Source organism: Bemisia tabaci, chromosome 5 (genome assembly GCF_918797505.1).
Source record: "Bemisia tabaci chromosome 5, PGI_BMITA_v3".
NCBI classification, from domain to species: domain Eukaryota; kingdom Metazoa; phylum Arthropoda; class Insecta; order Hemiptera; family Aleyrodidae; genus Bemisia; species Bemisia tabaci.
This window is the reverse complement of record NC_092797.1, coordinates 10,555,019-10,627,107: the sequence shown is the minus strand read 5'-3', so window position 1 is coordinate 10,627,107 and position 72,089 is coordinate 10,555,019. Positions and strand designations below refer to the sequence as shown.

Here is a 72,089-nt window from a genome sequence, read left to right as displayed (position 1 = left end):
TGTCTTGCGCGGATAGGTAGAGACAAGGATCATTTTTTACACAAAAATAAAAAAAAAACACGAAAATTATATCCACATAGGTGAATAGGAAATTTGCGTATTCCTATCCTGTTCAGTGGTCAGTCATACTGACCACCCTTTTTTGTCAAAATTTCCGGGTAAAAAAAGTCAAAAAAATTTTTTTTCACTAATTTTGAGTTATCTAGACCCAACAGGCCTTAGAAAACTCGAAATTTCAAAAAAAAATTCGAAACCCATAATGTGTGCAGGTAAGGGTTTAATGCACTGGCATGGTTATGGTGCCAGATCTCGTTACTCTGTGTGTCACGAAACGTTGCATAATTAGTCTCTTTTCTGGCGTAAGGGCGTACCTCGCTTTCTGCATGAATCCCAGGAAGCATGAATTAACATGTAAAATAGGGCTCACGGGGAAATTGAGATACACCCTTACGTCCCCTGGTAAAAATTGGCGGTAGAATCTGTGTTCCAAAATACCATATACCTACAGCCGGCTGTAAGATTTCCAATAGCTTCTATAGCCAGCAACACAATTTTTCATAGCCTTTTATAGCCGATGGCAACTAAGCAACAGCCTGGCGGTAAAGTGTATGCTAAACGTTACTAATTACGGATGCTAGGACTTAATGAGTTTTTGGACTACCGCTCTCTTTTTGGGCCGTAGTATCTTGATTTATTTTGCGAGGAAAGCTCCGTACTTTTGAGGGATGCCTCCCATTCCTAATATGTTGGAGCGCCTTCAATTTCGTATGATACTGTGCAATACCTCTGGCGTGAAATAGTTGCTTCAAGCGCCGTGGCACGCTGCGCACATTGCGCAATGCGTGCAGTATCCCTGTTAGGTTTGTAGGCGCCAGTGCGCCACCGCTCCGCTTTGTGTTAGGCTCTTTATCGATACATGCGATTATCGATACATGTGATAACCCATGTGTATCGCAGTTTGATGTGTAAACCAACATGTTAGGGAGAATGCTCCATTTAAGGAATTAATTTAGTGAATTACATTTTGAATTAAATTCAAACTCTTTTTCTTTAATTTCACTCATCGTTTTTCGGCTATTTCTCTTTGTTGAACATTAACCAGTGTGCAGCAGCGTTTTTCAACTCATGACTTTGAAATGTTTTTACACTCTGTATGAATTATTCTCATTTTAATTAATGAAAAAAAAAATATGTAGTAAAGGAAAATATAATGTGCGTTTTGTAAACATTAAGGTGATTCCGTACAAACTTAAGGATTTACAAAGCACACGAATTTATACACAATTTCTTATAGCCCCTTATAGCCGATGGCGAAAAAGCAGCAGCCAGGCGATAACGTGTAAAGCCCGGCGATAGGAACTATAGCCCGGTTGTATAATTTTTTATCGCTTCCTGTAGCCTGGCATTATGCTTTTTTCCACTTTCTACAGACAGCTATAAGATTTTCTATCGCTTTCTTCAGTCGGCTATAAGAACTCCTATAGTAGTTTGAAACGCAGCTCCTATCATCAATTTTTACCAGGGATCAGAAGGATGACGAATTGATAGGATAACGGTCAGATTATAAAAATGAAAAACCTGGTCCTAAATTACAAGCGAAGATTCGTAGAGTTCGGTTAGATAAAACTGGAAAAAAAATTGGCCAAAAATTACCCATGACTACCCTCAAATGAAAAAATCGAAGAAAGTCCATACAATATTCTGACATCCTGCATTTCCGTTGCACTCATATTGATTTCCAAGCCACTTTCTTCAAGAACCACATTATCTTTTCCTCTCAGCCAAAGTTTGCAACAGGGCCATTTGGACCGAGTGTATCATGAAAGGAACCAACCCACATATTCGAAAAAATTGAGTTAAGAATGTTTTCTAGCTCCACTAACCGTGTATTTTCTCCTTCCAAAAACTGAAAGTCAAAAAACAGAAATTAGTTTGTGAAAAGAGGGGTTAAAGTTTATTTTCTGCCTTGGGCTTCATGCAGGAATAAAACTTCAAACCTCACTTGAAAAAAGAAAAACACATTGAATCTTGAGTCCAGGCTCTTGAAAACATTGACAAAAAAAACGACTCTTGATTCAATCAGATTTAGGCTTAAATAAAAAGGAAATCCGCTCAAATTAAGAGGCTTGGTTCTTGATTTAAGCTTAAATCTGATTGAATCCAAAGTATTATTTCTTGTCGGTGTTTTTAAGAGTCTGGACTCTAGGTCCAATGTGCTTTTTTTCCAGTGCTCTTCTTCTCAGTTTCAACTTAATATGGGTTGGTCCCTTTCTGATGAACTCGGTCCATTTGACAACGTCCGCGTGTCCATACGGCGTTCTTCCTCAACACGGCCGAACACTACGCACGCCCTTAGCGGGAACAACAACAGCGCGCACAACTCCTGAATCGCTTGTGCGTCGCTGCCATTGAGAGTGAGAGTGATGAGTGAAATTATTGTCGATCGCGAGAAATGCCCGACTGGTTCCCGGCCGCGACCGTCAGCTGGCCGCTAAGCCAAACGCCTTGGCCTTACCCCGGGGCCACCCCCTCCCCCTTCTCTCTCTTCGGGGGCCCCCTCTCGGCCCCCCCGTGGACGCGACTCCTCTTCGCGGGAAGGGATCCCGGGCAAAATTATATCATCTCCGTGCCCGCTCACACCCTCGTCAGTGTCTTTGCGTCCTCCAGCGTATCCGTCTTCAGCGTGTCGCGTCCTTCGACGTCCAGCACGTGAGTTTCGACGTCAAGCACGTTATTATCGCCGTGAGCCCATGTTCGTCGACTTGTGTCCGCGCTCCGATCGTGTTTGATGGTTTTTGAGAGCTTGGAGGATAACTGGATTCCGATCGCTGTAAACAGTGTGTTGTTTTAGAAATACGGGAAACGTCGACTTAGATACTCTTTTTTACTCAAAATGAGGCATACACAGGTAAAAGTTATTGCATCGCTACGTTACTGGGTACTTTTATTGTAGTGCTAGTCATTAGTACTGGTTAAAGTTGAAAAAGGCACACTTCTTGATTTTAACACCCGGAAAACAGATTTCGGTACAATTTTGCGGTTCACTCTCGACTCAAACTAAGACATCCACAGGTAACAGCTACTTCAGGAACTGTTTGTGCAGCAAAGTGAAAAATAAAACAACAAAAAAAAACTAATATTTTGATTGCGAAACCAAGTTTCACCACGACTTATACGACTTTTTGGACTACTTTCTAATAGAAATGACACGAAAACAGGTAATACTTTTTGCACTACTAGATTTTCAGGTACTTTTTGTTTAGCACGTTGCCTACAGCATTGCAATGATGAAACTAGATAAAGCTGGAACAAGCATGTATCTTGATTGCAAAAGCAGGCATTGACATCGACTTTAACGACTTTTGGGACTCATATCTACTAAAAATGAGACATACGCAGGTAATACTTTTTGCACTACTAGATTTGTAGGTATTTTTTCTTCAGCACGAAGCCTACGCATTGCGATGATGAAACTAGATACAGTTGAAATGAATCATGTAGTTTGAACGAAAAACCTGGGAAACATAGACTTTGACAGTTTTAAAGTTTGCTTCCTACTCAAAGTTCAGATACACTGAGGTAATACTTCCGACTATATTTGTATAGGTACTATCTCTTGAGCATGATACCTACGTAATTTTGATAGAGAAACTGAAAGAACAAACTTGGCTTGATTGAAAAACTCTGAAATTATCGACTTTGGCCAATTTCGAGATTAGCTCTATTCACATTAAAACATACAGTAGTAAACAGTGGCGAGGCGTGATTGAACGATTATCGATATTTCCCCATTTGAAACTATGGCAACGAATCGATTATGAAAGTGTTCGTTGCGAACACCCTGTTATCGATCATTTCCATACACTTAAATGCCAGATCAATCGATAAATCGCAAAACACACCCCACCACTGGCAGTAAAGTGTAATGCATCATTAGATATTTAGATTATTTTCTTTTCGCATGATGAGCACCGGGTGATTTGAGGGTAATGAACTACTTATTAACGAAGAGATTACTGTAAAACGAGTCTCGATCGTCCCGTTTCAAAATGTTTACATCTTGTTTTATTAATTCTAAAAAGAGTACTATCAAGACTGAAAGTTTTTGGGCAAAAAATGTTTGCACAAAGTTTGGGAATAATATTTTTGGAATGCCAATGAATGATACAATTTTGTGCAATGACGATTATCAGTTTTAAAAAAATTACACCTGATAGAAAATCAGCAACGTCCTGAACTGGAAAGCGCAGTTGGGTACTCACATTCCAATTAAAGTTTGATTACAAAACCCCGAAACCTAAATTTTAATAATTTTTTAGATATCCTTCCGTGTAAAATGAGACACACGCAGCTTTTGTAATTCATTGCACTTCTAAATTTTTTGATACTTTTTCTCTATACCTTGTGCATGTTTTTATTACTAGTTACAGTCCCACTTCTTACTCGAAATTGCCCCCCCCCCAAAAAAAAAAAAAAAATCTGATTGCAGAAGCAGGAAAATGTCCACTTCGAGGACTTCAGAGAACGTTTCTGGTCAAAACGACACGTGTCTAGACAAACTTAGAATAGGCACACAAGACGCCGCACAGTGGATCGATTCAATTGGAGAAGTGGAAGAAGAATTTGGAAACTTTCAACGCTTACAACTTCGTCTCTACAAACTTTAGGGTTCCAAAATTGCTTTCTTTGGGTTTTTCGTAAAATTTTCTTCTAGATGCACTCCTTAAAATTTAAAATGTGACGAAATGAACCTAAAAATTTGCAGTTTTAGTAAAAAATGTCAAGTCCGACCTCTTATATTAACTCGATCCATTGTGCGCCGCTCCTCTAACGTAAGGGCGTATCTCGATTTCCACGTGAGCCTTGGGCTCCGTGTAACTCAATGCTTTCTGGGGCTTATGTGGGAATCGAGATTCGCCCTTACGTCAGACTGGTGACGAAGAGAACACTACATTCTTCCACACTTGTAGGTCTTACTTTCAAAATTTTTTGATTGGATCTTATCGTAATTTCCAATTGTTTGAATTCAGCTGATTGAAATGTTTAATTTGTATACCTATCAGATTGCGAAATGTTAAGGCAAAGAACAATCATTTTTGAAAAAAACTTGATTGTTTTTACCCTTAATTGGAGTTTATAGAATCATGCATTTCCAATGATCGGTTTTTTCTCCACACACGTTTCACTATGAATTAATCAAATTTAGAGGGAATTGGTTTACAGGAACAACAGTGCATCCTTCACGGAAAAAACGGGTTTAGGATCGGGTACTGCGGCGCAGGGCCCGGCCCCAAACCCGGGTAGGTGAAATTGCTTCACCTAAACCTCGGAGGGTCAGGCCCAAGCTGAAGGTAGGGTCCAGCCCTACCTGCATATCGACGCCGAGCGTAAAAAATCCGTGCCCTCGCATGGATTCGAACCCGCACCGCAGAGATGGTAGACCAGCGCGGTACCACCAGGCTACGAGGCCTCGATGAAGAAGACGGCGAATTTACGCCTCTTGAGTGCAATTCCCCCTCTCGGCATATCAATGACACCTGATCATACGGGCGTCAGTCCTCAACTGGCGTTCAGCGAGAAATAACGTTATTCGCTACTCCTGCGCATGCGCAGTAACTGAAACCTCAAAACCCAGTCGGTGGCAGCGTTCGCAACTAGCTCATGGAGGTCTCGTGCCTGTAATCTGTAGGGACGTGAGCTACCTCTCACTGCCCTACCTCTAGTTAGGGCCCCATCCTAAACTCGTTTTTTCCGTGTTATCCAATGAATATAAAACGATTTTTAGCCCTCATTTGCCATGTTTGTCATACATTTTGGGACCTTATTATTTTTACCCATTTAAAGCTTTCGTGAATAACACAAGTTAAATTGGTCATAAGTAGATTTCAAATGGTTAACTGTAGATAATCATCACTAGTTATCTTACACTTTATTTAGATTAAAATTAATTTTCAAATTAATAGCTGCAGTGACTCTAAAATACTGCAATCACACCACGTCATACGGATATCCTCGATAATCAGAATCCTTTCTACTCTCACTTTTCTCTGGTGCCTCAAATTATTCAAACGAATCACTTATGTTTAAATTTGACGCATGTAATGTTTCGTAAGGCCCGGATCCCAAACCCATTAAGCGATGAATACCCCCGTCCATTACGATTTTCAGAGGTCACAAGTTTACGGCTCTCGAGGCCCTCTAAAAATAAACGGTAGAACTACCGTGCGAAAGATGCAATTTTTTTTCCAAACGATGGCCGTATTAATGACTCGGTCGCTGAGGGGAAACAACCGGGCAAAAACTCATCACTTAGAATCCGCTCATTTCCATAATGCTCTTTTTTGTCCGCAGATCCTGCTAGCATCGCTGCTGGCACTTTTCGCCTCCACCTTCGCAACTTTCCCAACCTTCACGCCTCCGAAAGTCACCTACCGGAAGGTAGGCCCAGACCCCTACCGCCCTTACCGTTACGGCCGCTCTCCAACCACCATCGCACCCCCTAGGTTCAACCGCTCCATCAGCGACAACTCAGGGTGGGTCCCCATCTTCAAGCCAGCCGAGTCCTACGTCCACCAGAAGACCGCCACCTACCCCGCCCCGCGCTACCAAACTCACTACGTCATCTACTACCCCTCAGTGGACCCGAAACAACCCTCACTCTACACCCCGGCTGCCCATTCCGTGGATCCAAAAGCCAACTCTCTCTACACCTCAGCCTACTCCGTTGAGCACAAACCTTCCCTCTACACCCCGGCCTACTCCGTTGAACACAAACCCTCTCTCTACACCCCGGCCCTCACAGTGGACCACTCTCCGGCCTTGTCCGTTGTCACGCCCGCTGGGAAGCCGGTCACGACCTACGGTCAAGATTACAAGTACGGTCAGGAATACAAGTATGATTCGGAGTCGTTGAAACCTTACAAGTACGACCCTGAGGCCTTGAAGGGCTACCAGTATGATTCCGAGGCGCTGAAAGGCTACAAGGTTGACGCCGAGGCCCTTAAAGGCTACAAAATTGATGCCGAGGCTCTGAAGGGTTACAAAGTTGACGCTGAGGCTCTTAAGGGCTACAAAGTTGACGCAGAAGCTCTCAAGAGTTACGCCGAGGCTTTGAAGGGATACAAAGTTGACGGAGAGGCTCTCAAGGGGTACGCTGAGGCTTTGAAAGGATATAAGTTTGATGCGGAGGCGCTGAAAAGCTACACAGCACAAGTTGAAGCACTGAAAAGCTACGCCAGCGCTCAAGCGGAGGCAGCTAAAGGCTACACGAGCAACGCGATCAGTTCGGACACTTCCGCAGAGTCGCACGGTATGTAGTCGTTGTTTGATCTGGTTGTCAAAAACTTTCAAAAAGGTCCTTAAAAATGATAAAACAGAACCAAATGGTTGGTCAACCTGCTATACACCGAAAAAAAATTGAAGTTGATTTAACACTGTGGATGTAAAAAAAGTGTGCGAGAACTTAGAAAATGCTGAAATTACCCGCCACAGTAATTAGTTCTACATCTTGGAATTGCTATAGTAGCTGTTGTAGCAGGTAGCTCAGCATTTTTTAAGTTCTCGCACACTATTTTTTTACATCTAGAATGTTAAATCAACTTTTTTTTCGGTGCATATGTTAGATAGGGTGAAATAGCCATAGTGTAAATTTATCTAAATGTTAGATAGAGACGCATACGAAATGGAGACAGCGTGACAAGAGCCTGGGATGGAAAGCAGGGGAGCTCTTGCAAAAATCACCCAAGGGTTCATTAAACTTCCTAGCCTTTTATGTGTTTTCAATATTCCTGTGGATGTAATCAATTTTCTTATAACTCTATTCCCGCTGGAACATAGTTCAGCAATAAAATCTAACCTGCAAAAATGACACAAGGGAAACCACCTATCTCTTGATGACCATCATCGAGGTTATTTTCATTTTCAATATTTTAGTAAGAAAGGATTCTCGGTTTTTCATATTATTATTTTTTAATTTTTATTTTATTTTTTTAAAGTGTATTTTACAAATCCACCCTCAATACGAATAAATTCACCCATAATCATCCTCTAGAGATAAAGGCTCTTCTTAAAAAGACGCGGTGTGGATATGGCTGGTTTTCCTAAAGCTATACACAGGTGGAACTAGGGGAACTTGGCCCACTGCCCCCTCCATGAGACGACTTTGGCCCGCCTGTTCAGAAAATATGAACATTTTTGCAGAATGAATGCGTGACTCATCCGTGATTCTTGTTTTATAATAATCAATTTTTCTACAAGAACAGTTCAAACTGGCTCATGAAACGTCCCAATTCTTTAAAATTCTATAAAGCCCCCCAGTTTCTCTTTGAAGCTGAGGTATAGTCCCCCTGAACTCCAATTTGGACCACATTTTGCATTTCGGAACCATTGTCCCCAACTTATTTTAGAAACAACATATAAACCAATGATATTTCCCTGTGCAGATTGTTACTTTTGCAAATAAGCCAGAGATAATAGTTCCTAGTAAACTGATTGAGTGCCTGCGTCATTCTATAGATCGATATACTTGCTGGTTCAATTATATCGCTCGCTCAACCTCAAAAAATTCAACCCTCTGATCGGCTGTTTGAATTTTAACGCATTTTCAAAGCGTGGAAAAACTGATCAAACTTTAAACGGGCCAATTAAATTTCGATTATTTGATCACAATATATCGAATGACGTAGTCACGAAATCAGTCTGTACCAAAATGTAGTCCAATATGATATTACACCTTTCTGTGCACTTCGAAAAAAAGTTTGGTCATATGAACTGAATGTACTGTGTTCAATATCGGTCGTATTGATTAGTTCATACGACCGCTCTCCTGATTCTGAGAACCATATACCCTCGGTTCATACGACCCAGTTTTTTTTATCAATTATGTTGGGTTTAAATGGTCGGTTGCATGAACCGAAGATGCGGTCCCCAGAACCGAGAGCGCGGTCGCATGAACCGAACAATACGGCCGATGGTGAACACCGTACATTCGGTTCATGTTACCGAAGTTTTTTTCCCAGTGTACAGAGTGGCACAATATCGCACTGGACTACATTTTGGTACGGACTGGTTTCGTGGCTACGCCATTCGATATATTGTGATCAAATAATCGAAATTTAATTGGCCCGTTTAAATTTTGATCAGTTCTTCCACTCTTCGAAAATGCGGTAAAATTAGAACAGTCAATCAGCGGGTTGAATTTTTTGAGGTTGAGAGAGCTATATAATTTAACCAGCGAGTATGTCGATCTATAGAATGAAGTAGACACTCGATCAGTTTACTAGGAACTACTATTTCCGGCTCATTTGCAATTTGCAAAAGTAACCATATGCACAAGAAAACTATTGGTTTAAACGTTGTTTCTAAGATAAGTTGGAAACAATGGTTTCGAATCGCAAAATGTGGTCCAAAAAGAGTTTAGGGGGACTACCTCAGCTCCAAAGAGAAGCCGGGGGCTTTATAGAATTTTAAAGAATTAAGACGTGTCAGGAGCCAGTTTGAACTGTTCTTATGGAAAAATAGATTATTATAAAACAAGAATTACGGATGAGTCACTAAATGTAATTGGCCCGTTTGGATTTTGATCAGTTTTTCCACGCTTCGCCTATGCTGTAAAATTAAAACAGCCAATCAGAGGGTTGAATTTTTTGAAAAGCATGCTGAATGAAACTCATTCTTTTCTAATAAAACTTATGATTCCACCCACGATCATCCAACTAATCCACGTCCTCCATACAGGTACCCCAGACTCGGACCCTAAGCTCTACCCAGAGACAAAGCTCTACTACTACCCGCAATCAGTGCAACCCCAAGTAACAACCGAAGACAAGGGCGCCTCATACGCTCAGTACGCGCCTCAAACGGAGCCGGTCTACTACTACACGGTGGCGAAGCCGCTGAGCCGGCCGTCCACCCCGATCGAGGAGCCGGCCCAGGAACCGGCCAAGCAGGCCACCCCGGTGCCCGTCTTCAAGAAGGCCGTCGTCCAGCACTACCCGGTGATTAGCGCGCCGCAAGAAGAGGTGAGTTAATTGCCTCACACCTGCACTGCAATAGTCTTCCGAGACCACTTGGGACTCCGCACCGGGTCTCTGGGTTATGCAAGCCGGGAAGTGGATAGGGGTGACTGGACCAGTTGCATTCCGGGATGCTCTTTCCGTCGGCACGTCAACTGATATTTCCGCCAGCGAGGCATCTATTAGAGATAGATTAAAGGCTGATTAAAGGATACTTAAGTCGTTACGTCTTGGGGGCAATTGGATATATTTATGCCAATGGAACTGCGTACACATTAATTGAAACAATAAGAACTTCGATGCTTGCAAGTCCTATGCACGTAGTTCTTTTCGATTAAATTCATATGCACTTTGTACCTTTTGGTATCAAGCCGGGAAGTGGATAGGGGTGACTGGACCAGTTGCATTCCGGGATGCTGTGTCCGTCGGCACGTCAACTGGGATTTCCGCCAGCGAGGCATCTATTAGATAGAGATAGATTAAATGCTGATTAAAGGGTAGTTAAGCTGTTACGTCTTGGAGGCAATTGGATATATTTATGCTAAATGGAACTGCGTACACATTAATTGAAACAATAGGGACTTTCAAGCATGTAAATTCTGTGCACGTACAGTTCATCTCGATTAAGTTTATCTGCTTTTCGTTCCTTATGGTATTAAGCTGGGAATGGATATAGGGTGACTGGACCAGTTGCATTCCGGGATGCTGTCTTCGTTGGCACGTCAACTGGGATTTCCACCGGTGAGGCATCTATTAGAGGTAGATTGAATGCTGATTAAAGGCTAGTTTAGTCGTTACGTCTTGGAGAAAATTGGACACATCTATGCTAAAAGGAACTGCGTACACATTAATTGGGGCAAGAAAAACTTTGAATGCAGATCTTATGCACGTAGTTCGTTTCGATTATAGTTATCGGCACATTGTTCCTTTTGGCATTAATCGTCGCCCCTCATTTGACGTAAAAGCGTATCTTAATTTCCACGTGAGACCTGTTTTATATATAAATTCATGCCTCCGGGGGCTCATATGGAAATCGAGATACGCCATTATGTTAGAGGATTGACGTATTGGGTTCCAGTTTGGACCGAGTTTAACAGAAAATCACAACGCCGCATTAAGTTTCAATCGAAAGAAGAGGTTTCAAGTAGTTTTCATATTATAAGACTCAATATTCTGAATAAAGTTAAATAAATATTTTTCTTCTCAAACGAACCATTTACCAACTTAAACTTTTCGACGGAAAAATATCTACGACTGGTTGAATACAAATCTACTGACTAATTTCATTCCAAAATGTGACTTGCTGCGTTTCTGTCAAACTTGATTGAATGGAGCTCCTGTAGAATATCGATGGCTTTAGAGTACTTATATAGAGAGACAATTGCCATGCATGTGCCACTTCTTGATTGGTTCATCAATTTAAAGCTTTTCATGGGCCTATTTAGGACCAACGTAAGGACACTCGACCTATAGAAATGTGTATAATTGAGGAAAAGGAAAGATACCCGCAAAGGAGAGTCATTCTCGGCAAAGATTTCCAACAAAATCTGTTCAGAGTTACCTACTCAGATTAAATGTCGGAGATCAAAAGATCCTTATCACGTCTAGCTTTCTGTGGCCTTTTTGTTTCTTTAACTTGGTCCAGAATTAGGAGCACTAGGGCCTCATGAATGGAAAAAGTGGTGCATCGATGCAAGTGGCATATCGACGGTGCAAGTCGGCAATCACATAACTCGTTTACGGTGTCTGAAAATCTCCGCCTCTATGTTATTTTTTTAAAGAGAACAAATTGACATCATTCCTTGAAGTTTTTGCAGAATTTTCTTCACACAGAGAAGAAAAATCACCGCAGTTTTAAAGAATTGCCGTCGAGTAGTTTTCCGTTTAAAAAATAAATTATAACAAGAAGTCTGCGACGTCGCAAACCGAGTTATGTGATTGCCGACTTTCACCGTCGATATAGTTTTTTTGTGTTGAAAGGATTGAAATGAAAATACTCTACCCACTAAGGTGCTCTTCACGACTAAAGTCAAAAGACGCAGAGCTCCGACTCGTGCAACGTTTTCTTTGGAGCTTAGATCAGTTTCCTCTCATAAAAATAAAACATGCATGAAAATTTTCAAACGTTTGCAATTAAGATACAAATTTTGCTACTTTCAAAAACGCTGACTATTAGTTTTCTTTGAATTTTTGATCAGTTTTCTTTTAAAAAAATAAAAATACAATTTTCAAACTTTGCAATTAAGATACGCTTTTTGCAATTTCAGCCATGAGCACTGTCCATTTGCATCCATTTCCGTCATCCTTAATTGAGATTACATGGATAAACTTTGTGACTTATTTGTAGGTACCTGCTTCGAGTTTTGGTTTCCTTGACCTAAAACTGCGGTTACCTTTACCAAAAAGTGTGGTATCTGGTATGAACAGCGAATGTTTTTCTTCGCGCATCATGTCAACAGATTGCAACTTTCAAAATTTTAAACCATTTTATGAAAAAACAAAGTGGCGAATGCTCATCTCTTCCACGCCGAGAACTTTCTCTGGATGAAGGTTAAGATGAATGTATAATCGCCGTCTATGTGCGCCGGTCAGCGGTAGTTGGCGCACGGTCAGTCTCAAATTTTATGACGCTGAAACGCAGCGCGCGCGCGCGCGCTCTTTCCAAATTCTGCCGAGTCAGGCCGCAAGAAAGAGCGGATGTTGAAGTAAAGTGCATTATTCCCCACGGCAATTCATTCCCATTTTCAGTTAGATATCTCCTACCAAGGTGAAGTTCACTCCTAGCAACGGTGCTTCAGTGATGTTTTCTACATATCCGCTGGGAAAGCACAGCTTCCCTGAAGAGAGAGCCCGTCCAAAAAACGGACTTTTTTGTACTTTTTTTCGGGGATCCAGGGATTTGGTTCAAATATGGCCTAAATAAAACCTTATGATAAGAGAATTCTCCACCAAAAGTTCTAGCTTGAGTTCAAAGCTCGTCTTGGCAATATACAGTGTTGTAAAGTTTATTTCCTTTACCATTGACAAATGTTGATATTTTGAAGTTCCTCGGTTGAATAAACAAATTGAGTGGATTCTTTTTCCTTTTCTGAGACATAAATTAGACACTAACTGATGGTATTGATCCTCAAAAAGTAAACGGAATCAACTGAAGTTCTAATTTTCAATAGAGAAACTGTAAAATATTAATATTCAATCTTAAATAATGTAACAATTGAAACGATATATTTTCAAAACGCGCCTTGAGCTCAAGCTAAAACTTTCAGAGAAGGGATTTCTCATCATACGGTATCAGTTAGGCCCCATTTGAAAGAAATTCTCAAATTCCCCCCGGAAGGTGCGTAATTATTTGACAAGCTCTTTGAAAGTATTTAACCATATTTCATTTTTTCTCTATTATCTATCATGGAGATTTGAATAGAGAAACGGAACTAGCTTCAGACTCTTCAGATTGGAGTTTGGCATAATTAAGTGTGAGTGAAAATTTAGGGCAAACAGTACTCAAATATTTAAACAGACAACTATTGCTACATAGAGGATGTTTTTTTGCCTATCTCGAAAATTGAGGGCAAAAAAGTAATTTGCATAGGTAATCTTATTTATTGTTTTCCGTATCCGTTCTGGTGCAATCCTACTGTTGGTAAAGTAGGTGAGCTACAGACTCATATACAAAAGACCGTTTAGTTAGACCATCATCCTCCTCTCCACCCTACAACACCAACCAATAGTCTTACTCAATTTTCGCTTTGTCTTCTATGTCTATTTCTTTGTCTACTATATCTATTTTTTTGCCTATAAAATTTAATAATCAGCCCACTGACTGCAACTGTGGCGCTTAAACGTAGCCCGTTCCTGGTCTTGGCCGTTGACCTTGATGACCGAAGCCTCCGAACGGTATTAACTTAGATGAATTGCAGATACTTTTGACGGGAGGCTAGAACCACCGTGGGGGGGGGGGGGGGTGGGGAAGGGATTGTGCGACTCGGAGAAGAGTGAAAGCGCGGCGCAAGCCTATTTATATTCAAATCGTGCCGCTTAACGAGTTATGTCAATCCCGATAGCGGCGGACCACTAATTGATCGCTTTTTTGTCTGATCTCGTAAAATTTCGAAGCGAACCCGGTGTGATGCGCTGCGCGGGGATATATTTCGCCGGGAATCGAAATGAAGAGCCCCCTCAAGGCGAGGGTATGAGACGGAACCATTTCAGGTTTCGTCTCGTCTCGTGGCTCCGGGGTGTTGGATAAGAGATTCGGATGTATTTTTAGTTTTGAAATGCTTTCCCTGAGCATCATTCAACGAGTTCAGCGCGGTAAGCGAATCATCAGTTGGACTGCTTCCATCAGGATGTATATGAACGGAATCAGACTGAATGCATTTCACGCTGCTTGTTATGTACTCCTTGACTTGATGTACAATTTCAGACTTCCTTTCCTCGAGAAAGAATCCCATCAACTTACCAGTGGACCCCATCCTAGAGTCAAATGCTCCATGCAGAGATGAGGATATCACCTCTAAATCTCCTGTCAGTACGTTTGAAATGATTCAGGAAAAATTGCATGAAATTTTATGAAACATCGTTGCTCAGTTATTTTTTTAAAGAAAATAATAAAGATAAAATATCCGTGGAGGTGTTCAACGTTTAATCGGAGATCAAAAGTTATTTTTTGCGTTTAGCCATCGATATTTGGCTTCGTTTATGGAGGGCGTTTTTGAAATAACTATTCGACCACGAGTGATGCCCATATTGCCGCTAACTGAAATTGAAGGCGCTCCTCACCACGAAGATGACACGACCACACTGTACCGGTTAGCACCGCACCGCCAACCTGGCACTATGAATCACAATTCTAGAATTGCCTCTCCTTTTTATTATAATATGAGGAAGAGTTTGTATCTTATTTGCAACGTTTCAGAATCTAGAGCCATGTTTCAATTTTCGTTTGTTTCAAATTAACAATAATATTGCCGCGGAATCCTGTGAATACATGTGAAAATATGATTTACGAAAATTCGGTGAAGTGAAATTCTTACTCTCCATTTGAGGACTCTAGCTGTCAAAAAAGTTCTTTTAGCTGACATTCATGACAAACCTGTGTGAGAACTAAGCCCTATCCTTACTTGGGGCACGGCTTTGACTGATTAGAAAGGTAAAATTTCTTGTAACTGTGAATCATAACGCCATTATGACCTTAATTCTGAAAAAAAATAGGAAATATGGGATTAGATTCCACTAAAAATCAGTGGCAGCGCTGTTATTCTTGAAAAATTTCACACAGGAATAAAGAGTCAAATTTCAAACCCTCTGCTCTTGCGGAAACTCCATTTTCACATTTTCCTATTCTGCGTTAAAGTCTTCGGTACAACGTATCAGGCCGGTTTATCACGTGAAAAGATCAAGAAATTAATTTATGCCTCTCAATCAATAAAACATCAATTTAAAAGGCTCATGGGACAAATTCTTCGGCAAAATCGTAAAATTTTTCTAAATTTCGTGGATTTTATCTGATAAACTTGCGAGCAATCACACACATTTACCGATGAAGTAAGGCTCATAAAAAAGAGCGAGAGAGAGAGAAAAAGTTTTTGTATTGAACATTTTCCTACGTTTGCAACTAAATTTTACTGAATCGGTTTTATTTATTCTTCGGATGATGGTGGATTGCCTCGCCGTTTGATTTGCGTACGCCCCACCAATTCGATGTACCCGCTTTTTGACAAAGGAATGCACTCACTGACCGAACGTACAAGGCTTTCGGGCTGAACGCATTAATTTGTTAAGAGCGGAATGATAATAGGCACTAAAATAACAAAAGCCTCTTAAAGAGGATTAATTAGAGTTACAACTTCCGCGCGGGGTTGGCTTTCTCTGAGCCCGGCGATGGCTGCTCGGCGTCAACTTTTCTCGTCTTCGAAGACACTCATCTTTTTTCGCACATTACTCAACACTAAATGGCGGTCACCGTTATCGCAATCCTCATCTTTACTAGCTTTGGATTTCTTCCCGTCGCGTCTTGCGTTGATGAGGAAGCACGAATCAGTTTGATTTCCGATCATGGATTGTGCTGAGTTAAACGAAAACGCATTAAGTCGGATTTTATATATATGTAAAAAAAAAAAAAAAAAAAAAAAAAAAAAAAAAAAAAAGTTTGGAGTAATTTTGAAGTAAACTGATTGTAAATATCTTGCTGTCAAAATTTTAAAGTTTGTATCAAAAAATAAGTGCCTAAACTAAAAAACACAAGAAAAAGGGTAACCAAAGCTAATAAACAACAAAACATGAAGCCTGGGACGTTCCGGGAAGGTTTCAACCCCCTCCTTAACCGGGGAACAAGAGTATACCTAAAATTATGACAATGAAAATACCTAGAGCCCCATTTTGCGATAGCAAAAAGTGAGGTTAAAAAATACGTAAACATTTTGAACGTAAGAAAAATCATATAAATTTGTATTTGGCGTTGAGTCTGATGAAAAAAACTTCAAATCTTTATTCTCCGCTTCATAATTGATGTGTGTCTTGCGCCTCTGTTGAGCATGTTCCAATTTATCTTGCCCCTTACATCCATGAGAAGCAGATATGGAAGTATATAATCCAACAAATCGATGACTATAAAGTACAAAACCATGTATCTCTGTACGCGATGTTGCAGACATTCCTGTTATACTTTTTTTTTTTTTTTTTTTTGGGAGGGAGGGGGAATTTTCTAACATTATTTTTTGCAAATTCCCCTGATTTTTCTTTTTTGGAAGCAAAATACTCAGTAAAAATTTCATGCAATAAATATTGCTCGTTCCTCATCGGAAAAAATAAAACAGGAGCGGAAATTTTTAAACACACAATGGAGCTACGTGGTTTTGCACTTTGGCCATCGATATACGAGTATATCTGGTGATGCACTAAAACATATTATGCAAGTCCATGTTCCAGTCGCGTCGGTTGGGTTCATGAGCTGGAAACTGTTGTTTCAAGCAGTCTGCAGTCCTCAGAAACATCATTTTTAAATAGGCAAAAGTGGACTCTAGAGGAAACAGACGTGCTTTCTGACCTGGTAGCGGATTGTATTTCACAAAATTTAATAGGCGGTAGTTTTTTCGGGCACCTAGACAATCCCTCATTTCCTTTCTTACTTCCTTGTTTGTTTCTCTTAATAATTGGTTCAACTGGTGGAGCAGACAAGAGTATATCTCACACTCAAGTTTCTCATCAAACTATAGGGGTGTCAAAAAATTAGCCAAATAAGCTAGGGCTTCACTGATGTAAGACCGTAGTTCTCCACTCCGTAGTCGAAAGTCTGAGAGTGCGCGGGAATTGTGGGTGAATTAATTCAGTTAGTCTCGCATTTGAATGTCGGACTGAGAATGAAGAACAATGACCGCTCCTCTTATCATAAACTCTATCTTGAAACCAGATCAACTACTCTAAGTGACTTTGTTGCCAGTTGTTAGGGATTTATAATGCCTATCCTATTTTCGCGTTATTTTTATTGCCTAAAACAAGTGTGATAGTCATACGCAATATAGTCATCCACATAAAAGTTCATTTAAGAATCTCACCAAACATTGATCATCCAACATTTAATTCAACTTGAACCACTGAACATACCATAGGTGTGATTTTTAATATATATCCTTTTTAATGTTGCAAAAAAAAAAAAAAAAAAAAAAAAAAAAAAAAAAAAAAAAAAAAAAAAATTCATTCTCACCATGCACGTCTGCAGGTCCATTATTACTAATTAATACTCTTTTCAACAAAAAAAATCTTGTCCCATAAATAATTAAAGCTATTGCCCTAAAATTCTTCTCGCGTGAAAAGAGAGCGGAATGACTAAACGCCAAGCCGGTGCCTGGTATACATTATTCGTATTACATTTTTTCTCGACATATTTTACCTCATATTGTCATAGAATGTATGGTTTTGTTAAGAGGAGCATTTCCGCCAAAAAAAGACGGCTCGAAGTGACTTTCTTCAACTAACCTACTCAATGAGTTACATGCGCTAGTCAGATAATCATGTTTTTCATGTTTTTTTTTTATGTTTCAACAATTTCATGTTTACGTGGAGATTACTGAATGAACCGAGCACGAGAAATCCTTGCTTTGTAAATTAAACAAGTATCAGCGGATTTGCGATGAAATTACTCAATCTGCCAATATACATGTCTCTACAGGGGCCGTCCCTAACGCACGTAACGCTCCAGGGAGGGGAGGGGGGGGGGTCGAGGAAAGCGTTACGCCGTCTTGATTTTACTTGTAAAGCGTTTTACGTGTCACAAAAGCATTACGAGGGAGGAAGGGAAGGGAGCCAAAAAATGCCAAAGAAGTGCGTCACGTACTTTACGGACGGCCCCCAAATGGGAAATGCCGCCTGATACCGTCACAAGGCGTTACAGTATTTACATTTAAATCTATTTGTTTACAATTTCACAAATCAATTTTTTTTTAAAAAAAAGCGCACTGCGAATTCAGCTCATTAGGCACTCTCAGATAAAGCACACTGGGAAAAAAAACACATTGGATCTAGAATATAGACTCTTGAAAATATTGATAAGAAAAAGGACTCTTGATTCAATCAGATTTAAGCTTAAATCAAAAGGAAATCCGCTCAAATTAAGAGGCTTGGTTCTTGATTTAAGCAAAAATCCGATTGAATCAAGAATGTTTTTTCTTGTCGATGTTTTCAAGAGTCTGGACTCTAGATCCAATGCGTTTTTTTTCGAGTGTAGATAAAGCAGGGAAAAATTTTCGTGCAAATTCTCCATCTAATGAAGCCGAAAATTTCCGTCCTCAGAAAAAGGCGAAGAAAGCGGTGACGGTGCTGCACTCTGGCGAGTCGCACGGACACTCGGAGGGTGAGGACCAGCACTCCGGGGACGAGAAGTACGAGTTCGGGTACCGAGTCCACGACTCGCACACGGGGAGCGAGTTCGGGCAGATGGAGCAGCGACACGGGAGCAACTCCCGGGGGCACTACCACGTCATGCTCCCCGACGGACGCCTCCAGGTCGTCCGCTACTACACCGACCACGAGGGCTTCCACGCCGACGTCTCCTACGAAGGCAAGGCCCACCACATCGGGTAGGCAACCCGCTGATCACTACCCTGCCTCGCAAGTTCCTCAAGTCTCTCAATTTTCAAGCAGGTGAGCTTCTTGAATATATCCTAGGAAAAAAACTGTTTTTTTTTTTTTTTTTTTTTTTTTTTTGACGCCCAGTGAGAGGCTGGTGACAGGGGGTGGTAAATGTGATGAGGGAGTGTCAACTCCCCGATGACCTGTGGGAAGGCCGAGCTTTGTGGCGATTAAGCGTCGTGAAGCGCCAAAGAGCGCTATAAAAGCGACTCACATATATATACAAAAAAACTTTTTTTTTTAACACCCTGTATAATCATCTCCATCGATAAATAGCGTTTCTAATATATAGACGTATCGATCAGGGTCATTTGGTAACGGTCCAACAATCTACTCGCTCGGTGGGTGACTAAATTGACTCAGTGAGCAAGGCGCTTTCAACAACGGGACACCCTGTAATTCCCGAGAGACTCAAACGAACGGCTAGAAAGGTAGCGATGCAATGTTGAGACAAAACGCGGGGGGAAAAATGGACTACATTTTGCAACTAGGAAATATAATTTCTGGCTCAGTTTAGAAACAACGTATGTACCATCGGTTTCCTTATGCACGTACGTGTTTTTACAGGTAAGCCACAAATTATAGTTCCGAATTGCAAAATGTAGCCCAAATTAAAATAGTCGTTGCATTCCCCGCACTCTTTAGCTACTCTGTAAAAATAAAAAATATTTCTAAGAAAATTGATTGAAAATAAGTTATTTCAGCTTTAGGTTCAATAACTTTACGTCATGTCTGTTCATTTTTATAAATCTTACTGAACAAAAGTAAAAGATCTATGCATGCAGTGGACAATGTGATAAAAAGATCAGTTTTCCTCGAAGGGAAATAACTACAAGAAAGTCCACAGAATCACCTGCTCTGATTTATAGTATCTGGTATGATTTTACTAGAATTTCGTATGGAGCATGATAACAATATCTGGAATGCCTAGTTATTGACGAACAGGAGAGCAAATCGAATATGGTTTGGTGGACAGCATATAATTAAGAATAAGAATTTAAAGTATCACAACTCTGTGACGCTAACGTTAATCTAAATCATAAGCCTAGAAGGACCAAAAATTATGAATTTTAGTACTGGAACTTCAAGATATCACATCTCCCTCAATTTTGAGTTTTCACGATCAAACTTGCATAAAGTTGAACAAATTCTTCTCATCTATACATTGGTATCAATAAATCAATGTTGTAGTTTTGGAGGATTAGGTCCCTTTCCATAGAACCTGGCATGAAGATATGGACGTATTAATGGTGAAAGGAACCAGAAACGGGTTGAAAAGGAGGAGTGTGCTCGTTAGTTGGACGTATTTATGCGAAAAGGAGATATGTGGAAGTGGAAAGATGGGGTGTGCTCGTTAGTGGTCGGGCCATAAGAATGAATGGGGAATATAAAGCGCCAGTGACGTCAGCGGCAATGAGTGCGCACTCTAACGACGGGGAGATGGTCGTCGGGGCGCTGTAACTCGTGAGCCCTGTGCACAAGGCTCTCTTGCCATGCCCGCGGCTCATGAGTTAGCATATTTTGGCGTTTAGCTCCTTTTGATTTAATGTCAAATCCCGCTTCTCAATTTTCTCAAAAGGAGCTATATCCACTTTTACATTGTTTCTTATGACCCAACTAACGAGCACACCCCATCTTTCCACTTGCACATATCTCCTTTTAGCATAAATACGTCCAGTTAAGGGTCGTAAGAGTGAATGGGAATTATAAAGCGCCATTGACGTCAGCGACGATGACAGGGACGAGGAGATCTACGTTAACGCTCTTTAACTCATGCGCCTTGTCCACAACGCTCTTGTCACATGCTCACGGCTCATGAGTTAGCATATTTTGATGCTTAGTACCGTTTGAATCCCACTTTTCCGTTTTCCCATACGGAATCAAGCCCATTTTTGCATTGTTTCTCATCCACCTCAAACGAGCACACCCCATCTTTCCAACACGTCTCTAGTTCTTTTTAGCATAAACAGAGAAACAACTTAAAACGGGACTAAGGCCGCAAATAATAAGAAGAAACACCTAAAATAAAACAAGAAACCCGGGACGTTTCGCAGGAATGTCCCGGGTTTCTTATTTTATTTTATGTGTTTCTTTTCGTTATTTGCGGCCTTAATCCCGTCTTAAGTTGTTTCTCTGTTATTGTTTCGGGCCGATTAAGTTGCTTTTTTTTTTTGGCAAAAATACGTCCATATTGTCCATACTGCTGAGATCCCTTTTTATGCATGCGGAAAATTCGAGTTCTCAATCAACAGTATGTCCATTTCTAGAATCGTGCGGGTCGGAACCGGGACTAGACGTGCGATCTAGCAACGGAGCATGGAACCAGTCCTGTCCGGTCGGTGGCCGGTTACGCAACCAGTCTGGTCCCTCGGAAGTCCCGGGGACGCAACGGTGGCGACGCTCTTCCGCTTCAACGAACGCTGCTTCGCGGTGGCAGAAGTGCAGAACCCTGCTCGAGTCGAGACCTTACCGGGAACCCTGCCCTCGGAGCAGTCGCAGCTCGCACGAGCAACGTTGTAAACAAAGGCGCATGCACTGCCCTCTACAGGAAGAGAGTGCTTATTGCATGCCGGTCTTGCGCTTCAAACTCATTCCACATTCGTTTTATGTAAGTGATCGCCATTCGAGCGTTTCATCCAAAACCAGACTGTTGCAAAAGTCTTCGATTTAATTTTTTTTTTTTTTTTTTTTTTTTTTTTTTTTTTTTTTTTTTTTTTTGCTAATGGATGAAAAAAATCAAATGAGCGCATGTATACAGAGTGATCCGAAAACCCTGTACCATGACTTTGAAAAAACCTCAGTCATACGAACCGAATTTGCGGTGTTAAAAATTGGCCGTATTGTTCGGTTCACGTAACCGCTCTTTCGGTTCTGGGAACCATATCCTCGGTTCATACAACTGAGCACTCAAATCGAACAGAACTAACGAAAAAGCTCGATTGCATGAGCCGAGGATACGGTTCCTAGAACCGAGAGAGCGGTTACGTGAACCGAAAGAGCGGTTACGTGAACCGAAAGAGCGGTTACGTGAACCGAACAATACAGCCGATTTTGAACACCGTATATTCGGTTCATATGACCGAACTTTTTTTCTCGGTGGAATTAGGACCAAGCGCCACCCTGTAACTCATGATCAAATTGAGATAGAGACTTGACATTTTGTGAGTACTCGTAGGTCAAAGAGAACGATTTTTGGAATTCCCAAAAATTCTAGATGGACCTCTCTGAAAACGGGCAAGATCCCTGAGGTTACAAGTGGTGGCACGGGACTTTTTGGTCACCCTGCATACGAGAGTTGTCTATGTGCATTTCGATGGCTAGGGTACAATACCGCCTGTCTGTGAACTGAAGATTTTGGAGGATGTTGAAAATAATTTTTGAAAAATAGTAGAGCTTCTTAACGGGGGAAAAATGTTGTACCGTTTTAAACGCAAGAAAACGCATCAAAAAGTATTTAACAGTAGATTTCGATAATTGAACCACATTTTACGAAAAGGAACTATAGTATTTCTGGCTCATTTATAAACTCGCCCATCTGCATAAGTGAAACAATTGCACAAAAATTGTTTCTAAAAAAAAACAGAATTTATTTGTTCCTTCTGGTAAAATGTAGTTCAGTTATGATGTTTATTTAGGGATGAAAGTTTGACAGGTAGTTGCCTGAAAAATTGATGGAGTAACAGGTTTCTTTACAGAGGGTATCAGTTGAGATAAAAGCGTCAGAAATGGTATCAACTTGCCATACTTGTTAACAGATTATATCTGTTGATGAACTAGTCAAAGTTTAAACGGAGTGTATAGACTTGGTTTATAGTTGCTCTGTTGTTTTCTAGACATTGTATATAATACACATTTTTCTTATCCTCTTTTAAAGAATTATTATATCTACCTAGTTATTTTTTTATGAAATTTGAAAATATAAAATTTGCAGATTTTTATTTTGGGGGAAAATTTATCAAAAAGTTGAAATCAGCTAGTTAGGTTTCTTTCAGTCACTTGTATTTGTTAAAAGTTACAATCGGCTATCTATTTCTGAAAATACCATTCAGAGACATAGAAAGCCGTTTATAATTTTAGTGAGTATACTTGTTAAAGCCATATGGAAGAGACTAGGCTTATTTTTTGTATACAAAACGTGTATTTATTGTTTAAAAGGAATTATTTATATTTTATTTACCATTTAAGAATGTATGAATTGATGCGATTAGATGATGTAAAGACAGTTGTGAACTTTAGGTTACCTCATATAGGTGAGACACCCGTATCTTTCATAATATAAGTCACTTATTTTTAGTGTAGACATTTTGATTAGTGAACTAGTACACTCAAGTTTCACTGTGCAATATTAGCGTTAGGACAACTCAATAAAATTGGGCCATTCTGCTTGATTGAGGCTATACATGGAATGTTTAACGATCCTCGCAAAATGGCAAGTTTTTAGATTAAGCCTCATTTGCCTAGAGGAGACTTGCTTCGTTATTTTATTTTTCGCATTCTTCCTAATTTTGTGCAATATTAGTTGTAAGTTTAGAATTATACCAATAGTATTTGCTTCTCAGGCCAACATATTTCTCCTTATTTCCTGTGTTAATGAAAAAATGTGATAATTTTCATTCCTTTAACAAAATGTTTTGTTTTTCGATTAAAAGAATCCCTCTATCAAAAATTTTAGCGCTGAGAGTTACAAGAGCATTTTTCAAATTGAGGATTCTTTTTTATTGTCCGATTGCCACAAACAAGGGATGCAGCAGAGATTAAAAGCCCCCTAAAAAAAAAAAACCCCAAAAAATCTGTCATTTTTTCTGTACTCGGTAAAGTACTTCTCATTAATACAAACTGTCACCGTGTAAGGACAAGAATAATGCCTAAGGGCACGCACAAAAGAAAAATTATCCGTTCAAAATCGCGTTCCGGCCTAAACTGCTTCATCTTGTTTGTCGGTGATTCCCTCTCGGGTTAAATGTAGATCCTGCCCTTTTATCCTACTTTTGCACACACAAATGAAAGATTCTACAGTGACTTTTAAATTTATATAAAAAAAATTGAAAAAAATCTAGTTTCACAATTAGCAAAGTCACTATTGTTTTCTACCAAATTATTACAGCACACTATTTATCTCCATTATGTATACTTGTTATCGTATTTATAATTGTTTATGTATAATAAATCATGTTTTATACTGTTGTTTATATGATGTTATATTTTCTTTACATTGATTTTCTCCTGTTGCATCATCATGCTATTTTCCTTGTAAGAGGCATTATTTGAAGGCAGATGAAAAAAAACACAATTTCGTGACAGAAAAAAAAAAAAAAATTATAGGAGACGTTAGAGATATGACCGTGATCTGTAAAACCTTTGCGTAATGAGCTCTATTTCAAAGGCACGTTCAAAGGTTTTAAAAGTCAGCTCTCTCGTTGGAAAAGGCTTAAAACTCAGACCAATATTTCTTTAGCAAACCAAAACGCCACAAAAATGATTTAAACAAATTATATGTATGATACGATTTCAGAGACGTTTGCAACTAGTTATTTGAAAATAATAAGAACCAAGCACATAGACATGTAAGTAGAGGCATGCACTTATTTGTGGGTCACAAAAGTCAAGGCTACAGATCGTCTAGAGTATCTATCAAAATGAATAAGAATTCCGAGAATCAAGAAATGGGGCAAAAGCCTGAGAAAGTGAAATGCGCGGGTAGGAAAAAAAAAGAGAAGTGCACACTGCTCAGTGTGACCGAATTTTGTCAAGAAACCTGAGAGACTTGAACGCACGGGTAGAAAGAAAGAGAGAGGAGTGTGCATGATTTTAGTGTCCGTCGGACAGCGGACGGGTTGCCTCTGGAATTAGGGCAAAAGTTGATTACATTCGGCCGCCAACTTGATTGATCTCACCAAATGAGGCTATTCATACAATTGCATATTTATAATAATTTTAGAGCCCTGCGAAAAAGTTTGATCTTATGAATACCGTAACTAAATCCCCCACTCTTGTATCGGCCGGGCGATTCAGCTGATAAAACGAAAGTTTTGATTCATAAAAACAAACCTTCGACTTTCCGTGGCTCGTTTTGGTTATAACATTGAATACAGGAACCAAAATTTCGGTTCAACCAGGCGAAAAATACAGACAATACATAACACCAGAGGGCGGTTTATATTTTCCCTCATTGAAATCAGAGTATTTATTTAAGTGTTCTACCACATTGAAGGCTATATACTTATTTAAGAGAAATGACAATTCATGGGCTTGGAGGACAAATCGCATAAATGCAGTTTTGGAAAAAATCGAGATATTAATAATTTCAAGTAAAACCAGTCTTAGTGCATATTCTGTGAAAAATTTCGAACCCAAATCCGAATTTCTGAGCATCAAAAAGTGAGTTTGAACTTTCTCTCCGCCGTAAGGATCCATGTAATCTTAAAACTTCAAACACTTCTTTCTCGAAATAGCAAAAACTGTATACCTATGCGCCTTGTCCTACAAGACCCTCCATTGAAGAAAGAAAGAAAAATGTATTGTCATATACCGATCAAAACAGTTTAGCTGATCAGGGCAAGTGAGAGCTTTCGAAAATACGTGATGAACTTTTCACGATCAATCTGAGCTGCGTAAAAAACAACATAGTGTGAGTAAAAATGTATCCTGTCAGCAACGTCACCAACTTGTGAATAAAATTCGAATTTTTCGCAATAAGTGATGTGGTCTGGTAAAAATCTACCATGCAGCTTTTCAACATGGTGGTAAATTCAATTTACACAATAGTACCAGGCCTGCCAAGTCATGGAGAGTAACATGTCTATTGAACATAGAATCGATCTTCAAGCATCAAATCGTTCCGTATTCTTTTTCGAATCTTCGTATTTCGAGGTAGTTTGACAACCATGTAAGCAGGTGAGCATACCGGAGCGACAAGACCGTTGAGAGGTCTCCATAAATCATTGAAGATACTTTCCATGGACGGCTAAGAAGACGGCTGAAACGTGATGAGATGCGGGTGCAGTCTTCAAGTGCGTCCACGCTTTGTCTTGGAATGGCGGAACGATGAACATCCATAGCTGAAATTCCTCCCAGATCAAGGTTTGCAATTCTCCTGATTACAGAGAGTGTGCAGCTTGAAATATGGGAAGAAGAGTCGATTTACAATAACTGAGTTTGAAGGTATACAGAGTTACAATAACTGAGTTACGTTGATGGTGGGGGGTAGAGTCCCTTTATACTGAGAGTCAAGACAGTTCGGCTCATGGATGTCACAAACGGGAATAAAGATTACAGAAATTGAACGTTTTTCGTAATCTTTGATCGGCCCATTCTCAAATGCCTCTCTCCGTTCCTCCTCTCATTCCGTTTGTTCCTTGCCGAACCCGTAATTCCCTGGTCCATTCCAGATTATAATCTTTGCAATTGGTGAAAATGTAATCTTTATTCCCGTTTGTGACACTGTGGAGGCCTAAAATACGGGAACCAATCAGAAATGGATTCAAATTGTCTTGACTCTCAGTATAAAGGGACTCTAGTGGGAGGTATCATGAAGGATATTAGGCTGCCATGAAGGTATAATTGGACGTATTTCTGCCAAACGGAACTATGTGCATTAAGACATGAGCCCTAAGACCCATAAGACTATAACAGGTGCATAACAGCATATATGCATAACAGGGCTCACGTCATAATACACATAGTTCCGTTTGGCAGAAATAAGTCCAATTGAATAGCATTTTGCAAAAAGAAACCAAGAGCATTCCAATGTCGCTATGATTGTGCAACTGTTTTTACCTTGCAAATAGATATAGACTGATCATCCGAACAAGTTTTATCTTTAGTCCCAATAAACCATAAATTCAAGACGAAAATTACCCTTGTACATTTTGTTGTAGGACATTTCGGCGACGATTTTTTGTCCGCGCACCTTTTTTCCCCAGTAATTTACGTCCACGCGTTTTTTCGGCACTGGAGTTTTGGTCCACGTGCCAGTTGAGACCCAAAGTTAATTGGCCCACATGTAAATACAAACGACCATTGCTCACGACGTTTTTGGATGAAAATGTATAATGTCTTGGAAGAATGAGGGTTTGCTTGCAGCTAAAAGCTCTTAGATTTTCCCTGTGTACGATAAGTATCTTGATTTATTTTGCGAGGAAAGATCTGTACTTTTAAAGGATGCCTGTCATTCTAAATACGTACGTTCAATTTCGTATAATACTGTGTAACACCTCTGTCGTGAACTGGTTGCTTCAGGCGCGACCGCACGGCGCGGCTGGCGGGCGGCCAGCGCGAGACGAGCCTTGGCGCCTACAAACCTAAGTGGATACTTCAAGCATGGTGCAATGCGTGAAGTATCCACTTAGGTTTGTAGGCGCCAGTGAGCCTCTTGCGCTGGCAGCATGCCGCTCCGCTTTGTTAAGCTTTAATATTTATACTCGCATAGTCAGCGTTTTTTAAACTCATGATTCTGAAATGTTTGCACACTCTGCATTGATTATTCTCATTTAAATTGATGGGAAAAAAATATGTATCATTTTATCAAAGGAGAATAATAATATAATTTGTTTTTTTTAAATATTGGTGGTTCCGTGTCAAATTTAATGATTTCCAAAGCACTTTAATTTTTTCTTTAACATTTTGTGCTTTTATTATGCTGCAGCGAGGTGTACGCGCAACCAAACGCTCGAAATTTGACGTATTTGACTCTAAAAGATCGATGTACAAATGAGCTAAAACTAAAGATTCCGTGCTTCTTGGTTTTTTTCCCTCTTTTATTCATTTTTGCAGTTTCTGTCGGCACAACTGCGGCTCATTGAGATTAATGTCGCTTGGATAAGGTTTTCCAAATATTCGCCACGTTTTAAAAATATAAATGTTTTCAAAATGAAGTAATAATTTCGTAAAGAAAAAAAAGGGCCTATGCATATACCTATAAGGTATATTGTACATTCAATATTTCAAGGATAGAAATAAAACCAAATATTCACCAATGGCAATTTAAAAATATGATTCAAAAGAAGAAAGTAATAACATTTTATTTAGAAAATGAGCAACTATAACAACACATCTTTCTCTCTCATAATTTCTCATTTCCATACTGTCAATATAATTTTACATACCAAGTAACATATAACGCTTGGACCAAGTCAGTGTCGCTTATTTTACGTTTGGGCGTAAACTACTGGACAAAAAAGTGCGCGGACAAAAAATCGTTAACAAAATGTCCTGAAACCTGTACATTTAATATTTTGCATGATTTTAGTAATTATATTGCAAAGAATGTAAAGTTTACAATCTTAGCAACATTCGAATGCTCTTGGTTCCTTTCACTAAATGCAATCCAATTCTCAGAGGGAAGATGGAAAAGAGAAGGACGAAAAAAAAGATGGAGAAAAAGAGGAACTGGGTCGGAAACAAGATGGAGGAAAGGAGGAGGAGAGAAATAAGAGACAAAATATTTTGAAGACCAAACTCTCCTATCTTCCCTATTGTGGAAAAAATACTTTCGGGAGTCATTGCTCAGATCTTTTAAACTATGACTGATAACCAAAGGATTGGGCAAGTGGTTTTGCAATCCTATCCAAATTTGAAGAAATTCGACTGGCTAAGTGCGCGACTCAACATTCATGAGTTATCATTAGGCAATTTTTATTTGATTTTCGTTCAACACGTTGCTCATCAACCATCATTATGCGAAAAATAGCGTCAATCTTCAAATTAAACTTTTGTTTAACTTGATTAAATTTCTAAAATTGTGAGTGTGGTTCCTCTGAAATCTATGGTGTCTGATGATGATGAACGTATGGGACTGTTAAGGAATAGAGGGACCTTACTTTCCTCGGAAAAGCAAGTTGTTGAGATGGAATGGGTTGGCAGGATTTCAAGTTTATTTCTATGAACATTTTTTAAAGACAATTTTTTTGCGTTCTCAGCAGATTAGAGATTAAAGATTAACTAAGAGTTTCTTGCCAGATGGCTTATTTTTATTTATTAAAAAAAACAAGTTGCATATATCTTAAAAGAGGACCGAGAGTAGTTGATGTATCATGAAATTTAGATTGTCCGGAGGTGGCTACCGCCACTCATGATGCTGGGGAGTAAAATTTACGCCAGATTTTAAGAGATGCTCCCTTAAACTTGTTTGACTTGAAATATCATCGGAGACTCTTTGAGTAGATTTGATCTCCTAATTTCAAGGTTCTTAAAAATAGATTTCAGGTTTCCCCATTCAGGAGGTTTCAAAGATCGTTTTCAACAAATTTGATTGATTAATTTTCAACGATTGATTTTCAACGTCCTTTGAAAGCAATTTTGAAAACGAACTAGCGAGCAGTCGTCTTGTTTTCCAAAAAACTTAGTCCCTCACGCTAAATATGATCATATAATGATAAGAAATCAAAGAATAAAACATGATGAAATCAGAATATTATGAATTCTTTCGCGGGTGGCACCATTGTTTAGTAAGGTTACTTCTCTAAGTCAAGTATTTTATAGTCGATTTTTTTTCTCTATAAGAGGCCTTAAATATCGTATCCATTTTTAAAACTTTCATTTTCGTATATACTTTAAAAAGTGCTTAGTTTATAGTCTCAGTTCCAAGCACTTTGACTTTTCTGATAGATAATGACAATTTAAGACCGATGTCTTTAAAAAGGGAAAAAATTGATAACATGAAAACCAGGTCTTTCCATTTTGAGTGTTTTTCATTAATATTTCCATTAATATGGGGATCAAAATTGCTTTTTACGCTCCTTCGGCAGGTATAATTGCTAACTGTCTAAATCTTTCAACGACGTTCCCCAAACCATTCACAAATTACGTGAAGACTAAATATCTCCAAATATTCCCATTAAATGCGAGGATTGAGATCTTAATCATCAATAATTTCATTCCATGAATTTAAAGCCGCCGTACAAGAGCCGCTTGACTGGGATGCCATCTATCGTGCAGAAGCCGTAACTAAGATGCAGGTAGAGGTTTACGAAAGCTCCACGAGAGCTCGCTGCATGCATCGAACTTTTACTTTCATGGATTCCCCTGCGACTCATAAACTTGGAGTACTCAATCCACCGTTCCCTTGTAAGACGTGCGTGCAGCACGCATAGTGCTGCGAGGCTGCTGATTGTCGGCTGAGCAAATAGCGGCAAGAAACAGAAGACGGTATTTACCGTATTACCTTCGATGGTCGAAATTTTCTGATGAACGGCAATTCTCCTAAATCCTTGCCAGGGGAACGCGGTGGGAAGTCTTATGAGAGGCTGTTCATGAAATGGACCGCGTTAAGCAGGAGGGAACCAAGCCACATCAGCTACTGTCAAATTTATATTTAGGCAATTTAAATTTTGACATAAAAACGGTTGTGCGGATGTTTTTGCTGATTTTGGTGAATTTTCTGTGGAGTACGAGACAAATTCATTAAGAATTTAAAAAAAATCGTTAACGTTCTCTTGTAAAAATTTAAATAAAAGTAAAAAGTTAAATTTGAAAATAGCCAACGTTGCTTGGTTCCTTTCCGCTAAACGCGGTCCAAAGATGTCACGTTCTGTTTTAAGAGGTGGAAGGGGTTCAATGTGATAGGCGTGTAACGGATAAGTTCAGGAGCGCCGGTGATCGAGAAAAAATAGACATGAATAATTTCAGCGACTTCAAAAATCAGATGGGTCATATTATTGATGATCTTTGAGAGAAGTTTTCCACATCGGGTACGCACACAACCACCTTAACACACACAAAAATACAGGCTCGGGCCCTTATTTTTGCCACGATGTAGTGCAAATTTATGATAGGAAGGTCACCAAATTGTGCTTTTGAATGAAATTGGGAATCCCTAAAAGCAGGGCCCGAATTACAACGGGCAAGGCTCGACAGCTTATCACGGTCCGTAGGCTGTTTTGATGTCTATCTTTCTTGCACTCATTGATCAAACGCATTCCTCGGCTTGTCAAAAGGGCACCTGGTGCACAGACACACTTGCAGAAATACTGGTCCGGGTCCGTATTTTTACCAAGGTGAAAGGGCAAATTCGTGATGGCACGGTCACTAAATTTTAGAAGCGACATTCTTCGGTTCGTCTTAGGGACACCTGGCGCACACACGACACACACACCCTCGTGCACCCTCCCTCCTCCCAACACACACACACACACAAAAGAATATGCTGATTTCAAAAATAGACTACATTTTGCAATTAGGAACTATAACTTCTAGCTCAGTTTGGAAACATCGTATGTACCATCAGTTTCCTTAAGCACATACGTGTTTTTACAGATGAGCCAGAAATTATAGTTCCGAATTGTAAAATTTAGTCTAAATATTCCTGGCTGGTTTTGGTGCCAGCTTATGTTTACGTTTTCCAGAAATGAGTTCATTCAATCACACTTTTAGCTGATTCAACTACTCATAGTGAGGCGTGTTCCGAACAATGCTCGTTTCTCCAAATTTTTCATGTTAAATCTTACTCTAGATTCGTTTTAAGTGTCCTTTTTATGATGTTATGTCAAGGATCTCCGCAAATCTCTCTTCAATGTAGACCAAATGGGTTCTCCTGAAACCAAGAGCGGCTTAAAAACGAAATGAAAACAGCTCTCAATATAAATTGCCTCCCACCAGGCGATATTCATCACGGCGCTTTGATGCAACTATTCGTCTACTCGTGCAAAAACATTTGAAGGCGTTTGGGTTTTTTTTTTTTTGCCCTCTCAGGGTTGTGACGCGCATCTTTCCAGACACAGTGGTCTTGAAGCAAAAAAAAAAAAAAAAAATAAAAAAAATAAAAAAAAAAATAAAAAAAATTTTCAACAAAAATGTACTCATCTAGTGTACTCATTCAGCTATTCATCACTCAGAGGAAGAGTGAGGCTTGAGAAGGTCAATAAATTTTCAAAAACATGCTGGGGCACTGAAGAATTATTCTTACCTCTTTGAAAATTTCTATTTATTTTCAAGATTTTTAGTATATAATTCTTTTTTGAATGTGAATAAACTTCTCTCCTTAAAATGAACGAGCATTTATTTACAGTATCTTTCTTCTAACCTTATTGATTTTTATGATATTAGAAAATTATTTTTCTTGTAGAAGGGATCGTGGGGAGGGGGCGGGTGGCATTCATGAGGCCCGGGCCTTAGAACTGGGACCAGGGCCCGAGATGGGATGTGGCAGGCCTGACTATGTCCACAGTAATTTTTGTTACGAATATATCGTGCGAGCTGATTTCAACTCACAACATACTTGACAATCTGATGGAGTTTTTTGTGCACAAGCTATTCGCCTTCAGCTGCGTTTGTAGCAATTGTTGCTACGAATATGTTGTGCGTGCTGATTTCAACTCATTACATACTCGACTCTTTGAAGGAGTTTTATGTGCGCAGATAGCGCAATCTGTTGGAGTACAACAGAAGTGAGATTAAATGAATCGATCAACCCCTACTTCGTTCGTTCTCCAACAGATGGCGCTATTTGCGCACGTAAAACGCCTTCAGAGAGTCGAGTATGTAATGCGCTGAAGTCAGTACGCACAACATATTCGTAACAACAATTGCTGCATACGCAGTTGAAGGCAAATTGCTCAATCTAAAAATAGTATAATAGGAAGTCTGCGTACAACGAGAGGGCATGTATTCGATCGATATAAATCGAACGAAAAATAAAAAAATGAATGGATTGACATGAACCGATCGACACCGATTCAATGGACAAATAAATAATAAAACTGGATCAAAATCAGTAAAAATCTGCCTTTACAATAAAAACTTCAAAGAGCGATAGCTCAAAAATAGGAAGGGCCAAGATTTCGATTTTTCGCCATTTTAAGTCTACACGTAAGTACCAAAGATTCATCCCTTGCAAACCGTTTTTTAGTACATTGTTTTGAATATATATATATATATTTCTTCAAGGCCACTGTGTCTTGTCTGTGTCTTTGAAGGACTCAATTTTAAAGCTTTATTGTTGAATTCAATTGAAAGTTCGCAAAAATTCAACGGTGCGCGAAACTACCAGACCACGTAATTCGTTTGTGGTGTGTAAAAATCTTGCCTCTCATTTTGATTTTTGAAGGAGAATAAACCAATATCATTTCTTGGACTTTTTAAAGAGTTTCCTTCGCACAGAGAGGAAAAACTTGGACATTTTAAAGAAGTAACGTTGAGTAGTTTTCCATTTAAAAAAGAATAAGCATGAGAGGAAGTCTACATCGTCGCAAACCGGTATACGTGATTTGGTAGTCTTACCATTGAATTGACCTGTTTATGATGCTGTTTCGAGGCTTTCCTCAAACCTCTGTTAATTACAACATAAACCAAGCAAGGTCTACTAATGAAATAAGCTGTTCAAAAACGATTCTGTTTACGACTCTATATTGGATCTTTCTCGGTAATTCAGGATTGCGCGAAAGGTCTAAGAAAATATATGACGATTGTGTGAAAAAGGCACAAGAATCGCGCGAATAGACACCTTAAAATCTGCTACAGGAATGCTTGAATTTCAAATAAAGTTAATTTACGGTAGAAGTTTGGCAAAACAGGAAACAGTTGGAAGATGAACGCATTTTGACAATGTCATCGATGTCTTACCTTCTGATGATGAATGAAGTGAAAAGATTTGATAATGGTCGTGGGTATAAAGAAAGAATCCTAACTTTCCTCGGAAAAATATTTAATTGGGAGAAACTAGGCAACATTGGAATGATCATACGGCGTTGAAACACAACAAAGGCCTTTTAAGCTCTATTATTTGATGCCGCGATTACTTTAACGAGAGTTAGAATAATTGCGCCAACAACAGTGCGGCCAGCGTAAAACGTATATTAGCGCCTGCAAGACTTAGGGAATACTTCATGCATTGCGCCAAAAAGTGCGGTCGGCGTCAAGCCCATATTAGCGCCTACAAGACTGCATGAATACTCCTCGCACTGCATCAATCGCAGTGCAGTCGGTCAGTTGGCGTGAAACACATATTAACGCCCACAAGACTGGGAATGCTGTAGGACTGCGTGTCATTATTTTCTTGACTTTCTGCTCTAGTATTTACCATAATTAAAGGGGAAATATGTATCCTTATCGTAACGCTTCAGAAACTCTGATAGTATTTACATTTTTTTGGGTTACGTTAAAAGATATAGAACGAACGTAAATATTGCGTCGAAATTTTCGATATTTTTATTTGAGATCATTCAGGTAAATTCGAGGAAACTTTTTAGGAAAACCGTGTGTAGCTTTTTGAAACATTTATTAAAAATAAAACATAAAAGTGGTACACAACGTTGCAATCAGAGATAAATATACGCATTTGTGGCATCGTGAAGGTCTAAAATGCGGGAACTAATCAAAAGTGTATTCGTATTGTCTTTCACTCTCAGTATAAAGGCACTCTACCGCAAAATACCAGAGTTGTCAGATTAACGCTTCCTCGTTGAATCTTGAATATTCGCGCAAACATGTGAGTTTTCAGTACCAGAAAAATTCACGCAATCCTATGCATTTCCAAAAAGGTGAAAAAGGGGGCATTCGCGCAATCCTATCGTAGGTGTCGTCCTACAGAAACGATCTGGCTAAGGAACGACTAAGAATACAACCCTATTGGTAAAATTTAAAAAAAAATTAAAAAATAGGACGGAGGCCGGAACACCTCCGAAACGTGTCCGCTTCAAAATTACAATTTTATGCAAGTGAGTGATTTTAAGTTTGTTTTTTAAATGTTTTTTAAACTTTTTGTAAATTTTTTAAAAAATTTTAAATTTTACCAATTTAACGACTTGTGTAATGGTTTAAACTCCTGTGTAACATTTCCTCAATACGACCCTAGGATCTGGATTTATTTCCAATGTGAGGTGAACAAGCCAGATGCGATGCGAAGAAAGGATAAGGAAACGTCGGATTTAGTTGTGTAACTGGTGCAGACATGCAGAGGCACACGCGCTTCAACGGATTAGACAGACAGAAAAGAATCGGCCCCGGATTCGGATCGTAAGCTTCGGCTCCGGGGTAATTACGAGCCCGCATGAATTTAGCATTTTTAATCGTGAGAGCAGCGCAAGTGTATCATCATACCCAGAGCTGCGTCTATCATTCCCGGTGAAGATGATGTGAATCTCTCCCAGTTCCGCTGTCATTATCGACGGATCACATTCATGAAACGGGGAAATGGCATACTGACGCCAGCGGCCTGACTATCGATATTGATAGACCAGGCGATAGACAAAGAGGACATAAATAGTTCCTTTAGACTAGGGGAAACAACACACTGGAAAAAGAACACATTGGGTCTAGAGTCCAGACTCTTAAAAACATCGACAAGAAAAAATACTCTTGATTCAATCGGATTTTTGTTTAAATCAAGATCCAAGCCTCTTAGTTTGAGCGGATTTCCTTTTGATTAAGGTTAAATCTGATTGAATCAAGAGTATTTTTTCTTGTCAATGTGCTCAAGAGTCTGGACTCTAGATCCAATGTGTTTTTTTCCAGTGCACGTAAAAAAAAGAAGTAGGGGTTATGTCCGAACTGTTGGATGATATGGGCATTTCCAATTAATTGTGGTATTACCCCAATTTATTGTGATATTACCCCAATTAATTGTGAAACTATCCCAATAAATTGGGTTACTAACCTAAATGTTGCGGTACTACCCCAACTTGAGTTGCGATCCTACCAAAATTAATTGGAAATGTCCATATCATCCAACAAATTGGGGTAGTACCACAATTCTAGGGGATAACCCCTGATACTTTTTTATTCGTGAATGACGGACTAACTATTAAAACGGGGAAATAGTATGCTGCCACCAGCAGGCTGATTATTGACATTGACATGGCGATAGGCAAAGAAGTCATGGGGAATATGGAGCGATCTTATTGGTTGCAATGAATGGTTTCAATTGACTGAGGGAGAAAATGATGGACTAACTATAGGATCTCTCGTGCGGGTTGCAACGAACAAAGGAGGTAGGTAATAGACCAGTAAATGGCAACCCACGAGAGACTCGACAGTTAGTCCATCATTTTCTCCCTCAGTCTATAGGGACCACCCATTTCAACCAATCGGATAGCTCCATACTCACTATGTCTTCTTTGTCCATGAATTTCAGTAATCAGTCCGCTGATTTATTCAGAATCAGCATTTACAACTGCAGCAGTAGGTTGATTATTAAAATTGATAGAAAAAACAATTGTCAAAGAAGAGAGAAGAAAAACGGCGTGATCTTTTTGCTTGGAACGGGCAATAATTTTTGTAGACTAAGAGGGAAAATGATGAACTAACTAAAGAGGCTCTCGTTGGTTGCCGTTAGTTAATCTATTACTTACCTCCTTAGTACATATTGCAACTAATCGCTTTTTCCAACGATATGGCTCCATGTTCTCTTTGTTTCATTTGTTTATCATAACTTTGTCTATCTAATTTAATTATCAGTTCACTATACCTTACTTTTGACAATGTCTAATTTTTTACGAAGTAAAGTCAGTTCCTTAATGAATTTTGGCCGAAGTTTACACCTATTCTATTTTCGATTCACTTTGGGAGGTGGGTTGAAAATTTTGAATTACTGGTATGAAAATTAAATGTTGTAAGTGAACCGTCTTCCAGAGGGCGCGACCAAATCCAGCCGCAGAAATTTGCCTCAAGAGGACAAAATTGGGCAACGTGAAATGCAGGTGCGCTGATTTCGGTTAACTATCTTCTAATTTTGTCGTTCTCCGGACAAAGGAATGTAACTTCATTCAAAAGTTGCAAAATTGACTCAGACAATTTAAATTTTCAAATAAATGAACCTGCGCAATTTTTGCAAGAAATTTTCCTGATTTTTGCATGAGATTGGAAGAAAAATCAGTGAATTTTTCAGGTAGAACTGCTCAAGAATTTCAAGATAATGCGATTTTCGATAGGACACTCAGTATCATTGAAATGGATTGCATTTTGCAAAAAGGAACCAGGAGCATTGCAACGTTGCTAAGATTGTGCAACTTCTTTTGTCTTGGAAGAAAAACCTGATAATGCATTCACAGTTGCTATTTTACTCGCTAAAAACTGGTAAATTTAAGACAAAATTAGAATGTAATTTTCATATTTTTTCATGTTTTCAGTAATTTTATTGCAAAGCATGAAAATGCACGATCTTAGCATCATCGCAATTCTTCTGGTTCCTTTTTGCAAAATGCAATCCAAATGTAGTTACGTTCTGTCGTGAGGGAAACAGCGATTTGTTGTGGCGATTTTTTTTTTCTGTGCAGGAAACGAAGAATGAACAGTTCCATTCCTTCAATCCGAAATTCCCGAGCGTTGTGCTGCTTGGTTTTAAAAATGATGCAATTTTGAGCACGCTTTGGACCAATACTCCTAGCCGCGGGCATCGGGTCCGAGCTTCGAATTAAAATTTCTTTAAAACTCATTAGGATTTTATGACGAATTCCATGCAAGTGCTAAAAACCGTAACTGGGCCAGTAAGCGCAGAGGGCCGAGCCGCAATGATAACAGAAGCGCACGCGCACTGCATTGCACTCAATCGAAGCTCGCGCAAGATCATTAAGAGGAATGACTTTCTGCTGAATTAGTCGGATTGTTCCATTTCATATGTTTTTTACACATCTTTTTTTCTCCGCCTGCAAAAAATAAACGGGACCATACACACCAAGAAAAAGTAAACTTACCTCTTAAAATGCGCATGACTTAGCTGTCGTAATTTCCGACTGTGTCAAATTTTTTTTCTGAGAAAACGAAGTAAAATACATCCTTAAAAAACTGAATGAATATTTTGTACTAAATGATGAAAATTCTGAGAAAAATTAAAGAAAAACTAAACATGAGCGCAAATGTTTTATTCTCAAATCGAAGAAATGCACTTTAAACTTTAACCATAGATGTAAAGGTGGTAATGATATATATTATGGTAATGAACCTATACATAAACGTATTAGCCAACCATACATATGTCGCAGGCAACTAGTCAAATAATCGAGTATTTTTTAAAATCCTAAGGCAAGTAGTCAAATTCTCTCAACGTGATTTCAATGATTTGTAGACCTGGAATGAACGTCCTCAAAATTTTTAAAAAAAGGAAAGTCCTCAAAATTTGCATTATGCCTTAAAATGAAGATTTTTAAATTGTTGACGGTTAACCTAAGAATATTTAGTAGATTTGATAAATTCTCACTTCAAAAATATAATCAATTAGAAGGATCTTCATTGAAAACGTACAAAACTTCGTGTACCGTAAAAATTCGACTACCTGCCTAGGGATTTGACAAAATACCTGATTTAACTATTGACCAGCGACGGATACAAATGAATTTATGGTGAGTTGGATGAAGAGGACCACTATCAGGTAGAGATGAGTGAATAAAACAACTGTCCTCAGCGTCGGCAGAAATTGATAGAGACCGGATAATTCTTACACGTTCATCGAGAGGAACTCTTTTACGACACCCCGAAAAAACTCCGTAGCTTTGTGGAGCGTAAATCAGGTTGTAAACACGTTACATAATTTGCCGCGTAATGCGAGGGCCGATGGGCAATTAATAGCTTCGTTTACTTCTCAGCACCAAAATTCAGGTACTCTCAAAAGGCAGGAGTGTGGACCCATTCCAATTTCGATGACCGGTCATTTCGATTTGCGATTACTCTATTACCGAGTTGCCGTGTTTTGGAATAACCTCGATTTCGCCTTGGCTCCAAACCGACCACGTTCACCGTCGGAAATGCTCCATTTATTCGCAAATTGACACCACAGCTTAACTTTCATGCAACACTGCCCATCGATACATCGTCGACGTTCGAAATTGGAGGATTGAAAAAATTTGGAGTTAATTACGGTCACTCAAAGCTGATAGTTCGGAGACGAGAGGAATTTAGCTCAATGCGTAAAACTAGTGAGAATTGAGCAAGAAAATACAAATTCGAATAAATTATTCCATTACGGTTGTAAAGGTTTTTAAAAGATCTAATGACTGAAATCAGAACACATATTGATTAAAAAGTTGCTATTTTTAGTTCAGGACGTTCTAAATTTTGCAGAACTAATACGTTCGATGTTCCAAATGGCAAAAAAATGTGATGAACTGACGAAGAGCGATGAGCTAATTAGTCCCAGTTTTCAATTAACTTCACAAATGTTATAGTTTGTTCAAAATTGACAGGGGCACGAAAAACTTTAATATCCCGTGAAAATGAAGTAATGAGCTATATTTTACAAGACACCATATTAAAATTAACTCAGACCATTAAAACAATACAATATGTGAAAGACGTGTGGCCTACCTACAAATTAAAAGCATAAATCAATCAGTCTGATAAAAATGTGATGATTAACATAGTGGATTATTTTAAGTGAGATAGGAGACAAACGACATGATGAAAGCCCAAAAAGTCAGGCATTGGAAAACCAACGTACAGCTAAACAAAATTAAAAGTAAAATAAAAAAAAAAAAAAGTAGTATTGTGAAGTATGACAAAAAGAGCAATAGTTTGAGATTTGTGAAGACTGGAGAGCCGACTGCCTCTTTAGAGTTTTGAGCAAGTGCGTATTGGTTTTTGTTACAATTATTTTGTTTTCACCAAAATACAAGTGTAGAAGTTTATTTATCATAAAAGATATCTCAAAGACGTCTTATAGCTCCGTTCATCTTTAGTCTCCTTAAAATTTTATGAATATCGACTTTTCAATGATAGGATATCATCTTTTGAGAATAGTTTCGTAGTGTGTTTTTGCCTCATCTAACTTTTCTCCTCCTTATTAAAGTTAATAGTCTTGCAAAAAGAGACCACATGTTCTCCTTCATTTTTGTGGATATGCAATCTTACCCTCTTGAAAGTTTAAATAGTTGTATCAAGTGTATCGCCCCATCTAACTTTTCTACCGTGCGTTAAAGTCTCTGGAAATGTCATCGACTATTGGATAGGTTTGCGTATTTAGAACAAGTAAACAGGCCTAACTAGCAAATGCGGACATTCTGGCTGATAACGAACCGTCAAACTTAAAAACCCGACCGGAATTCCATGCAGTCAGCAATTCAGCATCCTCTGTCATCCTTCGTTGCTGGTCCGAAAACGCCGGCGCGTTCATCGGATGTTTGCACGCAACCGACAGGCGCACAACCGGTACGGTTAAGTGTTTTTCACGGACATAAAATAATTTGGACATAAGTCCGAGTTGCCTAACCAGACGGATAGAATTGGAGCAATGCTTCTTTATTATGTGAGCTTTTATCGCGAGATCTCATGAATGCACCGATTCAGTCCTGGTGTGTGCTACCGGCTACTGGTGTTCCGGAGCAACTTGCTTCTTCTTACTCACTTTTGGCGCGTTCCTTCTCTTCTCATTTTGCCTCGGTTGCCGATCTGCCCCAAGAGCAAATTTCACCACGTAGTAAAGAATCGTTTAACTTCGCTTCAACGTTGTCGAATTCCGCAGGGAAATTGAATTTTTACTAGGAGAATCTTTGGGCTTTTCAAACTGGGATATTAACTGATTTTCCTTCTGATTTCATAAAAAAATAGATGAAGTTTGTACAAAAATTGCACAGGTACATTCTTGTAAAATATTAAATTTTTTGATTCAATTTTGCAACCTTGGAATGCAGTTAGTTCTTTTGTTCACGAAACGACAAAATGTGTATTGTTTATGGTCAAAGCTTGGATATTCGCAAAAAATGATTCGATCCATCCAAACGCAACGGTGCCTTCAAAATGAATGAACTCAACCGTCATACTAAGGGAGAATGTCCAATGAACCATCGGATGCAGCAAAAATGTCCCCAAACCTATGAAGACTTATCTTCCTATTTTTCACAGAGTTGTATTTGCAATTTGATCCAAAAATTTCAAGAAATTATACTCATTACATTCCTAGAAAACACATGTTTTATTGCTCAAAATGTGGTAACATGTGAATGCTCAAACGGTATTTTTTCATAGTGCGCGTGCAACAATGGGACAACCTTCCTGATTAATTGTTCACAAAAAACGTGTGAAAGCATGTAAAATTCCCAAAATCTCCTCCTCGGTGTGAAATTTATGGTGCATATTATAACTTATGGTAAATAGACTGAAAGTGTTTACTCCCGGCGTAAAAAACTAAAGCAACGTTGTTAAATTGGATAAAGATAATGAAATTTGAAAATTTTCAGTGCGTCCCCAAGGTTTTACGTAAAATGTTGGTGTGAAAACGTACATATAAAACAAACATGATTTTTAATCATACTCGGCAGTGGAACACCAAAAAGAAGTTACGAAGTCGTTCAAAAATTACGTGATAATTACGGAGAGGTTAAGAGTCTGGTCTAGCGTGACAGATGCGTGTGGGGAAGCACTGCGTAACGTCATGCAAAAATTGGTGCGGAGCGCAAATTTTTGTGGGCATTCTCGATGGATTTGGTAAAAATATCGGCAAAAAATATCAATTTCCCCCCGTTTTTCGGTAACTTCAGAAGGGAAAGGGTTTATATTGTTTGATGTAATATTTCGGGAGAGGTTCAGATCTGTGCAAATTGCGTCAGGAAGGGCGAGGGTAGGAGGTTTAAAAATCCAAGTGTTCGTGCGTGATATAACTCAAAATGAGAACGGCTCATAATACCCTTCAAAGCACAAATGATGTTGTCATCTCCCGTGGTTAGGCATACCATGGCTTTTGGCTCCTTCATTCATCAATCATATGGTAAAGACGAGGGAAGCCCTAATATATGGCATTGGGTTAGGTGATGTCAATTGCCGTATTTTTGGAGGAAGACATCTCTGTAATTTTCAGAGGTTAAGAAGTTTAAGAAATCTTTGTATTCGAAGGCGTCTTTTTGTTATACTTTATTCTTTAACTAAAGGATTTCGAACTCGATTCAACTGCTCACGCAAGTCACGGCGTTTTTAGATGGTTTCAAACCATAACTGAAAATTTGACCATTCCTAAATTTCAAATTTAGGAATGGTCAAATTTTCAGTTACGTAGATTAGTCAGCTGCTCAGGCTCAAGATTTTGGGGCTCTCCTAAATATAGCCTCGAAAGCAGACGGTAAAAATATTAAAAAAGAAATGAGGCAAGCGCAAAAGGCGCAACAGGGGAACGGAATTCGATTTGGTCCTACTGACGATGCAAGTAAGAGCCTTAAATTATCAATTTTTATTATCACCAATTATCGATGAACCTCGGCATAATTTTCCAAAACTTTTAAAGAGAAAAGAGGTGGAGATATATTGTCTTAAAAAATCAATTTGCCCCTTTCTAAGCGAGACATAAGGACTTCAAGGGTGATATTAGACTGTCAATTCATTTTTAAGTTATAAATTAATTATATCAGCTTATGTACTTCAGCTCTGCATCTGTGAATTCGATGACACTGCGGATCGCAAGTTACTAAATCCACAACTTAGCGATTGAAACCTGAATGAATTCCCATTCAATACGCGCGATGGCGGCTGATATATGTACATTTTTAAACAACTCCTAGAGTGAGCATGGGTATAAAGAATATTGTAAGGAGACTCTATAGCTACATTCATAATTTATAAGAAGCTGTAAGTTTGTGGAAACATATGAGGATTGTGAAAACAAGGCTATAAAATGCGTTGAATCTAATATGTTTATACAGGTAACATGCATGTATTTAAATCAGACATCTTTAGTTGTGTTCAGACTTTTTTGTGATGAAAATAGGGAACATTTTGGAATATTCAACTTCCAGTTTTAAATGTGGGAAAAATGATGCGATTGGAATCGAAAAGCCGCTCTTTTTGCCACTAAAGAGTGCCAAATAGTGTAAAATCCTTAGTCATTTCTGATAGGTATTTTGATTTTATTATTTTTTTGGTTCATTTATTTTTTTTTAAAAAAAAAAACAATAAATTAACTTTTGTTTTTGTATGAAACATTTGCAGCACATTTAAATTCTACTCAGTGAAATTTTTATAGCACATGGTAGCATTGGATGTTGAAAAAAATTTGAGAAACTCGAAACCTTAAAAGGAAACTTTTACTTGAAAAGGAACAGAGGTTTTTTACCTCGTACTTTTTAAAAATTTTTTTACGTTTTTTACAGTTCAAATGTAACAATCAATGCTACGAAGTACAGTAGTGGACATGAAAAAAATCGGTCACTTTTTTCGTAGCGGTCCATGGTCTGTAACCATCCTGTAATCCTATAACCTTGGAGTGGGGGTTGACAGAGCGTCTACCCGATTGGTCCGATTATCAAATAATTAAAGCATCAAAGCTCATTAGCCAAATAACTCTCACCTAGACGCCGCCGCCAGGGGAGGGGGAGGGGGGCCGGGAAGGAAAGTGGACGTGGTTTATAAAACCGGGGGGCGCCCCGAAGCCGGCACCACAATCAACCAGTGAATTACCCGGCGCGTGTCCGTCAGTCCATTTCGTAGTGAAGTGTTTACAGCCGATCCTACTAATTAAGACCAGCAATATGCAGACCACCAAGGTAATTGTTCGTGATCTCAACAATTTTGGACTGCGGGATTTTTTTAGTGATTTTTGGTCGTTTTTAACCGAGAAAAGAACTTCGGTTCATTTTGGCCACTCAAGTTTTTTGGTGCAGGTGACCAAAGTTTTCAGTGAAACCACTGGAAAGAACCATAGAAGTAACAATGAGGGAACACAGTAAAGAATAAAAGATAGGAGTAATTTTATAATTTTGTGTAAAAAAAAAGAAAAAAAATTCAAATTCACTCAATAAAAAGTATCGGCTAAAAATGTAAAAAAGAAAGATCCCATTATAACTATGAAAAAATTTACTAATAAAAATCTTCCCGTATCAAGAAATATGTAAAGATATCCCATCGTATAAATAATGAAATTATTGTTGGATTTAAAATTAATAATATTGTGAAATTATAGAGGCTATTTGATTCTTAAAGATATAATGTTTTTTTGTCGATATGAAATTGGGTTTAAAGAAGAATTTTATCAGTAATCAATACAACTATTGATTAAATGCCGATGATTTTCTATATTAAAATTAGGTTCCTTTGACCAAAAACTTTGGTTGTCAGAACCGAAAAAAATTGTTTTCCAATATAAGTCGCAGTTCAGTCTTCGTAACCAAAGTTTTTTCCTAAGTGTTATTTCATCCCTCCTTTTTTGGATTTCATTTTCAAAGCGATAATGAGAGTTTAAATTGTTTTTTTTAAAGCTATCACTATAATGTTCTTTAAAAGCTCCCCAGTTGCATTTGAATACCTACAATTTTCGCCATTTTAAGGAAACTAAAAGTTGAAACGCCTTTCAACAATCGATCTTGGAGTTGTGAAAGCCCTGCACAGACACTCTTTTCATGAGCGCTTTGTCGTCATTGCCTAAGTCCAATTTTAAGAATATATTAAAACAATTTTTGGAAATATTCTAAGTCGAGTTTTTCAGTGCGACTGAGAAGAGTTTTTGCCTTTTAAAAGTCCGTTTTTGATAAAGAAAAATGACACTCATTTAGATTTTTTTCAACCACTTCAATGAAATCTCAAAATTTGGCTAACTATACCCGATGAAAGCATCGCTAGTGGTTACGTGATTCGCTCAAAAAGTAGTAACACAATAGTGTAAAGAAGGGATCTCCTCGGTTTTCTAGTGATGCTTTGAAAGTTGAGAGGGTAAAACGCATCCTTGTCTGAAAAGATCAACTGTAAACACTCCAATGAGCACTTTTAAACAACAAAGAAAAACGTAAATCGTGCAGATAAAGTATTTTATTTAAAGTTTCTTAAATATTATTAACGATACACTATAATGAGCGATTCCAGGAAACAGGTATAGTAAATTTATTGTAAGCACTCAAAAAAATTGTTTTTTTTAAGTTATCCTAAGTTTTGAAAACAATACCCATAAAAGTGGATTGAATTTTTTTTTTTTTTTTTTTTTTTTTTATAAAAATGCGTGCACTTTCATGATACATGATATAAAGTTTACCATTTTACCATTTAATCATGAAAAATGAGAAATACAAAACATTAAGAAAGAAAAAAGAGTGACAGTATAAGATGCACAGAAAATCGTTATGTAACATTATCAAACCGTCAGTTTTTTTAAACTTGTGTAAATAATTATTCAAAAATTAAGTGAAAATCTCAGGCGCCTAGTGCGTGAAGTATGAAATGTTCAAGCGCATCTACAAATTTGAATACCATATTTGCACTGGTTACATCAAAACCTAATTCCAAATTTGTCCAGTATCCTCTCTCGCTCCAGCTTGATTTAAAATTGAAAAATGGTTAAAAGTTTGGACAAAAGTTAACTTTTTAGATTTTTCTTCATAGAAAAAATGGAATACTGTTTTGATCACTCAAAGGGTTAATTTTGTAAATATTATGGTCAATTCGAAAGCAATTTAGGACCTGAATTTTTCAAGTGCTCATATTTCAAAGAAAAATACGCAAGAGAAGTTATGGTACCATTGTTGATTGTTTACTCATACTAACTTAGTAAGTTGCAACAAATGGCCCCAATCAGACCCTTCACTTTTTTTTTTCTTATGTTGTTTTAGGCTTTATATCCGGGGGATAGTGCGGTCTTGGAAGGGGACCCTTCACTTTTTCATCTTATATGTGGGTCTCAGCAGGCCCTAACGGTATTTTAAAAAGCAAACTTTTGAGCAACCAGAGCCATTTCGGGGGAGAACTTCACGCAGACCCATTACAAAAACCGGAGCTCCCTTAATTTTCGACGGACTCCCCGGTTTTTGCAACGGTTACTCTTTCCTGAAATTATACCCGAGGGCCTTACCCAACATCTCCACACCGTGAATCCGCGCTCATCTCAACCGACGGAGGGCAATTGAAGGCCTAGCCCGGTTTACGTCACACGCAATTTTCCTGCGTCTCAACAATGGCCCTTACGGAGTTATTAATTCCGAGTTATTACGATCCGAAATACATCTCCGGTCAGTCATTGCCAAATTTCGCGCGCGAATCCTTAATTTCCCTGGAGTCCCTTTATACTGAGAGTCAAAACAATGTGAATCCATTTCTGATTGGTTCCCGTATTTTAGGCCTTCACAGTGTCACAAACGGGAATAAAGATTACATTCTCACCGATTGCAAAGATTATAATCTGGAATGGACCAGGGAATTATGGGTTCGGCGAGGAACAAACGGAATGAGAGAAGGCACGGAGAAAGGAATTTGAGAATGGGCCGATCAAAGATTACGAAAAACGTTCAATTTCCGTGATCTTTATTCCCGTTTGTGACTCCATGAGGGGGTGTTATCTTGACTCTCAGTGTAAAAGGACTCTAAATTTCCCTATCGCGGTATAGACGTAACTCCCAATATGGCGACGTAAATCTATCGGAAGCCTTTACCGGTCTCCGTCCAGGGCATAGACAGCACTGCCGTTATAGCGAAGAGAGCAGTAAGTGCAGTTCTGTAAGAGCCATGATTAGCACATGCTTTTACGTGTCTTGAGGTTCATTCCAGCATGGACTTACTGCTCTCTTCGCAATCATGGCAGAGGCAAAGTACCGGTTCCTGCTTCCCCGTATGTTACTGTGTTGCCGGCACTATACACGTTTCCAATGCTACACGGAGAAAAAAACCTCATGCGTGTGACCCGAAGTTTAGATTATATGGATCTCTGAAGTTTTCGGTTTGAACATCTGAACACTTTAGGTCTAGCTGTCGAGGTTCGGATCACACATCTGAAACTTCAGTTCTTACATCTAAAGACTTCAGATGTGAGAACCAAAGTTTTTCGGATGTAAAAACCGAAGTACTTCAGATGTAAGAACTGAAGTTTCAGATGTGTGATCCAAACTTCAGTAGCTGAACCTAAAGTGTTCAGATGCTCAATCCAAAAACTTCAGAGATCCATATGACCTAAACTTCGGGTCCCACGCACGAAGTTTGTTTCTCCGTGTACGTCACGGAATAGCAATGTACGTATACGTTTATTCTAATTGAAAGCAAGGAAAAGGTTTAGACATTGTTACGAGTATTTTACGTAGGTTCCATTCGATCTGAAGGGGAGCCCCTACACCAATTCCACGAGTTTTAGCGTCCCTCGTTTAGTTTCAACAATTCAATTGGGATCGGAAGCTGGAATTATAATTTCTTTGATCAGTTTGACAACAGGGCCGTATAACTCCCACATCAGTGTTCCGGTATACTCAAAAAAAGGAGGAAAAAATCATGACCGGACCCAGTTATCTTACCGGTCGATTACTGATTCCGATCGATGAAACTTTCAGTGTAACTACGCGCCCTTCTCCTTGCAATTACCCATTGGGTATTCAGGATTGATGACTGCTCAGAGCGTTTGCTTATATACACTGCGTTGCCTTACTGATCACACATACAAATAAGTTACACTTAGTGGCGAGGCGTGAATGGTAGAATATATCGATATTTCCCCATTTGAGGCTATGGCAAAGAATAGATTATAAAGGTGGTCGTTGCGGACACCCTGTTTATGGATCCTTTTCCATAGACTTAAATGGCAGATCAATCGATTCATCGCAAAGTTCGCCACGCCACTCGTAAAAGTTTGATAACCCTTGAAGACTTTAACGCAGACATAGAAAAAATAACCACACGGTAATCTCATCAGGAACTGTAATTAGATTGAAATTAGATTGATTATTCTCACTGATCCTTTTAGTTATTGTATTAGTTAGTAAAATGCGTCCCAAATTTGTACTTCCCTTTATGTAGGTAGACGGATTAAAGATGTAGTAAAATACGAAGGCATACACCGTGAAATCAATGCAAGAGTTTTCCGCCTTTTTCCTTGACACTATCTTATTAATCGCTATTAGTTATCAATAGCAGACTGATAATAGGACGTATTTCTGCCAAACGGAACAATGTGCATTAAGACATGAGCCCTGGGACCCATAAGAATATATGCATAACAGGGCTCACGTCATAATGCACATAGTTCCGTTTGGCAGAAATACGTCCAATAGATACTAACCTGCTGATGCTCAGCCGGTGTTACGATCACATAGTGCTGAAACATAGTTACAAAATTGACATTAAATATCATTTAACCCATTGTAGGTACGCATATGGACCGGGTTTAATAGAAACGCACAAAGGCACATTGATTTTGACAGAGAAAGAAAGATTTGAGTTTACAGACTCCATCAGACTCAGGGTAAGGGACAAAGATGACTATTTGAACTTTGAGAATGTGTTTTCTCAATTTTAATTTTTCGAAAAAAAAATACGATTATTTTAATTCAAAATTGTTCCCAACTCTTTTTTCCCCACTGCAAGTTATATGTGACGTGGTGCGTATCTGACAAGGTTCATACAACGGTAGTATTTTTTACTTGAGCTGAGGGAAAAAAACAGATCTCAGATGAAACGGACGACATTTAAAATCGACCTGATGAAGAGTTATAAAATAAGAGATTATTTTTCTGGATCTAGTTTTGCGAAGGAAAATTTTCAGTAATGAAGATACAAATTCAAAATCTGTAAAACTTATAAAAACTAAATTTTTTCTTATTAAGCCATACGCGTATTGTGTGTATTCCTTTTTATTATTTTCCTGATGAAATTGGAATGTGCGTTGATCTTCGGACAAAGGAACGTGATTCCATTCCAAGGTTACAAAATCGACTTAAACCAATCAATTTTTCCCCAGAATATATCTGTGTACTTTACCGTCTAAAATGTTTCGGATTTTTTCGAGTAATCAGAAGTTAAAGCAGTTAAAATGTCCGCTAGTAAAGCCCAACAGTTTCTTACTTACAATACGATGTGCAAGAGAAAATTTCGCGATGTTTGAATTCAGTTTAATTCTATATCTCTAAAAAAAAGCAAAGAATTTCACAATTCCTGTTTTCTTTTAGATAATCATCGAATTATCTATAACGTTACCCTATGAATTTAATGCAATTTGTTTAGTTTTAGTTTTAAACCATGTAGATAGATAAAAGGAAATACTTGGAGGTCGTTACGTTACACTGGAAAAAAAACAAATTGGATCTAGAGTCCAGACTCTTAAAAACATCGACAAGAAAAAGTACTCTTGATTCAATCAGATTTAAGCTTAAATCAAGAACCAAGTCTCTTAATTTGAGCGGATTTCCTTTTGATTTAGGCTTAACTCTGATTGAATCAAGAGTCTTTTTTCTTGTCGATGTTTTCAAAAGTCTGGACTCTAGATCCAATGTGTTTTTTTTCTAGTGTTTGTTTAGTTTTAGTTTTAAACCATGTAGATAGATACAAGGAAATACTTGGGGGTAGTTACGTAATATTTAAATAAAATTCCTTCAAAAGAAAGTAATTCTTTCGTCAAGGAAATGACAAAATAAGAGTGGGCTTTAGGCAACTTGGCAGCCTCGCTGAAGAATCGCGTGCGTCACGGGAGATGAGCCGACGGATTCAAATTTTGAAAAGCTGTTGAGAGCGAGGAGCACGCGCTGGGCGGGACACGGGAGCTTTTGCGCTTGACTAGAAACTCGAGAGAAACTCAGCGCCGCATCGCTCTTCGCCGCGAGGAAAGTGAATTCGCAAAACGCAAATCGCCACCCGCTTCTATCCGCCCCCGCCGCACAAAAGCCCTGTATGGCCCTGAATCCAGGCAGTGGTAATTCTTGAAAGTTGGCAACAATGCTTTTCCTCCATTTAAATGCATATAAAACAATCGATCCTCGGTGAGATAGTTTGCCTCACCTAAAATTGAATTTTCAATGATTTTAAATGGAGGAAAAACTAGTTTGCCACCTCGAAAAATCGCTCTTGCACGCAGGATAAAAGATTAAGTCCAACAGCATATATTTCTTCATCAAAATTTCTTGCAGAACATGCGGAAATAACAGACTGATCCCAAAGTACCGCACCCGAGAACCAAGAATCACTAATGTAATGTCACTAATGTTATGGGGGGGGGGGGGGGTGGGACTTTTGGATCATCCTACATAGAAGAACTTTCGGTGTTCTCTTATCATTCGATATCATTGAAATAGTGCGCACTCAAGGAAACACAAACTTTCAGAACTACGGTGTTCTTCATATTTTTTAATGCATATTGATCATCACGGTAGGAAAAAGTCAATGGTCGTTGGTCGTCTCCCATTTTTAACTGTGCGCCGCGCCGCATTGATTGCTCTGGGTTGCTAACTACTCTATGAACGGCTGTCTAGACTGTCTGCTAAGATAAATGGCTGGCCTTTGCGGACATCCGCCCCCACGGTTTCACTCAGCTTCGGATAGATACACGTAATCGATTATTCTGGATCAACGTCAATAAACAATTGGCCCAGCATTGCGAGTTAGTAATTAAAAAATCAGCTTAGGAAGAGGAATACCACACTCTAACTTCCAACTATTCCACTTAAATTACTGAAAACAAATTCTAAAGTAGGCTTCCGGACTTCAATGAATTGAAAATAGTCCCATTTATTTTAACCCTGTATGGCATTTGTGTTACGAATTCGTAACAACGTATTTCCGAAGTTTTTAAACAATGAATATTTTCCCCGTGCCATGATTCTGCAAAATTTCATTAGTTTTTTCTTTTTTTGAAAAATTGATTTCCTTACTTTAAAATTTTCAAAAAAAGTTGGTACTCTATTTTGTTTAATGCAAGCTACAAAATAGATCAATGCCCCTTATAGAATCTGAGATCCAAAATTAATTCATGCCAAAGAGGGTTACGTAGGGCTATTCTATAAACCCAGAAAAATATTTGCGTCCATTTTTTGAGGATTAATTTTCATTTCTAGTAAGGAAGAGTTATCATCCTAGATTTCAGCAGGGATAAGGATATATCAGATCAGATGACGGAAAGAGATTGCTCTCGTAGTTGAAAAGCAAATGGGCAGGAGAAAAAATCAGAGCAACAATGCAAGTAAAAGTGTATAATAATGAAGAGGTGAGAACCGGAAGGCACCGTTACAGCAAAGATAAAGCTTCCACTGTGATAGCGACTTGAATGCAAGGTGACGTCTCAAAGCTAGGGACAGGTTCTAACAAATCGTCTTGCAGTGCCCCGGAATGGTGGGATTAAGTACCCGGTCTTTGCAAAGAAAGATTATTCTTTGATGACCACTCTTACTTTTTTATTGCTGTCATATGTCTATACTTAGTCGGTCAGTGAGGAACTTTTCTCTCCACCCTAGTCCTCTTCCATTTCTTCAGATCGCAATTTAAAGAATTGAGTGTCCAGTATTTAGCCTTATTATTTACCAGCCTCGAGTCTTTAAAAGGTCAATGCTAATTTACCATTGAATTCCATCATTTTTTTCTCAACCTAGGATAAAATCATTTTAAAAATCATAAATTACAGTTGAATGAAACTTTTCAAAAACATTATGAGGTGATTTAAATTGAACTTAAATTGTAACAGATACTGCGATGGAAGCTTGAATTGTAGTTGTGCTAGGTAATCTTTCACGATAGCGTGTGGTTTATATTAAGTATCAAAACCCAATTAAAAACAAGTGAAGCGAGTATCGCAAGTAACGTCATTATCTTCATGACGTCATTATTTAACACGTAGCTCACAAAATATGGATGAATTTCCAGGGAAATTCCAAAACGTTTGTCAAATTTTCCGTAGGAAACGATACCAATGCGGCAATATTTACAGTGATAACCAATTTTAGGTATCTATATTTGCCGTTTAGACCTTCTTGATTTAAATTCTCACGTTAGAAAACGGATGCGTTGGTACTGCTCTATTTTATTTCATAACTGCAAATTGAGTGATAATCTAGGCACACTTCCAGTGAGACTGGAAAAGGCAAAAAAACCGCACGTGGCTGTCGGGCATGGACATGTCGCGTGGCTTTGCCGCCAAGTGATGCAACGCACACTTACCATGCTGCCTAGTATTAAATAAGAATCGGGCACCTCTCGACCCATTATAAAGTTGCTCTCTCTGGAAGACCGAATTAACTCCCTTATTTGGCAACACCGCGATCATTCAACAGAGGTTCATATAAATCAGGTGTCATTCACACACCGGACATACGTCGCAGCAGGACGGAGAGAGGGGTCATGATCTAAGCTAGGAAGTTGGAGCTAGTTTGACTTCAACTGAGTTAAACAGGAGCTAGGTGTACATCTAAACCAGAAACTCATAAGATTATTTTAATTCCTTGAGATAATTTTATTTATCACATATCTCAACTTGTCGGCTACTTCTGAAGGACCCCTTAGTGAATTAGATGGGATGAAGATGGAGGGGGCTCAAAGGTCCTTTGCAGATACACTGCCAAAGGTGAGGAGGCAACATAGACAAAGCTAAAATGTTTCTCACTAACAGTACATTATAATTGATCTGGGAGATGATTGCTTACTTGAAGCTTTTTAATGAAATAATGACATATTTTAATTCATAAATCAAACTCGGTAAATTGCAACATAAAACAAAAAGGTCACTTCCTTCTCTATTAAGTTTACAAACTCTTGTGGTCACTTTGGCTAAAAACTACGTTTTTTGGGATTGTAAACTTGAAATTATCTTGACTATTATTCTTCTCAATATTTTTGAGCTTTCTGCGCCAAAATATCATAAAAAACCCTCTCAACTACAGGATCGATGGCTCAATTTCAAATTCTTTGGCGTTAAAGGTCGCGTTTCCTACGGATAAACAAATCTGACTACGCTTATTATAGATATTTGGTACGTTTATAGATTGGATCATGTTCTACTCGGAGAAAAAAAATGTTCAAATCACATTCCGGACCTTAATTGCAAGAATCGAATTTCTGCATCGATGAGAAACAACGTTTCATTGGATTCCCTTAATCAGAGTCTGGTAGAAGGCATGCATTTTCTTTTCGTATCGAAAAATGCTGATTGATTGTAGGGAATTTTTCAAATTTTTTAAAGGCTCAATCTTCAGAAATTTTCGCTCCCTCCGCCTCCAAGATTTGACTGGAATAAATGTTTCTGCATCTCGCACCATCAAGAACTAGGCTATATGGCGATGCCAGTGTGAAAATCTTCTTTCAGTAAAAGCCTTAACCCTCTATGGCATAGTGTTGCGAATTCGTAACAACGTATTTTCGGGGTTTTTAAAAATTGAATCTCTCCCCTGGACCAAGATTTTGCAAAATTTCATTAGCTTTTTCTTTTTTTGAAAAATTGATTCCCTTAACTTTAAAGTTTTGAAAAAAAAAGTTGGTATTCTATTTTTCATGCAAACTAAAAAATAGATTGGTGTCCCCTAGAATTTGAGATCCAAAATTAATTCATGCCATAGAGGGTTAATATGCTGATACGACCGCGGCAAAAATGTCCAAATCTCACACCTGTAATGTCACTTTCACTGATATTTCTCTAAAACAAACTTTTTTCGTTTTGTTCATGACAGACAATGCAGTTATTCGCCGTTTCAGTCACCCTTTTCGTTGTTGTGAAAGCGCAGTACGACTTCCACGGATACGGAGGCGGCCATCATGAAGAGCACCACGATGACCATCACTACCACCATGTAAGAATGAATTCCAATTCAAAATTTCACCGCTTTGAATTTTCTGTGAAAGTTCATTCAAAGCCTTCCACGGAACTTCTGCACAATCTATCAAATTAGTTTAATTTAATATTTGAAAATACTCAATTCTGTCCCAGCGAGAAGTTTTTACGTCAAATGTGAGCAGAGATGTGACTCTTCAAACATATGGAGCTGATTGACATCATTAACGCAAGAAATGCACAGACGAGATATTCTCTACCTTGATATCATTACTATCAATCAAAGTTCCACAAATTTGTACTAGTTGCTCCCAAAAAAACACTGATGAACTCAAGTACTCGTAGAAAATATGTCATAAAGCACTACCACAGTGGAAGATGTCCATCACCATGATTTTTGAAGGGCAGCATTACTTTTGATGACCGATTTGAGGGAGGCTCAAAGAGGATTCTAATGTAAACCATGAAAACTAATTTCTCTATATTAGTAGATTTTTTACTTAAAAACTTGTAAAGCGCGGTCTGCGTGGAATTTTTTAAAGATAAAAATGAGAAAAAATAAAGAGGAAAAGAAGCAGGAAAAGACGAGAATTTTCATTTTCTGTTTCCTCTTTTCCATTTACTCTATCCATCTTTTCTTAATCTTCTCTTTTCTCCTCCTTTCTATGATTTTCATCTCCTTACCTATCCTCTTCTTCTTCCTCCTCCACCTCTTATTTAGACTTCTTCGTCATTTCTTTTTTTGTCTCTCTCTTCCTGTCATTTTTCTTCTCCTTCCTTTTTCACCCTCCTCTTTTTGTTCCTCATAATTCTCTTCTTCGTTTTCCTCTACCTCTTATTCAGTTGTCTTCCTCATCTCCTTTTTCAACCCTCTCATTCTGTTATTAGTCTTCCCTTTCCTCTTCTGCATTCCTTTCCTTTTCTCTCTCTTCTTATTGTTCCTCATAATTTGTCCTCCTATTTTCTTTCTGATTCTTGTTCTTCCTCTCTCAAATGTGTTTTCAAGCGACACATATGTAGAGTCATGAGATGCGAGTCCGTTAGACTAAGGCTATCAAGCAGTATTATCTTCATCCTATATTCCTTCTGCTTTTTGTTTTTTCTTTCTCAAATACATCTTCATGTGATATACATCTAGAGTCTTAAGACTCGAGTCCATTAGACTGAGGTTGACAAGCAGTAGCACATTACATCGGAGCTAAGACTGGTCCTCCCTTTCGGGGCAAAAATTCTGCCTCGGTACCGCACTAGGACACCGACGTGTGACGTCATGCTGAGTTGACGTCAGGTTGACGTTCTCCACTCGGCCACTCATCAGCGCCTGCTCTCGACTTTTCATCGCTGCGCAAGCGCACACGAGCCGGCCGTTGCACACTAATTAGGAAGCGACACCGGATAATTTGACGGGTTCCGAGATTAGCCGCGTCCGAGAAATAGAGCGTGCATTGTCGTAAGAGCCGAGCTTGTGCTCCGGACTTTCGGATGCGTGTCAAACCGCCGCGCCGCGCCGCACCGCGCCGGAAAGAGCGAAACCGAAATAAAACTAGTTTGACATCGGACACCTTCACTTACGTTTTCCTCCGTGCGCACGCCGGGGGTTGCTGCGCGCGCGGTTGCCGGATGGGTTGAAAATTCTGGCGAAAAATTAAGTACTGAAAAAAAGGCTCTTAGATCTAAAGTCCGGACTTTTGAAAAATTTGACAAGAAAGATGCTCTTGATTCAATCGGATTTTCTCTTGAATTTTGAAAAGGGCATCCGCCTACACTAGGAGGCTCTCAATTCAAGCAAAAATCCGATTGAATCCGGAATATTTTTCACTGTCACTTTTTTCAAGAATCTGGACTCTAGATTCAAGAGACTTTTTTTGCGGTGTAATGCGTTTCTGTTTTCGTGCGTGGTTATGCAAAAAATTGCAGCACATCCCTATAAATTTTGAAAAAATAAAAAAAAACTATAATTGAGTCTTAAAATTTATTAGTGCCAGTCTTCGGTCAAGAATAACTTTACTTTATTCGCTCCAAAGATAATGTTCAAAAAAGAAAATTTTTGGCCCAAATTGCAAGTCTGCAGCTGTCGTCCTCAATCGCATCACAAAGCTGGCGCTAGTGATTGTCAGCACAACAAGAGAAATTCCTTCAAATGGAAATAATTTACTTTGTGAAAAGTTTCAGCTTGTTAGGTATTTCTCAGTTAAAAAGTCTCTAGATTTAGACCCTGGTCTTGGAACAGACGGACTAGATTTTGCAATATGGAACTACACTTTCTATGCCATTTTAGAGACAACTTTTGCATCAGTCATTCCCCAATGCAGATTGACTTTATACTTTTATGACAGAGTCAGAAATAGTGCTTCTTTACTGAAAAATGTATCCAGATCTGTTGTAAATTACTTGCAAAGTATCACAAGCGTGCAGACAATTGTTACACGATCCCGATTATGTTCGTCCGTTTTGATGGTTGCATTTCGGGTTCAGCAGGAACCGGGCAATTTGTCGAGTGCATCTCCAAAGGCAACCAAGCGACGACGATTAAATTAAATTCGCTCCATCGCAGGAAATCCGGTCATCTCGCGCGGGCCGGCAACGCCGTGGCTGTAATATGCAACTAGTTATGCGCGTAATTAGTGGGGAATAAAACTGAAACAGAAAGGGGAAGTGTAGGCCGTTGCGCAACTTGAAAAGCCGTTCAGCAGGGGCCGTTGCTCCTTTATGCAAATTGATTTCCCGGGGACTTTCTGCGCACGCGCTCGCTATATTATAGCCGAGTCGCCGGGAACATCAATGATTTTACATAATTGTGAGATAACGCTCCGAGCTTTTCCTCATCGACTTGGCAACGTCGTGAGCTTTCCGCGGCATGTTGACCGCAGACGATGGTTTTGGTAAAATCGACGAATAGAGTGGTTGGAGGAGCTCCAAAATGCTTTAACTTTGGATTAATATCTGTTGCTATTCATATACTAGGAGGTCAGTACCGCTGGGTGACTTATCCCTCAGAGAACGCTTTGAGCCCTCAAAGTGCCACTTCATGGCATGGGTCATAATGTATTTAAAAAATGTAAGGGGAGAAAACCCTTACATTGAAGAAACCAAATCGAATTTTTCCGTTTTTTCGGATTATTGGCAATTCCTGTTCTGCACACTCTCACGAGTAAAATAAGATCAAGGTTTTGAAATTCTGATGAGTAGGTCAGGTGACAGGGGCTTCCAAAGTCGGAGAAGTCGAAATACTGTACCTACTTGTTTCTTTGTTGTTGTTTTTTTACTTATTTTGTAAAACTCTAATTTTCCTTGAACCACATTTTTTGACATTAACTGTACCATTTTTCAGGAATTATTCAGTCTTTTTAATTTTTTTTTATTCCAGGTAGTTCCTTCCACATTTAATACGGGATTTTTTAAACCAATTTTGATTTCCAAAATTTTTATCGGTTTTCAAAGACAAATTGTTTTCGAAAATTCAAACCAAAATATCAAAAAGGCACAATTTTTTGCTCGATATTCTCGAACGAAAAACATCATGTTAAATTTATCAGAGACTATGGAATCTTAAGAAAAGAAGTTTTTGAAAAAATACCCAGTGAGTAGATTCTGATAAAAGCTATATCAACGTTTGCGATTAAATTACTGTGGGCCTGCATGGGATGTCCCTTCCCCCAAAAAGAAAACGGGCTCATTCTGTAGGATTCCACTTATAATATGAACCTCTTAAATCAGGCCCATAAAGTTGTGATAGCATTAAACTCCATTCCGTCTAGTTTCTTTTATCTTCAGTCTTTGTCTTCTTAAAACCGATACAAACTTCGTAGAGACTACAATATGATCTTTGGCGCGCGACTACAGGAAGTAAGACGTGAGATGTGTAACACTAGGTGTCGGCTGCAAGTCTCGAAAACCAGTATTCATGGATCTCTTCCGCTGCGCCCTGGTCCGGTCACAGACTCGGTTCATCTTGCTCATTGTAGCAATTAGACCGGTTGCGGCCATTAGCCGCGCAGGCTATAGATCAAAATGAATGAGAATTCCGAGACGGAGGAAATGGGGCCAAAGAGCCTGAGAGACTTAAATGCACGGGTAAGAAGCAAAATAAATGCACTTGGCTTAGTGTGGCCAAATTTTGTCAAAGAGCCTGAGAGACTTAAACGCGTGTGGGTAGAAAGAACGAGGAGTGTACATGGTAATTAGTGTCACCTTTAGTCAAAAAGTTCGAGAGACTCGCAAATGTACAGGTAGAAAGTCAAAGAAGTGTATGAGTACACGGTTTACAATAATTGTGACCAAATGTAGTCATATATAGCTCGAGAGACTTAAACGCATGGGTAGAAAGAAACAGAGGTGCACACGGCTTATTGTTAGTGTGACAAAACGTCGTCAAATAGCCTAAGAGACTTAAACGCACAGGCAGAAAGAAATAGAAGTGTACATGGCTTATAACTATTGTGATCAAATTTAGTTAAATAGCTCAAAAGACTTGAACGTACTGGTAGAAAGACGAAAATGTACATGGCTTAGTGTGACCAGGTTTTGCCTGTTGTGTTTTGCGTCATTTCAAATATTTAGGGTTAAATATAAATTCAACTAATTCTGACAGGAAATAAATTTATAAACCAAGTTGCATTTTAGGAAATATATACCCTATAGTAATTCTCTTCACTTTAAAAGAATATGTAAGGCCCCATAACACTCGCACATTATGCAATGAACCAACAAACTTCTCATCGCTTTTGTAATTTTAATAACCAATATTAAAAACCGTGAAATCACAGACGTAATGCCACCAAGCTCCACCTTTGTGCTAATTATTTAGCGAGAGAATGAGTTCTCTGTTCATCTGTTTCGAATAATCAATCAAGAATTGTTATGGCCTATAAACTGTGACCTCACAAGCCGATCACGTAAGTTAAAAGACGAAAGTAATTTCTGTAGCTGAAAGCTGAAGGGGTCACCAGCACACTTCTGTCTTATAACCAAACAATGGGAAACGGTCCATGCTAAACAATTTGGACCCTGGCTCTAACGTACGAAGAAAAAACGCCGTATAAGCGTTATTACGTTATTAAATTTCTTTTAATAATAGTGGCCTCCACCCCCCGGCCGCTTTTTACTCTTCTTACTCCCCTTCCTCATCCTGTTCATCGAGAGTCTTAAAAATGATTTTATTAGAATAGAGAGGATAAAGTAAAACAATTCTAAAAAACTAGACAGAGTAACATTAATTTTATTCTCCAAATGCCTTAAAGAATAAAATTATAGATTAATTCAAGTAAATACCTACGACTTAATCTAATATTATAATGCAATTTTAAACTAAGAAAATATCCTTAACTTATGTCTTCACGCAGTTTTCTCTCAGACCGACAAATCTATCTCTAGATAAGTAAAACATCTTTACATTTTATAATTATGATCCTTGTTTCATGTTGCTTCATAGCGTCAGTTGGTGGTTGCGAGAGGGAGGGTTGGAAGGTTGGAGAGCATTTGTGGAAGGCCCTTATTTTTTAGATGGCTAAAGTAACACAATGATTCACTTCGATGCAACGTCAGAAAGTTTCATCCATATATTACAATTTTTAATGCAACCATGGTTTATTAGGGGTTGATAAACAGAGTGCTCGCAACAAACACCTTAATACTCGATTCTTTACCACAGCCTCAAATGGGGAAACATCGATAGTCGATCATTCACGCTTCGCCACAACCCTTCTCCCCACTAGGTATACACCTAGAGGGGAGTCACACCCTGTCTTCCGTTTGTAGCTCCATCGAACGGAGTGTATTTCACTCCTACCCAGAGTAATTCACTCCGGCTGGTAGTTTTATGCATTAATCCTATCAATACCACCGCGTAAACGGTCCATTTGTGCCACTGTAATGAGAAGCGGCTTTAGCGGGAATCAGATAATTAGCCTATAACGTATCCGCGAATTTCCTCGCCGACTCCGCGAAATGTAAATAAGGCTCCCGACGCGGGAAAACAATGGCGCCAGAACGATTAACATCATCGCGGTCTTGGCGGCGCGGTAAAAAAGCTCAGGTCGGCAAGCGGAAACACAATAGGAAGCTGCGCTCATCTCCCTAATTTTTATTTTCGGCCGGACGAGACAATGGCGGCGCGAGAGAAAACATCACTCCGTTATTGATTTTCGCCGGCGATAAGGCTAACTGATTGTGTAATAAGTGCCCGCAATGAAGTCATAAACTGAGTCGTAAACGCCGCGTTTTGCTCCAGCCTTGATTCATACTTTCTTGCCGCGCGCGCGAAAGTTGTCGGCGATGCGTTCGGTTCGCTCGCCTGCAACCCGGCGCTGTTGCCGCATTGTGGTGTAAAAATGCGAATTTTACCCTTGGTGTGCATTGTAAGGCATGTTGATTTATTCGTTCAACTGGCAATTTTATTGTTGAGCCGTCCGGCTGTCGCTGGTAGGGTTGTCATCCGTAACACTGACCACTGTCTTCTCTTCCTTTTTCTACGCCTTCTACTCATTTATCTCCTTTTATCCATGCATGGTGTCCGGGTATGACACGAGGGGTTTTCCTAAGTTGTAAAATGTAACTGATACTTACATGTGAAGTAAAGAAATTGAGCCCATGTTAAAATCGCAGTAATCATAATTTGAAAAGTTGCAGACTTATTGTCACTTTCTTATCCCTGAGGGAGGAGCTTAAACATATTTCTTTTTGGTATTTTCACTGATTTTTCTTCCACCTGTGCAAAACATTTTGCAAGAATCTCGAGCACAAATGGAAAAGTTCGATTTTCTTCAAAAAGAAAAAAGAAAAGAAAATGAAATAACAACAAAGATTTTGAAACGTCGTGGTTGATATTCGTGTTTTTCGATTTTCACCATTGATGTGTACTGCAATCTTTCAAGAGAAAAATTTTGAAAGTATAGTTTTGGTGTAATCGAAAAGGAGAGAATTTTGGGGTTAATGCGAGCCCAAGCAATTGTTATTGGACTTAAAATTAATTGGCTTTTTACGTCGTTAAAATAGTTTGTTTGAGATTCTGTTTTAGAAGAAAACGTCTCAAAAATCGCGATAAAAATGCAAACATGGAAGGAGAGGGATATTTTCCAGACCTGACGTGAATTTGCAGTGAGTTTGAGTAGCCTTGGGGGCAAAAATATGTTGGCACAGACTCGGTTAATATGTTGTTTTAGAAAAGGAAATATATCAAGAACCATTCGAAATGTTTTGCCCAAGTATCTTATTTTCGGCCGTCTGAATATTTTGAGAAAATTATTGCAGGAAAAAATTATCTTTTGCTACTCATAAAATCTATCATCACCTTGAAAACATCTAACTATCGGTATTTAAAAGAAGGCACCATAATTGACCGTGAAACTTTAATATATAAATCAGTTAGTTAAACCCTGAATTCCAATAAAAGATCCTTAACTACGCTTCACTAATCGTCCCTGCATTGACGTAAGGGTGTATCTCAATTGCCACGTGAGCCCTGTGCTCTGTATGAGTCTATGCTTTCCGCGGCCCATGCGAAAATAGAGATATGCCTTTACGTCAAGGAGCGAAGTAATGTCCGAAGTTATCGCCTCAATTCATAGATTTCTCTCAACTGTGCGACGGCTGTCCGAGCCGTTTATTAAGTGGACATTATCGCATCAACCACTCGTCCCAGTAGTCGTTTTGTCATCAGGCTTGACTCTTTGAGCGGATTGCTTTTAAGACGCCCGGAAATCGACAGAACCAGTTTTGGCGGGAAACACAGCGCGCTTCGGAAGCAACTACTGCGTTATTGACTTGAACAATTTAGTTCATATTAACCATCCTGCTTTTGCCGTGCAGACGAACCCTCGGGCAGAGTGAATCCGCTGAAAAGAATAATACATCTTCAATTGCTGTAGAGATGACTGAAAATGCCCTGGGGAACGGCCGGTCACTAAGAGGAGAAAGCTATTTAGCGCGGGATGATCAACAAAAAAATAAGACTCTTACTTTTATGCTTCCGATAAAGGAAATGCAGAGTGCGCTTTATCCTTTCCTCCACTCATTTTAAATTTACTTTTGCAAATCACCTATTCGAAGAAAATAAATCTTGTCGAGAAAGAGAAATCGCCGAATTGCAGTAGTTCAAAAGATTTTGGGGATTATTTCATGTGACAATGTTTAGCGTCATTTACCGCTGCTGATTGATACCCCCGTGGTCATTTTGAATGCATAACTAAAATGCGAACTGAGCGGTCATTTGCAAGATCATCGGCCTCGTTCTCCGCACGGAGTATTCATGCACTTCAGCGTAGGCACTGTTGCGTTCATTCGTATTGAAGGATTTTTATACGCCGTCTTCTTTCCGTGGATAGCATATACTATGTGTGATAGCGAAGGATTAATAAAGATACAGTAATGCTATAAACGGATATTCCTTGGCTTAGCTGGCTTTAATTGGACGTAGTTCTACCAAACAGACCTATGTGGAAGTGAGAAATATGGGGTGTGCTCGTTAGTCTCTGGCCGTAAGAGTGAATGAGAATAATAAAGCGCCAGTGACGTCAGCGGCAATGATGACGCCCGCGAGCGAGGGGGAGATCGTCGTCGGGGCGCTTTAACTCGTGAGCCCTGTGCACAAGGCTCTCTTGCCATGCCCGCGGCTCATGAGTTCCGCATTCAGTTGCACATAGGTCTGTTTGATAGAATGCAACATCCCGCTTTTCCAATTCTTCAAAAGGAACCACACCCACTTTTACATTGCTTCTTATGCAGCTTCAACGAGCACACCCCACATTTCTCACTTGCACATAGGTCTGTTTGGTAGAACTACGTCCAATTGTTGGTCATATCTTTTATTCTTCCTCCATTCAGATCATATCTTAAAAGATGTAAAATATTTAAAAACCGATCTTTTACATATTTTCATCGTTGAAAATATTGTGAGAGCAGGCACAGCATTTCTCTCCAAATAAACTGGTAATTCACTGACTCGGACTTGCTATCGTACGCGATGTCTATTCGTCGTTTTCCTTACGAAAGGGCCTAACTACATTTCAATGTTGAAATTTTTAATTAAATCAATTTTCCCTCGCAAATTGCATTTTTGCCGGGAAAATATTGGGCATTTCTGACTGAGAATTTCACTGCTTTCACGTTCAATCGTCCGGGATACGACGATTCTTCAACCCCATCATTTCACGCTACTTATAATATCAGATTTACGCTCTTTTCTTGAGATTACAGCGATCCTCCGCCGAAAATCCATCTCAGCTCCAGCTATGTCCCGAGCATATCATCACTTCTTTACAAATGCTAGAGTTTGCAGTTTTCATGTTTCACAAATACTCGTACATCGGACAAACTTGTTCTTTTTAATAAATAAATAAAGAAAACCGATCGTGAAATGACATTTTTTCAGTATTTTTTGAGTGGTTTTAACCGTCCGACATTTTAGTTCCGCGACCGTCATATTTAGTAAGATAATCGAGAGTCTACCGTATTCTACAATTTAGTGTTTTAGTGTTAAAATACTCATTTTTTTGTTCCAGCCAACCCCATACGGATTCGGCTACGGCGTTCAGGACCACCATAAAGGCCTGGACTTCAAGCAGCACGAGCACAGCGACGGGCACAAGGTGAACGGTGAGTACGCAGTCCTCCTTCCCGACGGCCGCTACCAGATCGTCAAGTACGAGGCCGACTGGAAGAACGGCTACCATGCCGACGTCAAATACTACGGTGAGGCCAAATACCCCAGCCACTACAAGCACGAGGAATACGGCCACGATTACGGCCACGGGCTCGGTGAGGCCACCGGCTCCGCGTACAACAACTTAGGCCATGGACACGGGCACGGCCATGACGAGCTCTCCGGCGCCGGAAGTGGGAAGCACTACGTCAAAGCACCCCAGCCCCAGCACTAAAAACCCTTATTAGGCCTAATCCTAGAGGCTCGTATCTCTAATATCTGAATGGGTGGCAGCGGGCTGATAGTTGAAATTTATAGACAAAGCAATAGAGAAAGGAGATATAGGCAGTATGGAACGATTCTATTTGCTTAATTTGGGTGGTTGTTATAGACTAAGGGAGAAAATTATGGACTAACTGAAGGGTCCCGCGTGAGTTGCCGTTAGTTAGTCTATTGCCTACCTCCTTTGTCCATTGCTACCACCCGCTTTCACCTATAGGATCCCTCCATATCCTTTCTGTCTTCGTTGTATATAGCTTTGTCTATCAATTTCAACAATCAGCCCGCAGGTGGCTGTAAGGGTCCGAAAGCTTGTCATTGGTGGATCCAGCAAATTGGCAACATTGTCCTTCCTCCATTTAAACCTATGGTAATGTATCGATTATTGGAGGGGCCAGGTGCTCCGACAAGAATCGATTATTTAGCATAGGTTAAAATGGAGAAAATCTGGTGTCGCCAAATTGCTGAGAGGAAAGCTCTGAAGCTTGTTCGGCACCCCTGTCAGTATTTCTGAACGTCTCCGGTTTTATTGAAAAACAATTTATGATATCTGGTGTTATCTTCAGCTCCTATGAATTTTTTCTCCTTTATGAAAAAGTATATCAAATAGGTCAACAGCGCTGTGGTCAAAATTCACTTATATCGTCGTCTCCGAACGAAGGAACGTAGCTCTACTCCAAGGTTGCAAAATTGACTCAAGCAATTCTATATTTTACAAAAATTTACCTGTGCAATTTTTGTCCAGAATTTCACAAGACAAGAGAAATAATCAGGGAAGTTTTCAGTCATAGGAATGCCCAAGTTTCTCCTTGTAAAAATACAATTAACGGAAGGAAATTTGGCAGCATTGGAATGTAGTACGTTCTTTCGTTAGGAAAACGATAACAACTTGTGTATTTCATCAAGTAAAGCTCTTTTCGTCCGAGTAAATGTAGGATAAATGTGGGCAAAAAAATATGTGATTTGAAATTCCCCTTTACCTTCAGCTGTTACTATGCTTCCTTTCTTCATTGATTTTGTGAAGAAATTAACCCGGTGCCTTAGACAAATTTGATGACATGATATTCGGGCTATAGTTGAAGCATGTAATAAATTCGGAAAAATTATGAATCATAGGTTCAGAAAATCGAATATTATTGGAGATACGGGTCTTAAAGGCCAAATTGTTTTCGTCCCCCTATTACCAAAGATGAATCAAATGTTTGAGTAAAATCATCTCAGGGTTTGTTATTGCCAGTGGCGTGTCGTGGTTTGCGATTAAACTGCCATTGACCTGCCATTTGAACCTATGGAAAAGAATCGATTACCAGGGCGTACCCTAATAATCAATTTTTTACCATAGCTTTAAATGGGAAAATGTCCATAGTCGATGATTAACGCCTCGCAACTGGTTTTACCTTCTGTTTTTCTTGTTAACTTTTGTTCAGCACAATGGTTCGCTGACAACACAAATATGAAATTTGATTAATTTGTGGCTCACTGTTTCACAACCAAACAATTGTATCAACAAATCAAGCCCCGGTGCAAAATTTTTCAGCTCAATATCAAGCACATTAAACGTTGGTGATATATTAAATCACCCCATCAATGGTATTGAGAAAGTTTCACATTTTAGGACCAGACCGATGATAATGCTCATTCTCCTTTTATTTTTATAGTGTTGTTATTTTGCATGTTCCTCGACTTATTGCATTTAATTTAAGTTTAAACTACGCGACAGCAAAAAGCATTAAATGTGATGTTTTGTATCTTCAAAGATACAAGTGTAAATCAGCTAGCGATATTGTTCTCGTTTTAGCTTAAAGAAAATTGCAAATGTGCGGCTGTGTAAATAGATTGTACTTTAATTATAGTTTGTACGTGATCGGATTATTTGTATAAAACTGTATGAGTGAAAACTCAAAACATAAAATATAAAAATTAAAAAAAAATGACAATTTTTTTCTTTAATTTTTTAAATCTATAAAATTAAATCTTGAAAGAAAGATCGAATGAAAAGGAGAAACTTTTGTCTATTTCAAAAGGATCAATGGATGTTATGATGCATTAACAATTCTAGAGAGACAGCATGCAAAACGCAAATACTCACTAATTCTGGCAAGAAATTGTTTTTTGAGGACAGGCGCGATCTCCTTTAAATTGGTTTCCCTTGCTAAAAATTGGATGTTTATGATACAAAACTGACGTTAATCTAAACAAGACACTTTTCTTCTGAATGAAATTATATCAGTTTTTATATGAGGACCTACTGCACCTGGCTGCTATAAAACCTTTATTCCTCACATGAAAGCTAAACATACTTTTTCATTGCATCGAGCTGTTTTTAAAATACGACTTTTTAAAAAGAAGAGGTGGCAAAAATAAACATTTTCAATGCAGCTGAACCTCTATCCGGCACGCAACATATGTCATATGGAACGATATCCAACGATTCTTTGAATTTTTACCTATTACTGTATAAGAGATTTTTTGTAATATGTTTCGCAAAATGAATTTATCGACAGCTAGATCATTTTTCTCGTTTTTACTTTGCCAGGGAAGAAAGTTGGTTATTGTGGGGGTCACAAGTCAGGTGATTGTTTAATCGATTCTCAGGAAACCGCTGATATCCGTTTTTTATTTTGAAATTTCGAGTAGACAGTCGATTTCCTTGTAAGCCATATTTAAACACGGGATGAAATAAAATTCAAAAGCTCACCTCTAAACCCAATCTCCAGACCTCCAGGAGTCTTTAAAACTCAATATTTCACACGATGAAAAAATGGGCATGAGCGGTTTTGGCACAAGGGATTCAATTATGTGCACATTTAAATGGACCTCCTTACACAGAAAGGAACCAAGCCACATTAGATAATGTCAAATTTTGTTCGGGCACTTTAATTTTTTACATGAAAGCGGCTATGCGGATTTTTGTGAATATTTCAGTGAATTTTTTGCCTAGTGAGAATCAAATTCCTTAAAAGTTTAAAAAAAAATTCGCACAGACATTCTCCTGTAAAAAATTAAATTTCTCAGTTCAATAATTAATAATAGCTGATGTGGCTTCGTTCCTCTCTGCTTACGAATAATGAGCCGTGTGCAAATGAATTGAATACGCGCAAAATAAATTAATTTAAAAGGTACATTGTATAGCGCGTAAATCCGAAATACATAGTCATTTTAGCTTAAAATCACTTGCACATAGTTCTTTTCAGCATATATACGTCCAACTGATTAGCCAGCTCCTAACGATGCGAAGTAACTAACATGCCCTATGGACGGAGCTATGCCTGGAACGTAATGTGGAGTATGCGGTGAGTACATAAGATATGTATATTAATTGAACGGTACCAGTTCGTCGCCTACCTGACACAAGGGCGTAACTACATCCTGTGATGAGCCCTATTCTAAATACAATTCAATGATTTTCCGGGCTCATCTTAATGTGTAGTTACGCCCTTATGTCAGACAAGCGACGAGTTGTGCGGATTCCGCGCGGCCCGGCCGTTGTGATGTTGTGAAGACGCGCCGGCCGCTACTCCCGCGCCGAGGAGAAACGACGTATCTGCATAGGATTTCAATTTGCAATTACGCGGTTCTAACTCGCGGAGGCCGAGTATATCAATGACCTGGATCAGCAGCGCGTTACGTCACGCGCAGAGTCCTGCGTCCTGCCTAAACTTCTTTGTTCATCAAAGCTCTGTTCACGAGTTCTGGAGTTCTGGACCCCCTCCCCCCTCCCGCCATCCCCCACCCACGACCCTCCCGAGGTCCCAGACACCCATTTGCCGACTGTTCTTGCTCTGCTCTTGACTCTTTTGCCCCCTGCGGCTCAGTGGGGTCAACATGTACCGCGTGTGCGACCGTTCACGGAAAAACGGACCCTGCGCGGGTTGACTGTATTGAAATCGATAGATGAAGCTATGGACAAGAAGACCAAGGGAAAACGGAGCGATCCATCTGATTGGTTTCATCCCTAGCGGGCTGATTGTTGAAATTGATAGACAAAGCTATAGACAAAGAAGACGAAAGAAGTAAGGAGGGATTCTAGTAGTGGAAGAGAGTGGTTCCAATGGATAAAGGAGGAAGATAGACAGATAGACTACCTAACGGCAACCAACGAGTTACTCCAGTTCATCCATCATTTTGCCCCTTAGTCTACAGGAGCCACCCATTTCAAGCAATAGGATCGCTCCATACTCCCTTTGTCTTATTTTTCTATAGCTTTGTCTATCAATCTCAATAATCAGCCCTTTGCGCAGGTTAATTATTGAAATTGATAGTCAAAGCAATAGACAAAGAAGGCAAATGGAAAATGACGTGGTCCTGTTGGCTGGTTTCCGCCCTTGCTCAGCCGTTTGGGCGGTTGTTTTATAGTAAGGGGGAATGATGCACTAACCATATAGAGTCTCGTGAGGGTCGTTGCTAGTTAGTCTATCTATTAATTACCTCCTTTGTCCATCGCAATCACCCGCTTCCACGTATGGGATCGTTCTATTTTCTTTTTGTCTACTTTTTCTAAAGCGTTGGCTATATTGATTTCAATAATTAGTCCACTGGAGAGCAATTGTATTGACAAGTTGGGAATAAGAAAGTTATTGTAACTTGCGTTTTCAACGGAAAATGGTATTTTTTATCCCAAATAGTGAGAATCAAGAGTCAATAAATGTATACAATAAAGTAATTGAAATAATATGTACGAGTAAAACACTCCTTTGGAGCGGTCAAACCTCGCATCATTTTACTCAGCTAAGAAAACGGTTATCATTACAGTCTTCGATTTTTCCGGATGCACTGCTTTCCAATATTGGACGAGTCCGTCAGAGACAAGGTGATTCCCTCAATGGTGAAGTTATAGTGATGGTGGAAGCTTTTAATTTCAGGACTTTGACATACATGCGTTGCTCTGATACTATAGTTAGTTGCCTGTTGAGTGGCATGCCGAGTAATTTGTTCAGTATACATCATGCCGAAATTTTCTAAACTTGTTCGGCGCACTGCGTCACCCGAAGCTTATTAGTAAGCTAGCGGGTAGGTCAGAAGTCAACGGAAAGGTGATGATTTTTGCCTTATAATAATTATCCAAGATCAGATTTTCAGTCCTTGAAAGTAAAAGTCTCTATCTGTCACCAAGGGGTCAGTGGCATAGGTCTCGATTTTTCCCTGGACTCAATTGACAGACGTTTTCTCAGAGTAATTATTATACACCGGAAGCTTCTGTTTCCCTTAAAATGTTACGTGTGAAGTGTTTGCATTCCGCATGAAGTCAATATAATGTGTGCAGGATTAGCGCTCATTGACCCTGTTGTGAGTTAGTCTTTCTGAATCCTACTGTGCGTCGAGAAAAGGTATGGAATAATCTGCTTATTTCTGTAACGCTGGAGCACATTCGCACAGTTGCCAGCGGTAAGTTAGTTGACACATCATAGACTAAACAGGACATGCTCTTGTAGAGACTATCTTCTAATGACAGCCGCAAAAATTTTGAAAAATCGGCTCGGTAGGTCTTTTGAACAAACTCAGACAAAAAACGAACATTTACATTGTTTCAATGAAAAAACTTCACAAAAAACTTGCATGTTTCTAAAATCTGAATAGAGGGGGCTCATCAAGGGCTATATCATCTGTTGATAGCCTCCAAAAAAATCGATCCGTATAGCAGTAGAGGAAACTGTGACAAAAAATGGTTATGTAGGAGATCAGAGAGCTTATAGTAATGAATACTCCAGATATTTTCTCCAATGGACCACTAGACAAGGTACGAATTTCAGCATTCTGATACATGTTTCTCAACCAAAATTTCACGTAGAACACGATACGCACAACGAAAATTACCAAAATCAACTCCTGACGAAGATATTTAATGATTCTTGATGCGTGAATTCAAACCACCCGCTCATGAAAACTCAATGCTCTACGTGATTCACATCGCGCGCTAAATGTTTATCATGACAGTCTCTGCGATGTAAAAATCTTCAACTTCAATCTTGACACTTTGGCTCAGCTATAGCAAATTACCAATAGTTTGAACAACACATGGTGGAAAATGAACATTGCTCGATTGAGAAGCTTGCTGAAACCGTTGTAGTGCGCGATTTGACTCACGTAGAGCTTTGAGTTTCTTGTGAGCGGGCAGTTCAAATTCCTCGTAACCAATGTGAAATAAAAACGTTAATATCTTCGTTAGGAGTTGATTTCGGTAATTTTCGTTGTGTGAATCGTGTTCTACGTGAAATTATGGTTAAGAAACATGTATCAGATTGCTTAAATTCGTACCTTGTCTAGTGGTCCATTGAATGAATATAGGAAGTTTGTAAAATATATTCCCATTGGCTTCAAAAGTCTGAATCAACACGCTGCTTTTAAAAATTTAAGTGGTAACATAGGAGTATTAAAATAAAAATTGCACAGATTTTTTCAATTAAAGTTTTTCCCCCTCATCTCAAAATCGCAAAAATGATGTCTCCTTTTCTCTTTCATCGGCTGTGAGCAACGATCAAATCTTCCAATACTTGCCGCTGGAATTTATTTGAAGGCAGAAAGACATCCTATTTCTCTCAAATCTTGCAACGTTGACTCGGTTCTTCTCAACATGTATGCAAAGTGGAAGCCATATGCATCGACGCAGCAACACTGACGAAATGATTGACGAGAAGGCTGAGCTCCTTTTTTGGCATTTTCACATCTCAAATTAAGTTGGAATCTGCAAATTCAAAGTAACGTAATCTTGGATTCAGAGCCTTTCCTTCGAATGCAAATCGTACATTTTTACCGGGGTATACTGCCGTGCTAAGGGAAAACGCCGTATGAACATTCGAGAGTCTCCAAATTTCCTTCGATAAAATGTTTATTTTAGAGCAAAGATATGAATATTTTTCTTTGAAATTTTCAGGAACTTTAGGTGAAATTGCGATCAAAATTATCTAAAAAATTGGAAAAAATTTATAAGTTTACCAGGAAATTCGTGTTGTATCAAAGGAGATTTGGCAACGCCTTAAGGTTCATACGGCGTTCTTTCTTGGCACGGCAGCATACTGGGTGTACTCTCAATATTAAGGGCAGATGCCAACTGTGCGAAAGTAAGGACTAGAATGATAGGGCAAAATCACCAACCATCAAATGTTCTTAAGCAAGGCGTATGTGGTTCAGCATATCCTCCTTTAACTCCGCGTGAGGAATTTTTTGCAGTATTTGAAAGCAAAAATCGCTCTGTAGCAGGTTTTCTCTTCTCCTTTTTCCACTGATCTTTACGAAAAGGGAAAAATCGATGTATTTCATTGGAAATAACAATTTTTGGCCATTTCAAGGGAAACGGGTGACCATCCGATCTTGCGGTTTTCTTTTTTCGGTTCAGTATACCTTGTGCCAACAACTGTATAAATATTCAAGCGTTATTCAGGTCGAAAAATATAAATTTTTCTAGGCGGACTAGGAAAATTCAGTATCTGGAAGTCGGTGAGAACGAAAACACACCATCTCGGAAATTTTTAAACGATTAATTCTCTGTCATCAAACATGGTGTTTCGATTTCAACTTGGTGCTTTACAAAGTCTCTAAGTACTTGTTCTTTGGCACCAAAAATGTTTTTCTTAAACTAACTTCTTCGCCCGCTGCGTAGTTTTAGATATTTTTTCCTGAACAATTTTTTTTTCCCCGAGATGGTGTGTTTTCGAACTCACCGATTCATTTATGTTAAAAGGGACTATGTAAAAATAAATGAAATCAAAAGGATTTACGTACTTGAAGTTTGATCACGAAATCAACTTATAAATAGGTTAAAATATGTATTGCAAATTTTGCCTGTATGTGAGGAAATAATTATGCCAGCCGGAGGTGCGAAGGGTTTTGAAATTCGAGAAGTTCTCGTGGAAATATCTTAAAATAACGCAAAAGTTGAACGGGTTCGTGTAAGATACAGTAGCGTCTCCCCATTCTTGGTTGGATATCTCTATAGGCTTGACGGGGTCACTACCGCTCCTTGTAATGAAATCAAAAAGATTTATGTACCTAGAGTTTGATCACAAAATCAATTTAAAAACGGGGACGAAGGCCGCAAAAATAAAAGCAGTTTTAGGTGTTTCCTGAACAATTTTCTTTTTCCGAGTTGGTGTGTGTTTTTATAACTCACTGATTCAATTAAGTGGAAACATTTTACAAAAACAAATTTAAAAAAAATTAAATAAATAAAAAAGCTACAAAATGATTGGCAAACTAAGTAAAGCGAAAATACAAATTTATTCCAACTTGGAATAAAAATGCAACCTTGGAATAAAATCAAAATAAGGCAATATTCACGAGTAAAGAAGAGTAAGTTCCTGTAAGTTTTTTATTATTCTTCATCTCTATGAAGTTTGAAATATTATTTGTTTAATTTATTTTTGACTTGTAGCTCGATTATTTTTTCAATAATTTTTCCATGTTCCATAGAACATGTTCTAAGCTCTATGAAAGCCAGCCAAATTGGCATTAAAATGTATTTATCAAGTTTGCTTTCCGAGGAGTCCAATCTCCAGGCAACACTGCTGAGTAACAAGCGGTGGTATCGATAGCAGAAATTCATGAATCAGTCCCGGGAGTTGGATCCTTCGCCTAATTGACAGCTAATGCGAAATTATTCCTTTTCTTGCATTGTCGGCTCGGGACGGCGCCGCCGCCTAAGTATTTTTCAAACGGCGATCATTAAGACGCCGCGCAGTCGTGAAGACACTTCGTACCCAACGACTCG

At 38.9% G+C, this 72,089-nt stretch overlaps 1 protein-coding gene across 1 annotated transcript; it reads left to right on the top strand.

The window, feature by feature from the left end:
* Positions 1-43,421: 43,421 nt before the first annotated feature.
* On the top strand, positions 43,422-64,900 carry LOC109034499 (uncharacterized). The gene is made up of 3 exons (XM_019047698.2): positions 43,422-43,528; positions 53,369-53,488; positions 62,967-64,900. The coding sequence occupies exons 1-3, from the start codon at positions 43,514-43,516 to the stop codon at positions 63,339-63,341; spliced, it is 510 nt and encodes a 169-aa protein (XP_018903243.2). The 5' UTR covers positions 43,422-43,513; the 3' UTR covers positions 63,342-64,900.
* Positions 64,901-72,089: the final 7,189 nt, after the last annotated feature.

Coding starts and splice junctions, on each gene's coding strand:
- LOC109034499 (XM_019047698.2), top strand. Junction 53,489..62,966: donor ATGACCATCACTACCACCAT/GTAAGAATGAAT, acceptor TTTTTGTTCCAG/CCAACCCCATACGGATTCGG.